Raw genomic sequence first — 72,089 nt, 5'->3', positions numbered from 1 at the left:
CAGGCTGCTGAGCCCACCCCTTAATAGTGCCTGCTGCAGGGGCCACCCCTTAATAGTGCCGGCTGCAGGGGCCACCCCATAATAGTGCAGGCTGCAGGGGCCACCCCATAATAATGCCGGCTGCTGGAGCCACCCCATGATAGTGTTGGCTGCTGGGGCCACCCCATAATAGTGCCGGCCGCAAGGACCATCCCATAATAATGCCGGCTGCTGGAGCCACCCCATGATAGTGTTGGCCGCAGAGGTCACCCCATAATAGTGTCGGCCGCAGGGGCCACCCCATAATAGTGCCGGCCGCAGGAGCTACCCCATAATTGTGCCGGCTGCCGGGGCCACCCCATAATTGTGCAAGCCACATTGGCCGCCATATGCATATACCTATTCCCAGTAGTTAATGTCTTCTTCCCGCTTCCTCCGCAGTTGCTGGATGATCTGGAGTGTCAGAGCTCTCCGGCCTCGGAGCAGGGCCGCATGGAGCTGGAGCAGAGGATTGAGGAGGTGAAGGAGAGCATCCGGAAGGCGGAGGTGCGTGGTCACAGAGATCCGAGCGCTATATCCATTGTTGCTGGGGCAGAGATCCGAGCGCTATATCCATTGTTGCTGGGGCAGAGATCCGAGCGCTATATCCATTGTTGCTGGGGCAGAGATCTGAGCGCTATATCCATTGTTGCTGGGGCAGAGATCCGAGCGCTATATCCATTGTTGCTGGGGCAGAGATCCGAGCGCTATATCCATTGTTGCTGGGGCAGAGATCCGAGCGCTATATCCATTGTTGCTGGGGCAGAGATCCGAGCGCTTCTACCTATTGTTGCTGGGGCAGAGATCCGAGCGCTTCTATCCATTGTTGCTGGGGCAGAGATCCGAGCGCTTCTATCCATTGTTGCTTGGGCAGAGATCCGAGCGCTTCTATCCATTGTTGCTGGGGCAGAGATCCGAGCGCTTCTACCTATTGTTGCTGGGGCAGAGATCCGAGCGCTATATCCATTGTTGCTGGGGCAGAGATCCGAGTGCTTCTATCCATTGTTGCTGGGGCAGAGATCCGAGCTCTTCCATCCATTGTTGCTGGGGCAGAGATCCGAGCGCTTCTACCCATTGTTGCTGGGGCAGAGATCCGAGCGCTATATCCATTGTTGCTGGGGCAGAGATCCGAGCGCTTCTACCCATTGTTGCTGGGGCAGAGATCCGAGTGCTTCTACCTATTGTTGCTGGGGCAGAGATCCGAGCGCTATATCCATTGTTGCTGGGGCAGAGATCCGAGTGCTTCTATCCATTGTTGCTGGGGCAGAGATCCGAGCTCTTCTACCCATTGTTGCTGGGGCAGAGATCCGAGCGCTTCTACCCATTGTTGCTGGGGCATAGATCCGAGCGCTTCTACCCATTGTTGCTGGGGCAGAGATCCGAGTGCTTCTATCCATTGTTGCTGGGGCAGAGATCCGAGCGCTTTATATTCATTGTTGCTGGGGCAGAGATCCGAGCGCTTCTACCCATTGTTGCTGGGGCATAGATCCGAGCGCTTCTATCCATTGTTGCTGGGGCAGAGATCCGAGCGCCTCTATCCCTTGTTGCTGGGGCAGAGATCCGAGCGCTTCTATCCATTGTTGCTGGGGCAGAGATCCGAGCGCTTTCTATCCATTGTTGCTGGGGCAGAGATCCGAGCGCTTCTATCCATTGTTGCTGGGGCAGAGATCCGAGCGCTATATCCATTGTTGCTGGGGCAGAGATCCGAGCGCTATATCCATTGTTGCTGGGGCAGAGATCTGAGCGCTTCTATCCATTGTTGCTGGGGCAGAGATCCGAGCACTTCTACCCATTGTTGCTGGGGCAGAGATCCGAGCGCTTCTACCCATTGTTGCTGGGGCAGAGATCCGAGTGCTTCTACCCATTGTTGCTGGGGCAGAGATCCGAGCGCTTCTATCCATTGTTGCTGGGGCAGAGATCCGAGCGCTTCTACCCATTGTTGCTGGGGCAGAGATCCGAGCGCTTCTATCCATTGTTGCTGGGGCAGAGATCCGAGCGCTTCTACCCATTGTTGCTGGGGCAGAGATCCGAGCGCTTCTATCCATTGTTGCTGGGGCAGAGATCCGAGCGCTTCTACCCATTGTTGCTGGGGCAGAGATCCGAGCGCTTTCTATCCATTGTTGCTGGGGCAGAGATCCGAGCGCTTCTACCCATTGTTGCTGGGGCAGAGATCCGAGCGCTTCTACCCATTGTTGCTGGGGCAGAGATCCGAGCGCTTCTACCCATTGTTGCTGGGGCAGAGATCCGAGCGCTTCTACCCATTGTTGCTGGGGCAGAGATCCGAGCGCTTTTACCCATTGTTGCTGGGGCAGAGATCCGAGCGCTTCTACCCATTGTTGCTGGGGCAGAGATCCGAGCGCTTCTACCCATTGTTGCTGGGGCAGAGATCTGAGCGTTTCTACCCATTGTTGCTGGGGCAGAGATCCGAGCGCTTCTACCCATTGTTGCTGGGGCAGAGATCCGAGCGCTTTTACCCATTGTTGCTGGGGCAGAGATCCGAGCGCTTCTATCCATTGTTGCTGGGGCAGAGATCCGAGCGCTTCTACCCATTGTTGCTGGGGCAGAGATCTGAGCGCTTCTATCCATTGTTGCTGGGGCAGAGATCTGAGCGCTTCTATCCATTGTTGCTGGGGCAGAGATCCGAGCGCTTCTACCCATTGTTGCTGGGGCAGAGATCCGAGCGCTTCTACCCATTGTTGCTGGGGCAGAGATCCGAGCGCTTCTACCCATTGTTGCTGGGGCAGAGATCCGAGCGCTTCTACCCATTGTTGCTGGGGCAGAGATCCGAGCGCTTCTACCCATTGTTGCTGGGGCAGAGATCCGAGCGCTTCTACCCATTGTTGCTGGGGCAGAGATCCGAGCGCTTCTACCCATTGTTGCTGGGGCAGAGATCCGAGCGCTTCTACCCATTGTTGCTGGGGCAGAGATCCGAGCGCTTCTACCCATTGTTGCTGGGGCAGAGATCCGAGCGCTTCTATCCATTGTTGCTGGGGCAGAGATCCGAGCGCTTCTATCCATTGTTGCTGGGGCAGAGATCCGAGCGCTTCTATCCATTGTTGCTGGGGCAGATCACGGCTCCGATGTGTGAATGTAGCAATATTGCACCTCTGTGAATCTGTGACATCCAGGAATCTGTAATGAGCGCTGCCTCCGCACTGGAGGGAGCCCTCCAAAATCACAGCCTTAAAGTGACAGCCCTACGCTCTTTGCATTTGCTGTATAGTAGCTATTGCTCCCTGTTATCAGCCATTTCTGAATGAGTGGAAGGGGCTGAAGGTCTATTTTTCTCTGTTATCAGCCACAAAAAGTAGAGGCCTGCGTCACCTTCTCTCTGCAGTAGTGTGTCCTGTAGAGACTGGAGGCCGCCCGGTAATAACACCTCCCACCGTGCCACAAGTCTCCGGTCAACCCAAGACCAATAAAGTCGGATCCGGCGGGTTTTTTTCTCCGGTGCCCGGAGCCGATTCCATTTTCCGATATAATAAGCTATTGTCGGAGCTGGAAATGGCGATTATGTAACTTTCCGCTCGCGCCGTCTCAGGAGCCATAAACCTTTTATTGGAGGTCGCCCGGTTTAGCTGCGTCGCTTTGTTGTAATTTACGGCTCTGGCTGTAGGTCGCCTCCCCTCCCCCGCCGTCACAGGCGCACAGAAGCCGTGCCAGCGCCTCTCCGGCGGTACACATGTCTCCTTATACTTTGCTTTAATTAAAATTTAATTAACGCTGTTACAAATAGAAGTAATTATAACCTCATGTTAGAAACATATTCGTTCTGGAGCAGAGCTGCAGCAGCTGCGAGGGTGATGGGGCGGGCAGAGGAGCGGCGAAACGCAGAGATGAGCGGCGAAACACATGTGCAGACAGATGAGCAGACTGAGCGGCGAAACACACGTGCAGACAGATGAGCAGATGGAGCGGCGAAACACATGTGCAGACAGATGGGTGGCGAAACACAGATGTACGGACAGATGTGCAGACTGAGCGGCGAAAAATGTGCAGACAGATGAGCAGATTGAGCGGCGAAACACGTGCAGACAGATGGGTGGCGAAACACAGATGAGCAGACTGAGCAGCGAAACACAGATGTGCAGACAAATGGGTGGCGAAACGCGCAGCTGAGCAGCGAAACAAAGATGTGCAGACAGATGGGTGGTGAAACACAGATGTGCAGACAGATGAGCAGACTGAGCAGCGAAACACAGATGTGCAGACTGAGCAGCGAAACACAGATGTGCAGACAAATAGGTGGCGAAACGCGGAGATGACTTGTGAAACGTAGAGATGAGCAGCGAAACACAGATGTGCAGACAGATGAGCAGACTAAGCGGCGAAACACAGATATGCAGACAAATGGGTGTCAAAATGCGTGGATGGACAGCGAAACTGACAATGCGCAGGCAGACTGAGCGGCGGAACACAGGTGCAGATAGATGGGTGGCAAAACGAGCAGATTGGTGGCATAACGCGCGGGTTTGTGGACGGCGAAACACGCAACGAGGGATCTGGCGATTCTCTCCGTCTCCAATGGCGCAAAGGCTATGCTGTATGCCCTTGCCCTATATGTAAATACCCCGGGTAAACCACAGAGGCTGGACCTCCCCACTCCAAGCATATGCCCAAATCTAAAAGTATATAATTCCGAAAAAAAAATAAACCAAAAACCTAATAAGTCATATTAAATTTAAAATAAATACATAATATTGTATAAAAAAGTAAATATTATAACAAGAAACAAAAAGCTAAAATGAATAAACATCGCTTAAAGTATCCAAAAGAAAAATAAATTCTAGACTCTGTATAAAGTGAAAAATTAAACTAAAATATGGCACTTTTTTTTTTTTTTTTAAGGTGTGTATCCCTTGGTTGAACTATGAGCTCTGCTCTGCAGGTTTCCCTCTTGCACGTGGTAGAATTATCCCTAAGAGGATGCTGCAGTGTATTTAATTACTAAACCGTAATACTGTTCACGTCCTTCTAGGACACAATTCAGCAGAGGGACGATGTGGAGTTAATGGCGGATGCAGACACGCGCCGTGGATTGTACCGTGATGTAAAGTTTAAGAAATCCATAAAAAAACTAAAAGATTATACAAAATACTTCTTTCTGGCTGTATATCCTGCACATCATGTCTCCATACGATGGTATATATCATATGTACTCCGGACTAGAAGTTTTCATATGTCCTCATTGTCGCCCCCTGCTGGCTAATTTATCAGCTGATAGGAGAAAAAAGAGATAACAACATGAGTTATCCCAAATTTCTATAACGTACAAGAATATAACTACTATAATACTGCCCCCTATGTACAAGAATATAACTACTATAATACTGCCCCTATGTACAAGAATATAACTACTATAATACTGCCCCTATGTACAAGAATATAACTACTATAATACTGCTCCTATGTACAAGAATATAACTACTATAATACTGCCTCTATGTACAAGAATATAACTACTATAATACTGCTCCTATGTACAAGAAAATAACTACTATAATACTGCCCCCTATGTACAAGAATATAACTACTATAATACTGCCCCTATGTACAAGAATATAACTACTATAATACTGCCCCCTATGTACAAGAATATAACTACTATAATACTGCCCCCTATGTACAAGAATATAACTACTATAATACTGCCCCCTATGTACAAGAATATAACTACTATAATACTGCCCCTATGTACAAGAATATAACTACTATAATACTGCCCCCTATGTACAAGAATATAACTACTATAATACTGCCCCCTATGTACAAGAATATAACTACTATAATACTGCCCCTATGTACAAGAATATAACTACTATAATACTGCCCCCTATGTACAAGAATATAACTACTATAATACTGCCCCCTATGTACAAGAATATAACTACTATAATACTGCCCCCTATGTACAAGAATATAACTACTATAATACTGCCCCTATGTACAAGAATATAACTACTATAATACTGCCCCCTATGTACAAGAATATAACTACTATAATACTGCCCCCTATGTACAAGAATATAACTACTATAATACTGCCCCTATGTACAAGAATATAACTACTATAATACTGCCCCCTATGTACAAGAATATAACTACTATAATACTGCCCCTATGTACAAGAATATAACTACTATAATACTGCCCCTATGTACAAGAATATAACTACTATAATACTGCCCCTATGTACAAGAATATAACTACTATAATACTGCCCCTATGTACAAGAATATAACTACTATAATACTGCCCCTATGTACAAGAATATAACTACTATAATACTGCCCCTATGTACAAGAATATAACTACTATAATACTGCCCCTATGTACAAGAATATAACTACTATAATACTGCTCCTATATACAAGAATATAACTACTATAATACTGCTCCTATGTACAAGAATAGAACTACTATAATACTGCCCACTATGTACAAGAATATAACTACTATAATACTGCTCCTATGTACAAGAATATATCTACTATAATACTGCCCCTATATACAAGAATATAACTACTATAATACTGCCCCCTATGTACAAGAATATAACTACTATAATACTGCTCCTATGTACAAGAATATATCTACTATAATACTGCCCCCTATGTACAAGAATATAACTACTATAATACTGCTCCTATGTACAAGAATATAACTACTATAATACTGCTCCTATGTACAAGAATATAACTACTATAATACTGCCCCTATGTACAAGAATATAACTACTATAATACTGCCCCCTATGTACAAGAATATAACTACTATAATACTGCCCCCTATGTACAAGAATATAACTACTATAATACTGCCCTTATGTACAAGAATATAACTACTATAATACTGCCCCCTATGTACAAGAATATAACTATTATAATACTGCCCCTATGTACAAGAATATAACTACTATAATACTGCCCCTATGTACAAGAATATAACTACTATAATACTGCCCCTATGTACAAGAATATAACTACTATAATACTGCTCCTATATACAAGAATATAACTACTATAATACTGCTCCTATGTACAAGAATAGAACTACTATAATACTGCCCCTATGTACAAGAATATAACTACTATAATACTGCTCCTATGTACAAGAATATATCTACTATAATACTGCCCCTATATACAAGAATATAACTACTATAATACTGCCCCCTATGTACAAGAATATAACTACTATAATACTGCTCCTATGTACAAGAATATATCTACTATAATACTGCCCCCTATGTACAAGAATATAACTACTATAATACTGCTCCTATGTACAAGAATATAACTACTATAATACTGCTCCTATGTACAAGAATATAACTACTATAATACTACTCCTATGTACAAGAATATAACTACTATAATACTGCCCCTATATACAAGAATATAACTACTATAATACTGCCCCTATGTACAAGAATATAACTACTATAATACTGCTCCTATGTACAAGAATATATCTACTATAATACCGCTGTTTGGGCACATGAGTACACACGGCTGGCTTTCGTCAGTGACACATGGTGGGGATCTTCATGGATGGTTGGGCGGTCTCTGTTCCCAGGGAAGCGCTGTCGCCTCTTCACCTTTGGGTAATTTGTGGGGGTCAGATGATACGAGGGGTAGATGAATTGGTTACTGATCCGTGTTTGTTGTGTGCTGGTCGCTGCGGTCTGTGCACATTGCCGGGGTCTTGGTAGCAGACATTACTGGTCCTGGGGGTGGAGGTGACCCCTGCATGATTGGGAGGTGGGAGCTGTAGGAAATGCTCTGAATTTCTATTAATGATTTGGATATTTTCCCCTCTTTCGTAGATCACGAAGCTGAAGGCTGAGGCGCGTCTGGACCTCCTGCGGCAGATCGGCGTGTCCGTAGACACGTGGCTGAAGAGCGCCATGAACCAGGTGATGGAGGAGCTGGAGAACGAGCGGTGGGCCAGCCTGCCCACCATGATCAACAACGGATCCTCTCACCTGGTACAGTCACTGCCCCGAGGGCACATCCCCTATAGTTACTGTATAAAGGGGACGGGGACACCTTAAGAAACACACATCTATATTTGTTACATTGTGTCTTTACACTCCAGTTACACCCAGAGCTGCATTCACACAGCTCAAAGACAATAATGTACGATCTGAGTCCGCGGGGGCAGCAGTCACATCCCAGAGCTGAAATCCAGCATGCAGCTCTGGATGTGACTGGAGGATTGTGCACTTTGATCCTGTATAGATTCTTCATTTTTGTTTGTCATATTCTTTTTCTTACCATCCGCACCCCTGAGTAATAGAAGAGTCCTCCTAACCGACGTCCTGGAGGAATCTCCACATATCTGTATCTCTGTATATCTGTATCTCTGTATATCTGTATCTCTGTATCTCTGTATATCTGTATCTCTGTATATCTGTATCTCTGTAGATCTGTTCCATCTGTTACATTTTACACATCTGATACTTTTTGTTGGATTTTACATCATGATCAAGATTCTCTGGAGGGCACAGCATTAGCAGAAGTGCGGAGATTAACCCTTCCATGTTTGTTTTTATGGAGTACCCTCTTATTAGTATTCTGAGTCTCTACCTCTAAATATAATTTTACATATAAAATAATTCACATTAAAATTTAGTCACTCAGTGTCCTCCTGGTGCAGTCACTGTGTACATACATTACATTACTGATCCTGAGTTACCTCCTGTATTATACTCCAGAGCTGCACTCACTATTCTGCTGGTGCAGTCACTGTGTACATACATTACATTACTGATCCTGAGTTACCTCCTGTATTATACTCCAGAGCTGCACTCACTATTCTGCTGGTGCAGTCACTGTGTACATACATTACATTACTGATCCTGTATTATACTCCAGAGCTGCACTCACTATTCTGCTGGTGCAGTCACTGTGTACATACATTACATTACTGATCTTGAGTTACCTCCTGTATTATACTCCAGAGCTGCACTCACTATTCTGCTGGTGCAGTCACTGTGTACATACATTACATTACTGATCCTGAGTTCCCTCCTGTATTATACTCCAGAGCTGCACTCACTATTCTGCTGGTGCAGTCATTGGGTACATACATTACATTACTGATCCTGAGTTACCTCCTGCATTATACTCCAGAGCTGCACTCACTATTCTGCTGGTGCAGTCACTGTGTACATACATTACATTACTGATCCTGAGTTACCTCCTGTATTATACTCCAGAGCTGCACTCACTATTCTGCTGGTGCAGTCACTGTGTACATACATTACATTACTGATCCTGAGTTACCTCCTGCATTATACTCCAGAGCTGCACTCACTATTCTGCTGGTGCAGTCACTGTGTACATACATTACATTACTGATCCTTAATTACCTCCTGTATTATACTCCAGAGCTGCACTCACTATTCTGCTGGTGCAGTCACTGTGTACATACATTACATTACTGATCCTGAGTTACCTCCTGCATTATACTCCAGAGCTGCACTCACTATTCTGCTGGTGCAGTCACTGTGTACATACATTACATTACTGATCCTGAGTTACCTCCTGTATTATACCCCAGAGCTGCACTCACTATTCTGCTGGAGCAGTCACTGTGTACATACATTACATTACTGATCCTGAGTTACCTCCTGTATTATACCCCAGAGCTGCACTCACTATTCTGCTGGTGCAGTCACTGTTGTGTGGTTTGGATTTCTGTGTGTCAGTTTCGGGTGTGTGACTTGATCAGTGTTGGTTTTCGGGTCTTCCATTTCTGGACAGTTCCTCCCTTTGCACCGGGAGTTAATGAGGCGAGCGCTGCTCTGTAATGATGACATTGGGAAGAGGTTTGGATTTGTCGTTTGTCGCCCGTGTTCGGGGTAATTACTTTCCCATCATGGACTTTAATTTGTTATTAATTAACAGTTAAAGGGAATCTTTTATAATCTCTCTGAAATTGCGGCTTCCACTTGGACCGCAGCGGGGGGGAGGGGGCTCCATCCATTGTATGGGACTGCGGAGAGAGCGGAGCCATGTCCTGTCCTGACGGAGCAGATCCCAGGATTGTCGGGGGTCTTCCTTCGATGGGTGATATCCCTTTAAGCTTGGACATAACCAATAATAGCGTCATCCATTGCCTGTCGGGGAGGCTGCATCTCCACCATCCACAGGCAGAAGTGGAAGCTCCCGAATCTCGGATGTAGCGAAACCCCCTCTTCCACGTGTCATTTTACAATATTAGTGTTTTCGTACATATTTGGGCCCCCTCGGGGGGTCCGCGTATGGCCGCTGCGATCCCTTCTCACCCTGCCATGTGCTGCAGGCTGCAGATTACAGATCCCCCTCTCATTTTCCGGTGTTTTTCAGCCCGTTCCTTTCTTTATTTGTGGTTTGCCATTTGTGCTTTGGCGCAGCTGCTGATTTCTGTGATTAGGACTGGAATCAGCGGCACGTTGTGTGTCCGATCCCAGAATGTGAGCGTTTATAGCCAAGAAGCTAAGCGTTCCCCTCCGCTCCGCACAAGGAGGTCACAGGGACAAATCCATACAAAATATCCCCGAAAAGGCAGAGGAACCAAAATCTTCACTCTTTGGTGTCAGCTGGATCTCAGTCACCAGTGCAGACGGTCCATATGGGGGGAGGGGACGGTCCATATGGGGGGGAGGGGACGGTCCGTATGGGGGGGAGGGGACGGTCCGTATGGGGGGGAGGGGACGGTCCGTATGGGGGGGAGGGGACGGTCCGTATGGGGGGAGGGGACGGTCCGTATGGGGGGGAGGGGACGGTCCGTATGGGGGGAGGGGACGGTCCATATGGGGGGAGGGGACGGTCCATATGGGGGGAGGGGACGGTCCATATGGGGGGAGGGGACGGTCCATATGGGGGGGAGGGGACGGTCCATATGGGGGGGAGGGGACGGTCCATATGGGGGGGAGGGGACGGTCCATATGGGGGGGAGGGGACGGTCCATATGGGGGGGAGGGGACGGTCCATATGGGGGGAGGGGACTGTCCATATGGGGGGAGGGGACGGTCCATATGGGGGGAGGGGACGGTCCATATGGGGGGAGGGGACGGTCCATATGGGGGGAGGGGACGGTCCATATGGGGGGAGGGGACGGTCCATATGGGGGGGAGGGGACGGTCCATATGGGGGGGAGGGGACGGTCCATATGGGGGGGGAGGGGACGGTCCATATGGGGGGAGGGGACGGCCCATATGGGGGGGGGGGGACGGTCCGCAGGTCACGTATCTGCTCATGACTTTTTCTTCTTTTGCGCAGGGGAACGCGGACCTGGACCGAGAAGACGGCGAGGAGCTGGAGGACAGCATGGACGCCTTTGACGACAGCAGCTCCAGCCCTTCAGGAACGTTAAGGAATTATCCGCTGACCTGTAAAGTCATCTACTCTTACCAGGTGTGTGCCCCACAAAGTGACCACCAACATGCGGGCGATCCGTGGGGTACGGGCGGACCACGCTGCTGCCATTGTGGACACGGGTTTCTTTCCCAAATGTTTGCGACCAATTCATTTATTGGCACCTTAGTGATTATTTTTCCCAAAATTTGTGCACAAGTGTTTGGGGTTTTTTTACACTCGATATTTTAATAGATCGTTTAACTTTTAGCTTAAAATGATGCAAAAATAAAAGTTAACTTTTATCTTTGCACAAAATTGAATAACCTGTGTGTGTTATTTTCGAGAACTTCAGGCAAAAAAAAGCAACGAAAACCAGAACAAACTCGTCCAATTTTTTTTTTTGTTTTTTATTATTTTAGTGTAAAAACAGATTCAAAACTGGTTTGAGATTCGCAACTTTTTTATTTTTCAGTGGATGGAGCCACGTGAGGGTTGATTTTATGCGCGCTGAGCTGATGGTTTTTATTGATACCACTTTAGTGAATGTCTGACTTTATGTTCACTTTTTTGCATTTAATGTTTTTAGAATGTGCTGCCACCAAAAAAATGGCAATATGGCCTTCAGAAGTCTTTTGTAGCATTTACGGTAAATAACTGTATATTTCAATAGACTGATTCTTTTTTGTTTTTTTGTTTTGTTTTTTTTTCTTTTTTTTTCCTTTTTTGTTTTGTTGTTTTTTTTCTTGTTTTTTTTAATTTTGTTTTTCTTTTTTTTTCTTTGTTTTATTTTTGATTCTTTGTTTCCTTTTTTTGTTTTGTTTTTTTTGTTTTTTTTCTTTGTTTTTGTTTTTCTTTGTTTTCTTTTTTGTTTTGTTGTTTTGTTTTCTTGTGTTTTATTTCTTGTTGGTTTTTTTGGTTTGTTTTTACGTTGTTTTTGTTTTTTTTCTTTTGTTTCTCTTTGTTTTTGTTTTTCTCTTTTTTTTATTTTTATTCTTTCTTTGTCTTTTTTTTATTTTTTTGTTTTGTTCTTTTGTAATCAATTTTTATTCTTCAAAAGAAAAATGTCCATTTTTTTAAAAAAAATGTAAACTTTTTTTTATTTTAGTTTTTACTCTTCTAAGCGGATTTGAACCAGTGTTGGCCCTGTTGCTTATATATACTGCAGTATGTAGAGAAATCGTGATTCTCCTATGAAGATCAATCTATGGCTAAACTACACAGAAGGACCAAGATGGCAGTTATGGGGGACTTCAGCAGACACCCAGGCTTCCATATTAAGCCCTTAGGGTTCCATTAAGGGGGAAACATTGTCTTAACTGCAGTGATCAGCATGTGGTCCTGCAGCTGTGATAACAGGCAGATGCTGGCTGTGTGACACAGCCGGCATCTGCTGCGTATGAAGCAGGACCAGCTCCTGAGCCGGCATCACTTTTTTTTTTTTTTTTTTCCAACAATGTATGATGTAAATTTGCATCACAGGTTTTTAAGGAGTTAATTCAGAATTTAGTCTGTCATTAAAATTACCGATTCGTTGGCCAATTTCTGCACATGAGTTTTACAGCAGTTCAGGAAAAAACAGATCTATTATTATTTGTCGGACTTGTTGAAAAGTTGGAGAAGAAGAAGCCACGAGGGCGAGGATCGGCCACGCCAGGAAACGCGGCAGATAAGCCCCTCGGTATATAATCCTCTCCTCTCTGTCCTGCAGGCGTCACAGCCAGACGAGCTCACCATAGAGGAACATGAGATGCTGGAAGTCATAGAGGACGGGGATATGGAAGACTGGGTCAAGGTATTTTGCCATTTTTTGCCTTTTAAACGAAATTAGTTGTATGCCCTGCAGTGTTAGTTGGAAAACCATGGCTGCCCTCCTCCAGAAACAGGACCACCGTTGTTTGCGGGTGGTGTCTGTTCCTGAAGCTCCGCACAGGACTGAGGTTGCAGTACCTCATACAGCCTGCAGACGGGTGTGGCGCTGTTTTTGATAAAGATGATAAATGCCCCCGGACGACACCTTCCAATGCTTTTTAGAGTCTTGTAGAATAGAAGTGAATAATGCTCACCAAAGCGGCTGCGACCGCCGAAGGTGTCCCGGTATATACTGTAGGTAGAGATTGGATCCAAGTCAGTTCTAGGATATTACATTGTGGTTCCGGTCCAATCTTTAGGCAACTCACTGATCCTTATTGGGCTCTGTAGAGGAAAGGAAGCCAGAAATGAGGATGCAGCACCACACATTGTCAAGATGGTGCCAATGGTTGGACCCGGACAGAAGAGGCCCCTGTGCAAGAACAATATATGGGCCCCTTGTATTGGAGGTAGAAATGGGCCCCTTTACCTCTAGGGCCCCTGGTTGCACCGATGATCCGTCGGCCCCGATAATAAAGTGATGAGCTATCTCAGTAATGTGACTTGACTTTATAGGATGGGAATACCCCTTTAAAATGGTCAAATTGTTTGGTTTGGTTCGTTACTATGTAACCAATATTAGAATTACAGTCTCCACGCTCTTATCTGAAGCCGCAGAGAAAACCGGTGGTAAATTGTTCTGCAATCTCGGTCCCCTCACCCCCCCAATCAGCCCCCCAAAAAAGAAGAAAACAAAGGCTCTAGGGGGTTTAGGGGTAGTTTTGGCTACAAGTTGCCCCTTGCTGATCTCATTCTCCCTTTGATATTGGTTTCTGACACCAGTCGTCTCTGTGCGTCTGTGTCTTCCACCGGTGACTTGTCTTGATGGTGCAGGGAAGTTTCATAGACAGAACCTGTGAGCCACTTTTCGGGGAACCATTTCTGGAATTTTTGTGGACTCAGGTGCAGCATGGACCCCCCAGTCTAAAATTTTGCATTACCGAACCTAAATCCATAGATGTGAACATTGCATGATATTTGTCTCTCTATACCCAATCCAACCTGCTGGGGAGCTGTAGACTTGCTGTAGACTTGTTGAGCTGTTGTATCTATGTCATTGGGTGATGTACAGAACCTTACTGGTGTACCTGAGTTAATTTTTTGTTCCTTTTTTTTTTTCCCCCCATATTCAGGCAAGAAATAAATCTGGGCAGGTGGGCTACGTCCCCGAAAAGTATCTCCAATTCCCTACGTCAAACAGCCTCCTGAGTATGCTGCAGTCTCTGGCCGCTTTAGACAACCGGTCTCACACGTCCAGTAACTCTAACGATGCGGAAATGGCGTCTGGGAGCATGAACGGTGACACAAGCGGTAACTACAACATCCGCCTAATCTTTAACATATCAATATGTATACAATGTATCCATAAAACAAGGCGTTAAAAGGTAACACTGTGTAACAGGGAGTCCCCATGGGTGAAGAGGAGGAGCTTGACACTTTTCACCCATGGTTCCTCTAGGTACTGAGTCTCATTCCCTGACTTTCCTTCTTGGTGGGGTTAAATCACGGAGGTGTTTTCGGATTTTGAAGTGTATCTCACGATCATCCTAAAATCATGATTGCTACGATCAGGCATCATTTTAAGCAGTTATCCAAGAGAATCGGGTTTTCTCTATTTTTAAACCTATTTGTGCTACAGAAAAGACCCATCAGAATTAGAAAAACATTTCTTCTACTTCTGAATACAGCGCCACACCTGTCCACAGGTTGTGTCTGGTATTGCAGCTGAGCTCCATGAAGCCAAATGTCAGCTGTCACAGACCAATTCCATGAACAGGTTTGGTGCCATTATTGAAATATACACCATGTCCACAGTGATTTTTTTTATTTCAATCATGAATTTATTTATTTTCTTTCTCTGCTTCTGGTATTTATTCATTTTTTTTTTTTACATTTTTTTTTTATTTTCTCATAATGCGCAGTTTGTTTCGTGAAAGCACTTTACGATTACGATGGCCAAACGGAAGACGAGCTGTCGTTCCCAGAAGGGGCCATCATCCGAATCCTGAATAAGGAGAATCAGGACGACGATGGATTCTGGGAGGGGGAGTTCAACGGCCGCATCGGCGTGTTCCCCTCGGTGCTGGTGGAGGAGCTGAGCGGCTCGGAGAATGGCGACGCTCATTGGATCGAAGACATTCAGGTAAGAGACGGAAACCCCAATTTATGGATCTATGGGACGTATCCATGTCCTGTTTACCAAGGGGAACAATCATTGTTCGGCACATTTTTTTATTATTATTTTATATAATTTTTTTTTAACTATTAAAAAATATATATTTTTTTCCCTTTTTACCACAGGTATCCCCTTCCCCGAAGCCACAGAATTCTCTCCCACCGCTTCCCCTCTATGACCAGCCCCCCACCAGCCCCATATTCAGCCCGGACAAGAGGAGCTCCCTATACTTTCCCCGATCCCCTTCTTCTGTGACAGGTGAGGCTTAGATACAACCGGATGGGAATTAACAAATTTTGCCTTTTCGTTTATTTCAATTTACAAAATTAAATTATCGCTCTATAATAGAGAGCGAGAGAGAGAATAAGATATATATATATATATATATATATATATATATATATATATATATATATATATATATATATATGTGTATATGTGTATCTATCTATCTATCTATCTATCTATATGTATATGTGTATCTATCTATCTATCTATCTATCTATCTATATGTATATGTATATGTGTATCTATCTATCTATCTATCTATCTATCTATCTATCTATCGATCGATCGATCGATACACATATACATATACATATACATATATAATGTGTGTGTGCGTGCGTGCGTGTGTGTGTATATATATATATATGTGTATATATATATATATATGTATATATAATATATACTGTATTTTCTTTATCGTTCCTTTGGGAGACCCAGACCATGGGTGTTTAGCTTCTGCCTCCGGAGGACACACAAAGTACTACACTTAAAAGTGTAGCTCCTCCCTCTGAGCTTATACACCCCCTGGTAGCCAGTCACAGCCAGTTTAATGCTTTGTGTTCAGGAGGTCATACATCCACACATGCATTCTCATCTGATTTGTTTGAAATTTGGAAAGAGATTGAAGAAAAGCGGGTCCATGTCTGGACTCCCAGCATGTCCCTTCTCACCCCACTGTGTCGGCGGTGTTGTTAAGGTTGATTTACAAGGCTGCAGCCTTACATGCCGCGCTCCTTCACCATCCCTTCTGGGCTCTGGCTTGAAGTGGGAGCCAGCACGGTCTCCATGCCTGGCAGGAGTCCGGTCTCCATCCACAGCCCCTTGAGGATTCTGTTGGACCGGAGCACTCATCCCCAAGGACATGGCCCTGCGTCTCAGCAGCAAAGTACCTGAGACGTTTATGTTGGGGGTCCCGGTTCTTTATTGTAAGGGGAGAGTATGCTGTATGTGATTGTTTTAACTTTTCCGGCGGGTTCTCTAGCTTTTGTCTGAGAACCGCGCCGATGGTGCCTGCTTGTCGGCCTCGCCGCTTAAATTTAGGCCCCGGCTTCGCCGGAGGCCTAGTTTCATTTTCCTGCCCTCACATGTCACTCATGCAGAGGGACAGGTTCGGCTCCTCCCGGCGGCCGTTCTACACAGGGGAGGGACACTCCCCACTGCTGGGGCGTCCCTCCTTCCCTGCAGGTCTCTATAGCCCTCCAGTTCCCGCTCTTTTATAGGAACGCCCCTAGTCCCGCCCCCTCTCCGCTCCGGTGGCCATTTCTCAGGCAGAGTTCACTCTGCTCTGGGACATCCTGCATTCTGCATCTCTGCTGAGGTGCTGCGCACTGGGGGACCGGGCTTCGGGATCTGGAGGGCACACAACACCGCGCTCAGCGGTCTGGTAAGCCACAGCCGGTCTCTGGTTGTGGACCTCTGTATATTCTCCCTGGGGTTCATTCTCTGCAAAGCCCCCACTCCAGCAGCATGTCTCACACAAGGAGCAAGGCTCCAAAGCCTTATTCTGCATGTAAGCTCCTGCTGCCTGAGCCGAGCACCTATCCACATTGTGATGTCTGCTCTAACTTGGCGGTGCCACAGCCTGGAGTCTCACCCCCAGTGGTCTCTCAGGCTGCGGCTGCACTTGTGACTGAACCCCCGGCCTGGGTAGAGTCCTTTTCTAGGTCCATATCCCAGTCATTTGCTGAGTCCATGGGACTTTTGTCCAGGACTTTGATGAATATGCATCAGCCTCCCTCACAGGGTGCCTCTAATACTCTTGACAGAGGACTCCTATCCTCTGACCTCCGTCCAGCAGAGCTCACAGAGGATTCATCATCAGGTCCCAGACCCCGTCCTTCTGAGAGAAGGCGCAGGGTTTCCTCCCCCTCCCCATCCCACGGCTCTGTCTCAAGAGCTGACTCTCAAGATGAGGAAGATGCTCTCACTGGGGGCTCGGAGGCTATGTATCCCATCGATTTCTCTGAGGGTGACTCGGACCTTAGTGATTTGATTGCTTCTATTAATTCTGTACTGGATCTCAATCCGCCAGTATCAGAGGAGCAACCCTCTCTGGCAGAAAAGCACCAGTTTACCTCGCCTAAGAGAGTGAAGAGTGTGTTCTTTAACCACTCCAGTTTTCAGACCGCTGTGACCAAACCCAGGGCCTGCCCTGACAAACGCTTTCCAAAGCGTGGTTCTGATTATCGGTTTCCATTTCCACCTGAGGTGGTCAAGGAGTGGTCGCACTCCCCAAAGGTAGACCCCCCGGTGTCTAGGCTCTCAGCCCGGACCGTTGTGTCGGTGGCTGACAGCACCTCACTTAAGGATTCCACTGACCGTCAGATTGACCTTCTGGCCAAATCTGTGTATGAAGCTGCGGGGGCCGCGTTTTCCCCGACTTTTGCAGCAGTGTGGGCTCTCAAAGCCATCTCTGCTTCCTTGGAGGAGATGCATTCCCTCACCAAGGAATCTATGCCTGAGATGGTTACCTTAACTGCTCAGGCTTCAGCCTTTTCATCCTATGCCATGTCTGCCATGCTGGAGGCTTCTCACCGCACTGCGGTGGCTTCGGCTAATTCCCTCGCTATCCGCAGGATTTTGTGGCTTCGAGAGTGGAAGGCAGATGCTTCTTCCAAGAAGTACCTTGCTGGGCTCCCTTTTGCTGGTTCACGGCTGTTCGGAGAACAGCTGGATGAAATCATTAAAGAAGCTACTGGCGGGAAGAGTACTTCCATGCCACAAACCAAGACCAGGAAACCCGCCCAGGGTAGGAATCAATCGAGGTTTCGTTCCTTTCGTTCCTCCAACTGGTCATCCTCTAAGCCTTCCGCCTCGTCCGCTAACTCAGCCAAGGATCAGAAATCCAACTGGCGCCCAAAAGCGCGTCCGCAGAAGACCGCAGGAGGTTCTGCCACTAAGGCAGCTTCCTCATGACTCTCGGCCCGCTCCAGCCACGTCCTGAGTCGGTGGCAGGCTCTCCCACTTTGGCGACGCTTGGTTAAAGCAAGTCTCCGATCAGTGGGTGAGAGACATCATATCTCACGGCTACAGGATAGAATTCTCTTCCAGCCCGCCAAACAGATTTTTTCTCTCAACTCCCCCCTGCTCCAAGGCCGCCGCCTTCTCGCAGGCCGTGGCATCCTTGCAGGCAAACTGAGTGATTGTCCCAGTTCCCGCTCAGGAACGGTTCAGAGGTTTTTACTCAAATCTCTTCCTAGTTCCAAAAAAGGACGGTTCCTTCCGGCCCATCCTGGATCTCAAGCTTCTCAACAAGCATGTCCGGGTGCGGCATTTTCGCATGGAGTCTCTGCGATCAGTCATTGCCTCAATGACCCAAGGGGATTTCCTGGCATCCATCGACATCAGAGATGCCTATCTACATGTGCCAATTGCAGTTTCACACCAGCGTTGGCTACGTTTTGCAATCGGAGAGGATCATTTCCAATTCGTGACTCTTCCCTTCGGGTTAGCCAGGGCCCCTCGGGTATTCACCAAGGTCATGGCGGCAGTGATTGCGGTCCTGCACCTCCAGGGGTTAGCAGTGATTCCTTACCTGGACGACCTTCTAGTCAAGGCTTCATCCAGCGCAGACTGTCAGCGGAGTGTTTCGCTCACTCTCGCCACCCTAGCCCAATTCGGGTGGCTTGTCAATCTTCCCAAATCCACTCTGACTCCGACCCAGAGTCTCACGTACCTAGGGATGCAGTTCGAGACTTTGCCGGCACTTGTGAAGTTGCCCTTTAATCAAACAGCAGTCTCTCCAACTGGCGGTGCGCTCTCTCCTGAGGCCCCGCCGTTATTCCCTCAGGCGCCTGATGCAGGTGCTGGGTCAAATGGTGGCCTCCATGGAGGCGGTTCCCTTTGCCCAGTTCCATCTGCGTCCTCTGCAGCTATACCTTCTCCGCTGTTGGGACAAGCGGCCTTCCTCCTTACAGAGGTTAGTGGCTCTGTCGCCACGGACCAGGAGCTCTCTTCAGTGGTGGCTTCGACCCCTCTCCCTGTCCCAAGGGCGCTCCTTCCTGACTCTGTCCTGGGTGATTCTCACCACGGATGCCAGTCTATCCGGCTGGGGAGCGGTACATCTCCACCACAGGGCACTTGGACTCCGTCCGAGTCAGCCCTCTCGATCAATGTGCTGGAAATCAGAGCTGTGCTTCTAGCTCTCGTAGCCTTTCACCACCTGTTGGCGGGCAGGCACATCCGAGTCCAGTCAGACAACGCGACAGCGGTTGCCTACATCCATCACCAAGGCGGGACACGCAGCCGCCTGGCAATGTTGGAGGTCCAACGCATTCTTCAATAGGCGGAGGACTCCAAGTCCACCATATCCGCAGTCCACATCCCTGGCGTAGAAAACTGGGAGGCAGATTATCTCAGCCGTCAATCCGTGGACGGTGGCGAGTGGTCCCTGCACCCGGCAGTGTTTCAGTCAATCTGCCGCAAGTGGGGCACTCCGGACGTGGACCTAATGGCATCCCGTCACAACAACAAGGTTCCGGTTTACGTGGCTCGCTTCCACGATCCTCAGGCCTTCGCCGCGGACGCTCTGGTTCAAGACTGGTCCCAGTTTCGTCTGTCCTACGTGTTTCCCCCTCTAGCGCTCTTGTCCAGAGTCCTGCGCAAGATCAGAATGGAGGGCCGTCGAGTCATCCTCATTGCACCGGACTGGCCCAGGCGAGCTTGGTACCCAGACCTGCTCCATCTGTCCGTAGAGGTGCCATGGCATCTTCCGGACTGTCCAGACCTGCTCTCGCAAGGTACGTTTTTCCGCCCGAATTCTGCGGCACTCAAATTGACGGCGTGGCTCTTGAGTCCTGGATTTTGACGGCTTCTGGTATTCCTCCTGAAGTCATCTCCACTATGACTCGGGCCCGTAAGTCTTCCTCCGTCAAGATCTATCACAGGACTTGGAAAATTTTCCTGTCCTGGTGTCGCTCTTCCGGCCATCCTCCTTGGCCTTTTTCCTTGCCGACCCTTCTGTCCTTTCTACAGTCCGGTCTGCAGCTAGGACTGTCCCTCAACTCTCTCAAGGGACAAGTCTCGGCTCTGTCAGTGCTGTTCCAGCGACGTCTCGCTCGGCTGGCTCAGGTCCGCACCTTCATGCAGGACGCGTCTCACATCATTCCGCTTTACCGGCGGCCCTTGGATCCCTGGGACCTTAACTTGGTCCTCACGGTATTGCAGAAACCCCCTTTCGAGCCCCTTAGGGAGGTTTCTTTGTATCGTCTTTCTCAAAAGGTGGCCTTTCTAGTTGCCATAACTTCTCTCAGGAGAGTCTCTGATTTGGCTGCGCTCTCCTCGGAGTCACCTATTTTGGTCTTTCACCAAGACAAGGTAGTTCTCCGTCCGACCCCGGACTTTCTTCCTAAGGTGGTCTCTCCCTTCCACCTTAACCAGGATATTTCCTTGCCTTCCTTCTGTCCGGCTCCTGTTCATCGCTTTGAGAAAGCGCTGCATACTCTAGATCTGGTGCGTGCTCTCCGGATTTATGTGTCTCGCACCGCTGCGCTTAGGCGGTGCACCTCTCTTTTTGTGCTAACCACAGGGCGGCGTAAGGGCCTCTCTGCTTCTAAGCCGACCTTGGCCGTTGGATTAGATCGACCATTTCGGACGCCTACCAGAGTATTCAGGTGCCTCCCCCGCCGGGGATCAAGGCACACTCGACCAGAGCTGTCGGTGCCTCTTGGGCTTTCAGGCAACAGGCTACGGCTCAGCAGGTCTGTCAGGCTGCCACTTGGACTAGCCTGCATACCTTTTCGAAGCACTACCAAGTGCATGCTCATGCTTCGGCAGATGCGAGCTTGGGCAGACGCATCCTTCAGGCGGCTGTCGCCCATTTGTGAAGTTAGGTTTTGCCTACTTCTCAGTTTTCTGTTTATTTCCACCCAGGGACAGCTGTGGAACGTCCCATGGTCTGGGTCTCCCAAAGGAACGATAAAGAAAAAGAGAATTTTGTTACTTACCGTAAATTCTTTTTCTTATAGTTCCGTATTGGGAGACCCAGCACCCTCCCTGTTGCCTGTTGGCAATTTTCTTGTTCCGTGTGTTATCACCGGCTGTTGTCGTGGACAGAGTCTCCGGTTGTTCCGGTTCTTACTCGGTTCTACTTGTGGGTGGCTATTCTCCTTCAGCTTTTGCACTAAACTGGCTAGGACTGACTACCAGGGGGTGTATAAGCTCAGAGGGAGGAGCTACACTTTTAAGTGTAGTACTTTGTGTGTCCTCCGGAGGCAGAAGCTAAACACCCATGGTCTGGGTCTCCCAATACGGAACTATAAGAAAAAGAATTTACGGTAAGTAACAAAATTCTCTTTTTTCGCTTTATAAGACGCACCTGATTATAAGACGCACCCCCAAATTTGGTGAAGGAAAAGAGAATTTTTTTTTTAATAAATGGGGTCCGTCTTATAATGCCAGTGTCCGTCTAACAAATCATATAGGGTATATGTCCCTCATAGCCCCCCCATCCTAAAATTAGCCCCCTTAATCTGGATATGGCCCCCTTATATTGAATATAGCCCCCCAGTGATGCCACACGGCCCCCTGTGGCTGGCACACGGACCCTATTGCTGCCCATGGCCCCCTGTGGCTGGCACACAGCCCCTATTGCTGCCCTTGGCCCCCTGTGGCTGGCACACAGCCCCTATTGCTGCCCTTGGCCCCCTGTGGCTGGCACACAGCCCCTATTGCTGCCCTTGGCCCCCTGTGGCTGGCACACGGCCCCTGTGCTGCCCATGGCCCCCTGTGGCTGGCACACGGCCACTATTGCTGCCCATGGCCCCCTGTGGCTGGCACACAGCCCCTATTGCTGCCCATGGCCCCCTGTGGCTGGCACACAGCCCCTATTGCTGCCCTTGGCCCCCTGTGGCTGGAACACGGCCCCTGTGCTGCCCATGGCCCCTGTGCTGCCCATGGCCCCCTGTGGCTGGCAGGCATCACCCTGTGTTTGATATGGCCCCTAGGCTGATGCTTATAGTAAAATAAACTCTTTCCTTACCTTCTCCAGCGCTGTCCTCCCTCCTGTCTCCCTCCGTGCTGCTGAGCTCCTGCACTTCCTGGTTCTCGGCCGGTCATGTGATCGGCACAGCAGAGTGACATCTCTGCGTGCATGATCACAGCGGCAGCAGAGACACCAGGAGACACGCTGGAGGAGGTAAGTCAAGAGTTTTTTATTTTACTATGGGCAGCAGCATGGGGGCCATATCTAACACGGGGGGAAGGGGAATCAGGCATGTGCCATCAAAGGGGGGCGCAGGCACATATAATATGCGCTGCTCCCCCAGCCCGTCACCGCGGTGCGGTTTCAGCACCACGGTGATGGACAGCGGCAGTGCATATTATATGAGCGGGAGAAGGAGATCACCCGCTGCAGCCTTCACCAGCTCACCAGCCTCTACCAGCCCCCAGCACCGTTCCAGAGCTGCCCCCACCTCCCCTGGACCCTGCAGTATATAATCCGTACATTCGGATTATAAGACGCACCCCCTACTTTCCCCCAAAATTTGGGGGAACAAAAGTGCGTCTTGTAAAGTGAAAAATACAGTATATATAATATATTATATATAATACATATTATAAAATATCTCAAAGTCAGCACACTCCTGACATTTTTGCTAATATTTTATTGCATCCTTTTATCGGACAGCACTGCAGATCTGGCCCTGTGATACAATGTACAGTGTCAGTGTGCAGCTTGTATAACAGCTTAAATTTGGGTTCCTCAAAATAACTCAACACACAGCCATTTATGTCTAACCCGCTGGTAACAAAAGTGAGTTTCCTCTGAGTGATGATGGCGAATGTATGCCCAATTAGCCATTTTCCCTCCCCGGTGTCATGTGACTCATTAGTGTTACAAGGTCTCAGGTGTGAATGGGGGCAGGGGTGTTACATTCGGTGTTATCTCTCACACACTCTCTCATACTGGTCACTGGAAAATCATCATGGCTCCTCATGGCAAAGAATTCTCTGAGGAGCTGAAAAAAATAATTTTTCCTTTACACAAAGATGGCCGAGGCTATAAGAAGATTATCACCAGTCTGACACTGAGCTGCAGCACGGTGGCCAAGATCATACGGCGGTATAACCAGACAGGATCCACTCAGAACAGACCTCACCATGGCTGACCACAGAAGGATACACTGCACACTGCAGAGGTTACAGGGGTGGGGGGTCCGCCTGTCAGTGCTCAGACCATACACCACACACTGCAGAGGTTACAGGGGTGGGGGGTCCGCCTGTCAGTGCTGAGACCATACACCACACACTGCAGAGGTTACAGGGGTGGGGGGTCCGCCTGTCAGTGCTCAGACCATACACCGCACACTGCAGAGGTTACAGGGGTGGGGGGTCCGCCTGTCAGTGCTGAGACCATACACCACACACTGCAGAGGTTACAGGGGTGGGGGGGTCCGCCTGTCAGTGCTCAGACCATACGCCGCACACTGCAGAGGTTACAGGGGTGGGGGGGTCCGCCTGTCAGTGCTGAGACCATACACCACACACTGCAGAGGTTACAGGGGTGGGGGGTCCGCCTGTCAGTGCTCAGACCATACGCCGCACACTGCAGAGGTTACAGGGGTGGGGGGGTCCGCCTGTCAGTGCTCAGACCATACTTCTCTCAATGCAGCGCTGGAAAGTAATGGTGGCCACACAAAATATTCACACCCAGGACACAATTTGGCTATTTTCACTTAGGGGTGTACTCACTTTTGTTCCCAGAGGTTTAGACATTAATGGCTGTGTGCTGAGTTATTTACCCTGTTATACAAGCTGCACACTGACACTGCACATTGTATCACAGGCGCTGTCCCAGGGAAAGATGTAATAAAATATTCACAGAAATGTGAGGGGTGTACTCACTTTTGTGATATACTGTATTTGTGCGTATAAACCTTTTATTTTTTATAACTTACAATGCGATTTTTTTTTTTATGTAATGGTCTGAAATTTCCACCATTGAAGGATTCTTGGTGGAGGGATCCTGACTGTGTGTTGTACAAAATTGGAAAATTGGTCTGCTGTCTAAATTTTGGGGCCGTGCCTTAATTTTGGACAGACAAATTTGTGAAGGTTTTGTTTTTTTATAAAAAAAAAATTGTATTCTCTTCAATTTGCAGTCACCGAAATGTTGTTTTATTTATTTATTTTCCCTCCAGAAAATAATCTAAATCTAGAATCTCCATCCACATCGCTGCCGCCGCGGACCCCCAGTGACGGGTACCAGAGCAAGTTACGACCGGTAAACTTCTTTCATATTCATTCAGTTTAAAAATTCAAATTTCAAATTTGAAATTTAGAACCAACTGCCGGAGAAAGTGGGCGGATCCTATTTACTTTTTTTTTGTGATTGGTTCTTTTTTTTTTTCCAGGTGCGAGCAGCTCCACCTCCCCCCACACAGGCTCACCGGCGCCCCCCAGAGAAGGCAGAAGATGTGGAAATTACGTTGGTTTAACAACGGCATCCAGAACCTCTGCTGCAGCCATGGTCCAAATGAGTCATTTGGTCCCTAAACTTTTCTGCACTTTGTGCATATCAAGTCCCGGGAGGATGGGAGAGAAAGAGACACAACAGATCTGGGACATTCTGTGCCTTTTTTTAATTGCTGTTTTAATAATTGTACCTTGGCCTCCCGAATCAGACACCAATGGGGTCTAATGTGCAAAACGATGGTGGGACGGATCGCAGCGGTGCGGTCAGTGCAGAACGCCCGTCCGGTGGAGGACACAAGGAAGTCCATCCGCACACTCACCATTCTTTTATTTGGTTTATTTATTATTTTACATGTACAGTTTTTTGTTAGGCCATAGCCACACCTGATGGATTTGCTTCAGATTTCTTATGCGGTTTTCAAAACCCAGATTTAATGGGAAAATAGCAATTTGTGGATGTTCATCAGCTCATCTCATTGTGCTAAAGCGCTTTATCCTTCTCAATGTAGGGTGTGAAATCCAGCAAAAACCTGCAGCAAAGTCTGCACAATCCTGACCCTGCCGCAGAATCCACAGCGGAAAAATTCTGTCATGTTGGAATTTACTTTTTTAGCGCTGCAAGATTAAAGGGCAATGCCATCCCTCCGCATCCATGGAAAAAAAATATATATAAAAAAATAATTGTATAGATTTTTTTTCATATATATAATCTTTATTAGCTTTACAATTATTCAGGCATGGATAAGATAAAACCAAAAAAGTTAAAGTAAAAATGTAGCCTTTGTTTGAGATTTTCTCCCATTCATCAGGTTTCCTAATATGTAAAAAAATAAATATAGTATAAAAAAAATGAAATAAGTGAGGTGTGTGTGTGTATGTATGTGTGTATATATATAATATAATAATATATACGGTACATACAATTTCACATATATGTATGTGAGTGTGTGTATATGTGTGTGTATATATATATATATATGTATATATATATACACTAATGTATATGCCACACATGTTAAAAATATCTATATACACATATATAATATACATATATATTTATATATATATGCGTATATAAGTATTTTTAGCATGTGTGGCATATGCATTAGTTGGTTCTTTTTACTCCAGAAGGCTCATAAAAAAAATACATATATATATATATATATATATATATATATATATATATATATACATATATATACGCACACAGTATATGTACAGTTGCATAAACATATATATATATTATATAATATATACACACACATATGTATATATGTACACATATATATATATATTAGTAGATTTGCATAATATACACTGCATATGTGTGTGTATATATATATATATATATATATATATATATATATATATATATTTAAGCAAGTGTACATGTGTATGTGTCTGTGTATATATATATATATATATATATATATATATATGTGTGTGTGTATATATAATATTATATTTATTTTTTTATGAGCCTTCTAGAGTAAAAAGAACCAACTAATGTATATGCCACACATGCTAAAAATACCTATATACATTATATTTATACATACATTAGTATGTATGTATGTGTAATATATATATATATATATATATATATATATATATATATATATATATATATATATATATATATATATATATATATATATATATAACTATTAAAAAAAAATAAATATATATATATATATATATATATAATATTATATATATATGTGTATATAGGTATTTTAACATATATAGCATATACATTAGTTGGTTCTTTTTACTCCAGAAGGCTCATAAAAACATACTTTTATATATATATATATATATATATATATATATATATATATATTTATACACGCACACAGTATATGTACACTTTTATATAATATATATATATATATATATATAATATATTTATTTTTTTTATGAGCTTTCTGGAGTAGAAAGAACCAACTAATGTACACTGCCGCACTCCCAAATATATATGTTGTGTGTGGCATATACATTAGTTGGTTCTTTTTATCCCAGAAAGTTCATAAAATAGAAAAAATAACTAAAATAATCATCAATAATGTAAACGCAAAAAAATAAAAACATTTTTACATAATGTTTCATCAGGGATTCTAATGAATGGGAGAACATTAGTAAAAGTATCTACATCTTTAGCTACTTTCTTAGTTTTTCGTTTTGTTTTTTGTTTTGTTTTTTACCCTTCTGCATCCCTGAATAATACTAAAGCTAAAAGAATTATATATATATACAGTACATGGAAAAAAAATCTAAGTATCTTTAAAATATATGTGTAACATATAGTACATATACACGTGATGTTTTTGTTTTGTTTTTTTTGTTTTTAACTTCTTAGAATTTTTGTGCTTTTTACCCGCCCCCGAGGAGCGCTCATCACTTTCTCGCTGCGGGGGCTGCTGTGTGACCTTTGTTAGCGGTAGGAATGACCCTGAGAATGATGATCGACCCTCGAGCGGTGGTTCTGATGGTGACCGTACTGCTGCTGCGATCCTTCCCCACATTTGCACCCATTAGGGAGGCCGATAAGAGGCACCTCCTGGCTCCCGCGCTGAGGCTCTTAAGTCCTCGAAAAAAAATACTCCTATCATATGTGTTAGTACAGTATATTACTGTGTTCATAGGAATGTGTGATGAAAAAAACTATCCGGTTTCTTCAGTGATCTGTATATTGTATAGAGGTGATCCGTTAATTCCCGCTTCCACCTGGCAGACGGCGGCCGGCGAGTTGCAGCGCGACGCGCCCCTTCCCCGTCTGTTGTGATGGAGCGGGTTATATAAAGGGAATTTAGGGGGCTGGTTCCTCTCATTACTACCCCGCCAGACATAAAAAATTTAAGTAAAAAAAAACAAACAAAAAAAAAAGAAATATTTTTAAAAAATTCTATATAGAGTTCTATATAATATGCTGTAAACGTATAGCTGAGGGCCTCGCCAATAGGTAATCATCGGCGCCATTACTAACCGTCGTGCTAATATTTACGCAGCAGCTCATTTAGCGGTAGGTTCTGCGCTGGCGATCGCGGCGTCACGTTTATCGCCATTTTCTGTACTGTAAGGTGTCAATTTAAGAATATAACAGTTGCGCTCCTGTTACAGGGAAATCTGATTTTTGGGTTTTTTTTTGTTTTTTTTTCTGGGCTGAACCATTATTGCTGACCCCCGCCACCTTTATGGCAACTATTGGGAATAACAAAGTCCCCTGATACTTGGCAAATGCCCCTTCTTCCCTCGTCAATGTGAGTGTTTTACCCTAAATGTCAATATTTGCAGTTAAAAATACTTTTTGCAGTCTGGTTTCATGGAAAGTTTTGCGCCATTTGGCTTTTTTAGGCTTCGTCTTACTCTGCACTTTCATCCTCAATGGTCAGAAATCAGAAGCGCAATGTATCAGATTGAGCTCACTGACTTACTATCAGTTAACTCATTCTGCAGCCAAACAGTGCAACTTAATTTTTTTTTTTTTACTGTAACTTGCTTGCAAAAAATACTTAGCCCCCCCCAAAAAAAAAAGTGGACAACCCCTTTAAGAAAGTTTTTGCATTTTTGTTACTTTTCAATCTTATTTTCTGTCCCCTGTAGTCACATCTAAAGCTACTTTTGAAACTTATGCCCTGTAGCTTTTGGAAACACCATTTTAGCTCCACCCAGTTGTCGGGCACGTAGCTTCCCAGAATGCATTGCGCTTTATCGGCAATTTTTTAGACATTGAAAGGAGAAGAAAAAAATTCTGAATTTTGGAAGAACACATTAGAAAAAAAAATCCTATCCAATCTAGGCATGTCTGGTGCCTGTAAACTCCACCCCCTTGACTTCTTTATAATCTGGACTCTTTCTACTTCCTGTTAGGTGACATCCGTTTTCTAATGAATGTTGTTGCAAAAGTATTGGCGCCCACCTGTTCAGCTTTGATAGTAGAGTTTGTAGATCCCTAATTTGCCCTGGGGACAGGATCCCTTTAAATGGTAAAAAACTTCATGAAGAATGCACATATTAGTTGACTTAAAAAAAGAAAGTTGTGTTCCCAAATTGTCATTGTGTAAAAATATTGGCGCCCACCTGTTCAGCTTTGATAGTAGAGTGCGTAGATACCTTAATATACCCTGGGGACAGGATCCCTTTAAATGCTAAAAAATTGAATGAAGCAGGCACAACTATTAGTTGACTTAAATAAAGAATGTTGTCTTCCCAAATTGGCATTGTGCACAAATATTGGCGCCCACCTGATCAGCTTTGATAGTAGAATGCGTAGAGCCCTAATTTGCCCTGGGGAAAGGATCCCTTTAAATGCTAAAAAATTGAATGAAGCAGGCACAACTATTAGTTGAATTGAATAAAGAATGTTGTGCTCCAAAATTGGCATTGTGCAAAAATACTGGCACCTGTCTGTTCAGCTTTGATAGTAGAGTGCATAGATATTCTAATACACCCTTACACCCTGGGGACAGGATCCCTTTAAATGCTAAAATTGCATGAAGGCGGCACAAATATTAGTTGACTTAAAAAAAAGAATGTTGTGCTCCAAAATTGGCCTTTTGCAAAAAATATTGGCACCCACCTGTTCAGCTTTGATAGTAGAGTGCGTAGATATTGTAATACACCCTGGGGACAGGATCCCTTTAAATGATAAAATTGCATGAAGAAGGCACAACTATTAGTTGCCTTAAATAATGTGCTCCCAAATTGGCTTTGTGCAAAAAATATTGGCGCCCACCTGTTCAGCTTTCATAGTAGAGTGCGTTGATACCCTAATTTGCCCTGGGGACAGGATCCCTTTAAATGCTAAAATTGCATGAAGAAGGCACAAATATTAGTTGACTTAAAGGGTCGGTCCTGCGGCGCGTCTCCTCTTCTGTATTAAGTCCTAATTGCTGTAATCCAGATTATATTCAGGATTAGGGAAACAAAATATCTGTGGGTCGTTAATATTCAAAGCAAAACGGTTGACGTGATCCTGATTTCTAATCAGAAATTAACTCCGAAATGTCCAGATTTATCGATCCTCATAATCCTTATTTTTTGTTTGTACTTTCCGCGTCTCGTATTTTCTTTTTACTTCTTTAGTAGCACAGAGATGACTTTGCGCCATTGCTGGTATTATTTGCCCAGTTTGCCGTTTATTCCGCCATCTGCCGTTTTCTGCCGGCAGATATTTTTGTTGGGCGCCGTTCAGAGCCTCGCTACTTTGTATCTTCTTTGAAGATTTCACTTTTATCGCCCCTCCCCCCCTTTGTCCCCTTCCTCCCTCCTCTCTAGCTTCAAGGGGCGCGTTTTACAAATACTGTAAACCGATATTATGTAGCTTTTTTTTTTTTTTATAAAAGGAATATTTAGTAGCCATTTATTCGCCTACCTCGGGGGCTGTTTTTGAGCCTGCGAGTGTAAAGCAAAAACAATCGTGCACCGTTCAAGTCACAAGTTTTGGAAAATTGGCCGCACCCAAGAGTTGTATGTAAAAGTTACATTAATAAAAAACGCCGTTTTATTTGCATATCGGGAGGGGGGTTATGGTTTGGGCCAGTTTTTTTGTTGTTTTTTGTTTTGTTTTCTTAATTTCAAAACAAAGTGTTATTTCAAAAATTCTGAAAAAAAAAATCCGTAAGAGCTGCTAACTTTATTTAACAAAAAAAATTGTACAAAAAGACAAACAAAAAAAGTCTTTGTAACTTCATATTGGACATGATTCCATATATCACGTGTACAGCGTCGATGCAGAGCGAGCAGGGGAGGGGGGCTTCTTTGTATTGGCTGTAAAAAGTTTGTATTTATTATGTATAAAGTTGTTGAATAATTAAAAAAGAGAAAAAGTGGATTATAAAAGGAGACTCGTCATGTCGGAGGTTTTGTCGAAATTTCTGTCTTTGTCCTACTGATGTTTGAGTGAGGATGTGTGAGCGCGTCTGTCCCCCCCCCCCCCTCCCCCCCGGTTGTGTTTGGGGACGATCCAGTTTTGATGAAAGCCTCCTAAGCCTCCTAAGCCTCTTATGAAGCCTCCTAAGATAATATTTTGTAGATAGTTCCACCACCCTAAAAATATGTTGGTTAATTGGAAACAAAGAATCCCTTGGACAACCCCCAAGGTTCCTTACTTTGGAATAACAGATTTTGAGTTTCGAGAACTTCAAGTTCTTGGAATCTGAAGATCTCAAGCCTCCTGACCTGAGGTCTATTTTGGTGGACCTTTGTTCAGTGTGTCCACCGATGTTGTCGGAGACTTTTCTAAAAAGAGGAGCTTATTGACCAAAGTTCTGTTTCTATTGAAGCCACAAGTCAACTGGAAATGTAGTCATTCCAAATTCCAACCTCGGCTCAAGTCTTTCCAGGATCGGAGCCACTCGTACTTAGCAGCGAGTTCATCCCAAATGAGGGACCACCTTTAAGTCTATATACACTCTGCAACTGGACAGGGATTGTCCTCTCGTGCCAAAAAGGGTTTGAGTACAATTAGTTGATAATGGAAGCTAAAAAAAACCTTGAACAAACCTAAGGTTCTGTATTTTGGAATAACAGATTTTGAGTTCACAGAACTTCCAAGTTCTTGGAGTCTGGAGATCTGAAGCATCCTGACCTGAGGTCTATTTTGGTGGACGTTTGTCGAGAGTCTCCAGAGATATCATCAGAGACTTTCTAAAGGCCCAAAGTCCCGTTCCACAAGTCAAGTGGAAATGTGGTTATTCCAAATTTCAACCTCGGCTCGAGTCTTTCCAGGATAGGAGCCACTCGCATTTAGCAGCTCTTCATTTTGGTTCATCCCAAACGAGGGACCTCCTCTAAAAAGTCTTTAAACACTCTGCAACTGGACAGGATTTGTCTTCTGGTGCCAAAAGGGGTTTAAGTATAATTGGTTGATAATAGAAGCTAAGAAACCCTTGGATAACCCTTACCCTAGTTCCTTACTTTGGAATAACAGATTTTGAGGTCACGGAAGATCAACTGGACTGGGATTGTCTTCTGGTGCCAAAAGGGGTTCATGTACAATATTTTTTGGCCAGTTTGTTCTCCTGACAAGAGTCCAAGATGTTCCAGAAGTTTTTAATGGGGACAATGAAGCATTGGTGGCATCTTTCCCACCGCACCAAACATCTCATCCATCACCGTGACTGGACTCATCCATATTTGGAGTCAAAAAGAACTCCTACTCCGGAAAAATGTTGGTTACTTGCATTATAAGGGACGGCTCCAATCATCACAACTGTTGGCCTAGATATGGTTACCTAACCTAGCTCAGTGGATTGAAGGGTTGGTATTTGGATGTTTTGCCCTATGGTCTTTGCAAATATCTAGAAAACATTGGCTCTTCCAGACTCTTGTGGTCACCATATAGTATCTCCACGATTTCCCCATCGGGTGACCCAACCTTTGATAACTTTATGGACTGCTCCGGATTATTTCATGTGCACATCTGTCCACCTCCATATATATATATATATATATATATATATATATATTCATATGAAAAAGTTTGGGAACCCCTATTAATGTTAACCTTTTTTCTTTATAACAATTTAGGTTTTTGAAGCAGCTATTTCAGTTTCATATATCTAATAACTGATGGACTGAGTAATATTTCTGGATTGAAATGAGGTTTATTGTACTAACAGAAAATGTGCAATCCGCATTTAAACAAAATTTGACCGGTGCAAAAGTATGGGCACCCTTATCAATTTCTTGATTTGAACACTCCTAACTACTTTTTACTGACTTACTAAAGCACTAAATTGGTTTTGTAACCTCATTGAGCTTTGAGCTTCATAGGCAGGTGTATCCAATCATGAGAAAAGGTATTTAAGGTGGCCACTTGCAAGTTGTTCTCCTATTTGAATCTCCTATGAAGAGTGGCATCATGGGCTCCTCAAAACAACTCTCAAATGATCTGAAAACAAAGATTATTCAGCATAGTTGTTTAGGGGAAGGATACAAAAAGTTGTCTCAGAGATTTACACTGTCAGTTTCCACTGTGAGGAACATAGTAAGGAAATGGAAGAACACAGGTACAGTTCTTGTTAAGCCCAGAAGTGGCAGGCCAAGAAAAATACCAGAAAGGCAGAGAAGAAGAATGGTGAGAACAGTCAAGGACAATCTACAGACCACCTCCAAAGACCTGCAGCTTCATCTTGCTGCAGATGGTGTCAATGTGCATCGGTCAACAATACAGCGCACGTTGCACAAGGAGAAGCTGTATGGGAGAGTGATGTGAAAGAAGCCGTTTCTGCAAGCACGCCACAAACAGAGTCGCCTGAGGTATGCAAAAGCACATTTGGACAAGCCAGTTACATTTTGGAAGAAGGTCCTGTGGACTGATGAAACAAAGATTGAGTTGTTTGGTCATACAAAAAGGCGTTATGCATGGAGGCAAAAAACACGGCATTCCAAGAAAAGCACTTGCTACCCACAGTAAAATTTGGTGGAGGTTCCATCATGCTTTGGGGCTGTGTGGCCAATGCCGGCACCGTGAATCTTATTAAAGTTGAGGGTCGCATGGATTCAACTCAGTATCAGCAGATTCTTGACAATAATGTGCAAGAATCAGTGACGAAGTTGAAGTTACGCAGGGGATGGATATTTCAGCAAGACAATGATCCAAAACACCGCTCCAAATCTACTCAGGCATTCATGCAGAGGAACAATTACAATGTTCTGGAATGGCCATCCCAGTCCCCAGACCTGAATATCATTGAACATCTGTGGGATGATGTGAAGCGGCTGTCCATGCTCGGCGCACATCAAACTTAACTGAACTGGAATTGTTTTGTAAACAGGTGAAGTGATGGCCCAGGAGCGCCTCTGGCTGTGTAGTCGTGGCACCAGGGAGTTCAAAGCACACCCCTGACTCCATCACTCCTTCAATGTTGGGGACTAGCTTGATGAGACAGTGTGTGACAGTGTCTTCGTCGGATGGTACACCAATAGTCCTCAGGCAAAAGTTGGTGAAAATAAAAGATGACATTTATTGGCACAATACAATCCGGTCAGCAGAATTTGGCACTTTCTGTGGAGCTGGGGACAACCTGCCCAAACGCGCCCTCTGGTGGGGATATGCCCTGGGTACTCCGCTTCTCCGGGCTCCCACTCCTAAGTCAAGCACACACTGGACCCACACCAGCGGATTCAGACCTTGAGGTTGCGTCCTCCTCCGTAACTCCGGCGTCCCCTGATGTTCCGCTCATACACACTGCCACCGATGATCACACACTGCTGTCCCGGATCCGACTCTCTTCCACACACACAGACCCTCCCTAGACATCCAGCCGACTCCTCCTTCCCCGGTGGCAACAGCCGTCCCACCCGGCCACTAGGGGGTGCCCTAACACAACATACAATAATAAAAATCAACATTTTTAATAATTACAATTCTGGGTAAACTATGCTGGTACTGGTAGGGGGTAGGCCCACCCACTACATGCCTCCCCTCTTAAAATCCGAGCCTCCCGGCAAGGCTCTGTTTAAAACATTTAACTGTAAAAAACATAAACATCATGGTGATAAACTCCAGTCCAGTCCATCACCTGCGGCCCGTCCACAAAAGAGACGCCAGTCCAGGGCGCGACAGCTCAGCAGCGCTCCCGGTCTCTTAGATGGCGCCCGGAGGCTCAGCAGCGCTCCCGGTCTTAGATGGCACCCGGAGGCTCAGCAGCGCTCCCGGTCTTAGATGGCGCCCGGAGGCTCAGCAACGCTCCCGGTCTTAGATGGCGCCCGGAGGCGCAACAGCGCTCCCGGTCTCTGGGTGATGCGCAGACGGCAAATAAAACTTTTTAACTCTTTGGAACTTCAACTTCTGCCGGTCTAGGAACAATACCGGTCTTCAAACAGATTAGCTGCGGAGCTCTATTCTGGAGGCCAGGATCGCTTCCACTCCTCCGCTTGTGCCTGTATGTAGGCTCCCAGAGATTGCCCCGGCTGGCGGCGTATTCTCCGGAAGGACACGGGGGCAAAAGGTGGCTCTGCTGGCACAGCTTCTTCAGCTCCCGGCGGGGGTGATGGCGTCGCTACCCGGGATGGTGGTGGCGCGGGTGGCGGCGCATCCACGACTATGACCGGTCTGTTGGTCACATTCTGACTCACCGCTACCACCGGAGCAGCTCTTTCCGGGTCGGCGATCGTGCCAGATGGTACTTCCGAGGGAACTGCCAAGGTGCGCCTGGAGTGAGGGGCCGTGGTCGGCACCGGCTTTGGATGGTTCCGGCGCCGTTCCTGTTGTTCCTCCCACTCCAGCTCTTGCTGCCACTGGGCCGCTTCCCGGGCGGTCGGCATCCGCGTGACCCCCACCGCGAACAAGCCGCGGCTACCGGCATCGGGCAAAAATTGGACCTTCTCGCCCGGATACAGCGTGTGGAGCCTTTTCGGCAGCCCCTCTACGTCTAGATGGACCCGGTTGTAGAAGTAGTCGTCCCCGGTATTTGTCTCGCGGATAAACCCATAACCCTCCTGCTGGTTAAATTTCACCACCACTCCGGTGGTGAATTGCAGGGCCAGCTCCTCACCGCCGGGACCGGACAGCATTTCCCGGACAATGGTTTCGGCAAGGAGGCGTTCCCGGACAGGGTCGGGTGCCGGGGACGGAGCTCTGGGGTGCGGTACGGTGGACGGGACGATTACCGGGTCCCAGACGAAGCCCAGGTGGTCTTCCTCCAGCCGCTCGGCAGCCACTTCAGCCGGCTCCCGCACGGGGGCAGATGGTGCGGCGGCGGCGCCAAGCTGTGGGGTCTCCCAAGGGAAATCCGTAATCCCCAAAGGCCGGCTCCCTGGTGGCGGCGTGGCATACGTCGCCCGTACTTCTGTAATGGTACTTCCGGTCTTCGCATCCCAAGTGGTTTTCCAGGACACCTTCTCCGGACGCGTGGAACCTCCCGGTCCTGTCGGAAGATCTGCAAGGGATGCCTCACTTGCGGGAGCAAACTTGGGGCGCCCCCGGCCTAGGCTGACCAGAGCCATGGTGGTAGCAAGTTCTTCAGGTTGTCCAGAAGTCTCCATCTCTGATCGCTGTACTGTAAATAGCGGCGGCGTCAAAGCTGAGACTGAGGAAAGAGGAGGCGGGCCTTTGTTTCCCGCTCTTAAACAGAATCCTCCCCCAGCCTCACGCATAATCTTGACTCCTCCGCGGCGGTACTTCTTTTTCTTCCGAGCACCGCCCACTTCGTATGTCTTCCTCAATGCCTTGGAGCTGGCGCCTCCCCTCTTTGGGCGGAGTACTCTGTACCTTTTCTTCGGCACCGGCCAGCCCCAGGCTCTTCTTTTGGCGCCAACTTTTCGCGCCTTTTCTTCAACTTCACAGATAACGGCCCGGTCCAACGCTGCGGGCACTGTGTTCTCTTCCCACCAGGGGACTGGAAATCTTCTCCCGTAGTCGGGATCCTGTGCTCCAGGCACGACCTGATCCCCAGCTTCTTGGGTTCCTGGCAGGGAATTCGTATCCTGCCGACTACGCCACATGAAGTGATGGCCCAGGAGCGCCTCTGGCTGTGTAGTCGTGGCACCAGGGAGTTCAAAGCACACCCCTGACTCCATCACTCCTTCAATGTTGGGGACTAGCTTGATGAGACAGTGTGTGACGGTGTCTTCGTCGGATGGTACACCAATAGTCCTCAGGCAAAAGTTGGTGAAAATAAAAGATGACATTTATTGGCACAATCCAATCCGGTCAGCAGAATTTGGCACTTTCTGTGGAGCTGGGGACAACCTGCCCAAACGCGCCCTCTGGTGGGGATATTCCCTGGGTACTCCGGTTCTCCGGGCTCCCACTCCTAAGTCAAGCACACACTGGACCCACACCAGCGGATTCAGACCTCGAGGTTGTGTCCTCCTCCGTAACTCCGGCGTCCCCTGATGTTCCGCTCATACACACTGCCACAGATGATCACACACACACTGCTGTCCCGGATCCGACTCTCTTCCACACACACAGACCCTCCCTAGACATCCAGCCGACTCCTCCTTCCCCGGTGGCAACAGCCGTCCCACCCGGCCACTAGGGGGTGCCCTAACACAACATACAATAATAAAAATCAACATTTTTAATAATTACAATTCCGGGTAAACTATGCTGGTACTGGTAGGGGGTAGGCCCACCCACTACACAGGAATGGTCAAATATACCTTCATCCAGGATCCAGGAACTCATTAAAAGCTACAGGAAGTGACTAGAGGCTGTGATTTCTGCAAAAGGAGGATCTACAAAATATTAATGTCACTTTTATGTTGAGGTGCCCATACTTTTGCACTGGTCAAATTTTGTTTAAATGCGGATTGCACATTTTCTGTTAGTACAATAAACCTCATTTCAATCCAGAAATATTACTCAGTCCATCAGTTATTAGATATATGAAACTGAAATAGCAAAAATCCAAATTGTTATAAAGAAAGAAGGTTAACATTAATAGGGGTGCCCAAACTTTTTCATATGACTGTATAATTCAGTTGGTTGCAAGGGATGACTTTGGTGTTTATACTTTTTCGGGGGACCCATGAATGAGGTTGCTCCGTCACCATCACTGACACTTCACTGCTCCCCCCGGGCAAGTTGGAGAACTTGTAAAGAATCCTTTTGTCCTGTAGAGAATGTAGACTCGTGGGATCGCTGAATTTTTCATGTACGGCCGAGGGCTGCAGGTAACTACTTGTTGCAGTCGTATAATGGAGGTCTGCTCTCCGGATACATATAATAATACACTGCAATACCAAAAATATGTGATCCCCGTCCGCACCTCATTCCAGATGATTGTATTTGAGGCATAACCATTGCAAACGGCTCCACACCGGCAGTGGCACCATCCTACCCCCAAGGCCACTGCCCGATACTAAGCTGGTGGCAATGGTCTAATGGTGGCACCTGTTGGTGTTTTTTTGGAAGAAGCTCTTAGGACCGTTCCGGCTTTAGGGGTGCACATTTCCTCTTTCCCTCTTGGTCTTGTTGTTGTCCCTTTTTCTTGAATCTCTATTATTCCAGGCTAAAGAGCAGAAACCGAAAAATCAAAAACTCCATTAACAGATCATTTCCACTCAATCTCCCCGCGCCGTTCCAGCCGTACCCGATAAACGGGCCGCGCACTGATGCCAAATGCAAAAAGACAGCCATTAAGAGTCTGCGGCCGGAGCGAGGGGCGCGTTCTGTAAGTGCACAGACCCCCCTCACAGATAGCGGATGCCTCCATTGTCCCGGCCGTGAGATTCTTCGTCCATACAGTATTCCATTGTGCGGACACAAAGAAATATCTGCTCACATTAAATTCAGTCCTTTTACATCCGACAATGGCCCCCAGTCCTTTCCAGCCATAAAAGGGATTAGTAGGAATTTTCCTCCTTTGGGGGCGAGGGAGCCACCTGCTGCCATATATCACCCGCTGCATGGCAGGCGCTTTGTTTTCTGCTTAATTAAAAGGATGTTTTGCTTCTTGGCCGCCAGAGATAAAGGACGATAAGAGAAGAAAAAAAAAAAGTTCCGTCTCTGCCCGAAACTTGAAGCTAAACAAACTGTGAGCGGGAACTTTGCGGAAAGTTCACATTTCAGGAGTAAAAATCCTAAAACAAAAACAAACCCTTGGATATTTCCTCTGTTTATATGAAAAGTTTTTGAGCTTCTTTTCCTCCCTGAAGAAAGTTTGAAAAATGCCTGAAAATCCGCTGTAAACGAGGCAGCGTCCAATCAAAAGGCTGCGAATAAAAGCCGCAGGAAAAGAAAACGTCCTCCTAAACGCTCCAAAAAAAGAGTTTCCACTAGAAAACTAATTTTTTTTCTCTACATTTTAAAATGTTCCCTAATCTTTGTAAAACCCCAGAAAAATCCCTTTAAAACTCAACTTTGACTCTCGACCACCAGGGATAATGACATTACCTCCTTCCTGCTCTAGACCGCCAGGGATACTGACATTACCTCCTTCCTGCTCTAGACCGCCAGGGATACTGACATTACCTCCTTCCTGCTCTAGACCACCAGGGATAATGCCATTACCTCCTTCCTGCTCTAGACCACCAGGGATAATGCCATTACCTCCTTCCTGCTCTAGACCACCAGGGATAATGCCATTACCTCCTTTCTGCTCTAGACCACCAGGGATAATGCCATTACCTCCTTCCTGCTCTAGACCACCAGGGATAATGCCATTACCTCCTTCCTGCTCTAGACCACCAGGGATAATGCCATTACCTCCTTCCTGCTCTAGGCCACCAGGGATAATGACATTACCTCCTTCCTGCTCTAGGTCACCAGGGATACTGACATTACCTCCTTCTTGCTCTAGGCCACCAGGGATAATGACATTACCTCCTTCCAGCTCTAGACCACCAGGGATACTGACATTACCTCCTTCCTGCTCTAGGCCACCAGGGATAATGACATTACCTCCTTCCTGCTCTAGGCCACCAGGGATAATGACATTACCTCCTTCCTGCTCTAGGCCACCAGGGATAATGACATTATTTCCTTCTTGCTCTAGGCCACCAGGGATAATGACATTACCTCCTTCCTGCTCTAGACCACCAGGGATAATGACATTACCTCCTTCCTGCTCTAGACCACCAGGGATAATGACATTACCTCCTTCCTGCTCTAGGCCACCAGGGATAATGACATTACCTCCTTCCTGCTCTAGGCCACCAGGGATAATGATATTACCTCCTTCCTGATTTAGGCCACCAGGGATAATGACATTACCTCTTTCCTGCTTTAGGCCACCAGGGATAATGACATTACCTCCTTCCTGCTTTAGGCCACCAGGGATACTGACATTACCTCCTTCCTGCTCTAGGCCACCAGAGATGACGACATTACTTCCTTCCTGCTCTAGGCCACCAGGGATGACGACATTACCTCCTTCCTGCTCTAGACCACCAGGGATACTGACATTACCTCCTTCCTGCTCTAGGTCACCAGGGATACTGACATTACCTCCTTCCTGCTCTAGGTCACCAGGGATACTGACATTACCTCCTTCCTGCTCTAGGCCACCAGGGATACTGACATTACCTCCTTACTGCTCTAGACCACCAGGGATAATGACATTACCTCCTTCCTGCTCTGGGCCACCAGGGATAATGACATTATTTCCTTCTTGCTCTAGGCCAACAGGGATAATGACATTACCTCCTTCCTGCTCTAGACCACCAGGGATAATTACATTACCTCCTTCCTGCTCTAGGCCACCAGGGATAATGACATTACCTCCTTCCTGATTTAGGCCACCAGGGATAATGACATTATCTCCTTCCTGCTCTAGGCCACCAGGGATAATGACATTACCTCCTTCCTGCTCTAGGCCACCAGGGAAAATGACATTACCTCCTTCCTGATTTAGGCCACCAGGGATAATGACATTACCTCTTTCCTGCTTTAGGCCACCAGGGATAATGACATTACCTCCTTCCTGCTTTAGGCCACCAGGTATACTGACATTACCTCCTTCCTGCTCTAGGCCACCAGGGATGACGACATTACTTCCTTCCTGCTCTAGGCCACCAGGGATGACGACATTACCTCCTTCCTGCTCTAGACCACCAGGGATAATGCCATTACCTCCTTCCTGCTCTAGACCACCAGGGATACTGACATTACCTCCTTCCTGCTCTAGGCCACCAGGGATAATGACATTACCTCCTTCCTGCTCTAGACCATGAGGGATACTGACATTACCTCCTTCCTGCTCTAGGCCACCAGGGATAATGACATTAACTCCCTCCTATAGACCACCAGGGATACTGACCTTAACTCCCTCCTCCTCTAGACAACCAGGGATACTGACCTGAACTTCTTCCTGCTCTAGACCACCAGGGCTACTGATATTTAACCCCATCCTGCCCTAGCCCTCCAGGGATTTGACATTGACCATCAAAGATGTTTGCTTTGACTCCTTATTTAAAAAAAAACAAAAGCCTCTGAAATTAATATTAACCTCTTAAATATCATGGACCACTAAGTCTCCCCACCCTGAAACAGACATTTAAAGACATAGACATTTAAAGGTCTTTGAATTGTCATCTGACCAGGGTGCCCCCGTACCCCCACAACCCGCCTGTGATCCTCGTGAAGTGATGCAGATTGTTTGGAGATGTCAGTGATGGACGTCTACTAATAAGAAAGTGGAGGCCATTGTGCAAATCCTGATCATCTACGAGAGGCCTGAAGACCGTCTGAACGGCAGAGGTGACCCCCGAAACCCTCCAGTGCAATAACTACAGATCACTCCTGACTGGAGACCGTCAGTAAGCAGGCTCACTCCAGTCCCTTCCTTTGCTTTTCCTGAGTAGGCAAAGAAGGAAACCAAGTGCTAAACCCTGATCCATCACCGGCCGCTAATTCTCCAGGAATTCCCCGCTACAAGAGAAAAACCTGCAGATCACAGCCCGGAGGAGCCGGACACCATGGAGGACGATGGAGAGGAGCGAGGGGTAATACAGGGGGGCTGGGGGCACGTCCCGACTGCCAGAGAGCGGGGACCCCTGAAAGTATTCCTCTGTGCGGACCCCCTGGGTAAGAAACACCGGGATAAGGGTCTGTATATAGGGAGATGAGATGCAGCACCTCAGCAGACAGCATCACACAGGAGAGGATTAGATGCTCAGCAGACAGTATCACACAGGAGAGGATTAGATACACAGCTCAGCAGACAGTATCACACAGGAGAGGATTAGATACACAGCTCAGCAGACAGTATCACACAGGAGAGGATTAGATACACAGCTCAGCAGACAGTATCACACAGGAGAGGATTAGATACACAGCTCAGCAGACAGTATCACACAGGAGAGGATTAGATACACAGCTCAGCAGACAGTATCACACAGGAGAGGATTAGATACACAGCTCAACAGACAGTATCACACAGGAGAGGATTAGATACACAGCTCAGCAGACAGTATCACACAGGAGAGGATTAGATACACAGCTCAGCAGACAGTATCACACAGGAGAGGATTAGATACACAGCTCAGCAGACAGTATCACACAGGAGAGGATTAGATACACAGCTCAGCAGACAGTATCACACAGGAGAGGATTAGATACACAGCTCAGCAGACAGTATCACACAGGATTGGATTAGATACACGGCTCAGCAGACAGCATCACACAGGAGAGGATTAGATGCTCAGCAGACAGTATCACACAGGAGAGGATTAGATACACAGCTCAACAGACAGTATCACACAGGAGAGGATTAGATACACAGCTCAACAGACAGTATCACACAGGAGAGGATTAGATACACAGCTCAGCAGACAGTATCACACAGGAGAGGATTAGATACACAGCTCAGCAGACAGTATCACACAGGATAGGATTAGATACACAGCTCAGCAGACAGTATCACACAGGAGAGGATTAGATACACAGCTCAGCAGACAGTATCACACAGGAGAGGATTAGATACACAGCTCAGCAGACAGTATCACACAGGAGAGGATTAGATACACAGCTCAGCAGACAGTATCACACAGGAGAGGATTAGATACACGGCTCAGCAGACAGTATCACACAGGAGAGGATTAGATACACAGCTCAGCAGACAGTATCACACAGGAGAGGATTAGATACACAGCTCAGCAGACAGTATCACACAGGAGAGGATTAGATACACAGCTCAGCAGACAGCATCACACAGGAGAGGATTAGATACACAGCTCAGCAGACAGTATCACACAGGATTGGATTAGATACACGGCTCAGCAGACAGTATCACACAGGCGAGGATTAGATACACAGCTCAGCAGACAGTATCACACAGGAGAGGATTAGATACACAGCTCAGCAGACAGTATCACACAGGAGAGGATTAGATACACAGCTCAGCAGACAGTATCACACAGGAGAGGATTAGATACACAGCTCAGCAGCCAGTATCACACAGGATTGGATTAGATACACGGCTCAGCAGACAGTATCACACAGGAGAGGATTAGATACACAGCTCAGCAGACAGTATCACACAGGAGAGGATTAGATACACAGCTCAGCAGACAGTATCACACAGGAGAGGATTAGATACACAGCTCAGCAGACAATATCACACAGGATAGGATTAGATGCACAGCTCAGCAGACAGTATCACACAGGAGAGGATAAGATACACAGCTCAGCAGACAGTATCACACAGGAGAGGATTAGATATACAGCTCAGCAGACAGTATCACACAGGAGAGGATTAGATACACAGCTCAGCAGACAGTATCACACAGGAGAGGATTAGATACACAGCTCAGCAGACAGTATCACACAGGAGAGGATAAGATACACAGCTCAGCAGACAGCATCACACAGGAGAGGATTAGATACACGGCTCAGCAGACAGTATAACACAGGAGAGGATTAGATACACAGCTCAGCAGACAGTATAACACAGGAGAGGATTAGATACACGGCTCAGCAGACAGTATCACACAGGAGAGGATTAGATATACAGCTCAGCAGACAGTATCACACAGGAGAGGATTAGATACACAGCTCAGCAGACAGTATCACACAGGAGAGGATTAGATACACAGCTCAGCAGACAGTATCACACAGGAGAGGATTAGATACACAGCTCAGCAGATAGTATCACACAGGATAGGATTAGATACACGGCTCAGCAGACAGTATCACACAGGAGAGGATTAGATACACAGCTCAGAAGACAGTATCACACAGGATAGGATTAGATACACAGCTCAGCAGACAGTATCACACAAGATGCGCATAAATAACACAGGGGACTTAGCTGACTGAATTTGGATGCTAGGGAGCTAATCAGGACCAGTCCCGGGGTTGTTGTCGTCGTCGTTGTTGTTGTTATTATTATTACTGGGGATTTATGTGCTTCCTGCAGGATATCGTGGCATTTACTCATTGTTTTAGAAGTTACTGCCTCTGGGCCCAGAATCTACAGATACATTGTCCCTGGTGCCCAGTGATTTGGCATCTGCTTCCTGGAATCTGATAGTTTAGTGCATTGGTCCTTGGAGTCTGGTGGTTGAGTTCCTAGTCCCTGGAGTCTACTAGTTTAGAGTCCTAGCCCTCCCTAGAGTATAGAGGTTTAGTTCCTATTCCCTGGTGTCTGGTGGTTTTAAATATATTACTATGGTAATTTAGTAAGTGAATGGGGTAAGGTAACTATGCACTTATCAACGCACCTTTACATGCCATTTACAAATCTGAAGGATTATTGCTGCAGTGCTCAGAATCTACTGGTGGAGATAAATTGTCCCTGGTGGCCAGTGATTTGGCATCGGTTTCCTGGAATCAGACTCCAGTACTAGTGTCCAAGTTCCTGGAGTCTGGTGGTTTAGCAACAAAGTCTCTGGAGCCTGGTGGTTAATTCCTAATCTCTGAAGTCTGGTGACTGTGTCCTTGTCCCTGGAGTCTGATGACCTAGGGTCTTAGTACCTGGAGTCTGGTGATTCACTTTCCTAGTACCTGGAGTCTGGTGGCTTGGTCTCCTAGCCCCTGGAGTCTGGTGATTCACTTTCCTAGCCCCTGGAGTCTGGTGGCTTGGTCTCCTAGCCCCTGGAGTCTGGTGATTCACTTTCCTAGCCCCTGGAGTCTGGTGGCTTGGTCTCCTAGCCCCTGGAGTCTGGTGGCTTGGTCTCCTAGCCCCTGGGGTCTGGTGGCTTGGTCTCCTAGACCCTGGGGTCTGGTGGCTTGGTCTCCTAGCCCCTGGGGTCTGGTGGCTTGGTCTCCTAGCCCCGGGGGTCTGGTGGCTTGGTCTCCTAGCCCATGGGGTCTGGTGGCTTGGTCTCCTAGCCCCTGGGGTCTGGTGGCTTGGTCTCCTAGCCCCTGGGGTCTGGTGGCTTGGTCTCCTAGCCCCTGGGGTCTGGTGGCTTGGTCTCCTAGCCCCTGGGGTCTGGTGGCTTGGTCTCCTAGCCCCGGGGGTCTGGTGGCTTGGTCTCCTAGCCCCTGGGGTCTGGTGGCTTGGTCTCCTAGCCCCTGGGGTCTGGTGGCTTGGTCTCCTAGCCCCTGGGGTCTGGTGGCTTGGTCTCCTAGCCCCTGGGGTCTGGTGGCTTGGTCTCCTAGCCCCTGGGGTCTGGTGGCTTGGTCTCCTAGCCCCTGGGGTCTGGTGGCTTGGTCTCCTAGCCCCTGGGGTCTGGTGGCTTGGTCTCCTAGCCCCTGGAGTCTGGTGGCTTGGTCTCCTAGCCTCTGGAGTCTGGTGGCTTGGTCTCCTAGCCCCTGGAGTCTGGTGGCTTGGTCTCCTAGCCCCTGGAGTCTGGTGGCTTGGTCTCCTAGCCCATGGAGTCTGGTGGCTTGGTCTCCTAGCCCCTGGGGTCTGGTGGCGTGGTCTCCTAGCCCCTGGAGTCTGGTGGCTTGGTCTCCTAGCCCCTGGGGTCTGGTGGTTTAATATCTTAGTCCCTGGAGTCTGGTGATTTATTTGTAATAAAGTGTATTTTCGTGTGATAAATTCTGTGCAGACTCCATGAAGGCGAGAGCTGCTCTGCACACCGAGGTCTACCCCAAGCTGAGGGAGTACTGCCGTCATCTGCATGGAGTGGAGTTTCAGGTAAAATCCTTCAATTAAAGAAAAAAGATCCTTAAATTCAGCATTTATGTATTCAGCAGAGGCATACCGCTAGAGATAGAGGTTCAGTGTCACTATGGAGCCCATAAGTTAGAGGGGCCTGGTGGTAAACAACACGGATACCCCCTTAATCCTGGAATCTTGATTTCATAGTATCTGCATCCTACAGCTACAGCTGAATACAACAGTGGAGCAGGGAGACATCTGCTCCCTGCTCCACCATTCAGCCTGAGTCTCATTGCAGCAGGTGCAATGATGTGATTAGATAATGCCTGCAGTGCAGAACCTCAGAGCACCAGCAGAGCCGCACATCGGGGGAACACGGTGAGGAGTGGGGGAGCCCTGTGTTATAGGGCATCATACTGGGCATGTGGGGGTACTGGGGGGGGGGCATATTATGGAGCATCATACTCTACATGTGCCATAAAAGAGGCATTGTACAGAGTAGGAACACTAAGGGGCATCAGGAAAGGCACAATTACCAGTACTAATAAATATATATATACCATATACATATATATATATATATATATATATATATATATATATATATATATATATATATATATATATTATAATTGACATCATATTCCCTGCAGGTTATAGACGGATTTCATGGAATTCATCCTGGTGACTTTTATAGCACAAAAGTCCAACAGATCCGCATGCAGTTACTGGAGGAATGTCTGCGCACCTCAGCCGGGCCGTGCTTTGTGGTAAGGAGCAGCACTTAGGAGAGCAAGTGGACTGTGAGCAGGACTCACAGGCTTTCTCTATGAGGAGGGAGCAGGACTCACAGGCTTTCTCTATGAGTGGGAGGAGGAAGCAGGACTCACAGGCTTTCTCTATGAGTGGGACGAGGAAGCAGGACTCACAGGCTTTCTCTATGAGTGGGTGGAGGAAGCAGGACCCACAGGCTTTCTCTATGAGTGGGAGGAGGAAGCAGGACTCACAGGCTTTCTCTATGAGTGGGAGGAGGAAGCAGGACTCACAGGCTTTCTCTATGAGGGGGAGGAGGAAGCAGGACTCACAGGCTTTCTCTATGAGGAGGGAGCAGGACTCACAGGCTTTCTCTATGAGTGGGTGGAGGGAGCAGTACTCACAGGCTTTCTCTATGAGTGGGTGGAGGGAGCAGGACTCACAGGCTTTCTCTATGAGTGGGTGGAGGGAGCAGGACTCACAGGCTTTCTCTATGAGGAGGGAGCAGGACTCACAGGCTTTCTCTATGAGTGGGTGGAGGGAGCAGGACTCACAGGCTTTCTCTATGAGTGGGTGGAGGGAGCAGGACTCACAGGCTTTCTCTATGAGTGGGTGGAGGGAGCAGGACTCACAGGCTTTCTCTATGAGGAGGAAGCAGGACTCACAGGCTTTCTCTATGAGGAGGGAGCAGGACTCACAGGCTTTCTCTATGAGTGGGAGGAGAAAGCAGGACTCACAGGCTTTCTCTATGAGTGGGTGGAGGGAGCAGGACTCACAGGCTTTCTCTATGAGGAGGGAGCAGGACTCACAGGCTTTCTCTATGAGTGGGAGGAGGAAGCAGGACTCACAGGCTTTCTCTATGAGTGGGAGGAGGAAGCAGGACTCACAGGCTTTCTCTATGAGTGGGTGGAGGAAGCAGGACCCACAGGCTTTCTCTATGAGTGGGAGGAGGAAGCAGGACTCACAGGCTTTCTCTATGAGTGGGAGGAGGAAGCAGGACTCACAGGCTTTCTCTATGAGGGGGAGGAGGAAGCAGGACTCACAGGCTTTCTCTATGAGGAGGGAGCAGGACTCACAGGCTTTCTCTATGAGTGGGTGGAGGGAGCAGGACTCACAGGCTTTCTCTATGAGGAGGGAGCAGGACTCACAGGCTTTCTCTATGAGTGGGTGGAGGGAGCAGGACTCACAGGCTTTCTCTATGAGTGGGTGGGGGAAGCAGGACTCACAGGCTTTCTCTATGAGTGGGTGGAGGGAGCAGTACTCACAGGCTTTCTCTATGAGTGGGTGGAGGGAGCAGGACTCACAGGCTTTCTCTATGAGGAGGGAGCAGGACTCACAGGCTTTCTCTATGAGTGGGAGGAGGAAGCAGGACTCACAGGCTTCACTATGAGTGGGTGGAGGGAGCAGGAGTCACAGGCTTTCTCTATGAGTGGGAGGAGGAAGCAGGACTCACAGGCTTTCTCTATGAGTGGGAGGAGGAAGCAGAACTCACAGGCTTTCTGTATGAGTGGGAGGAGGAAGCAGGACTCACAGGCTTTCTCTATGAGTGGGAGGAGGAAGCAGGACTCACAGGCTTTCTCTGAGTGGGAGGAGGAAGCAGGACTCACAGGCTTTCTCTATGAGTGGGAGGAGGAAGCAGGACTCACAGGCTTTCTCTATGAGTGGGTGGAGGAGCAGGACTCACAGGCTTTCTCTATGAGTGGGAGGAGGAAGCAGGACTCACAGGCTTTCTCTAGGAGTGGGAGGAGGAGCAGGACTCACAGGCTTTCTCTATGAGTGGGTGGATGAAGCAGGACTCACAGGCTTTCTCTATGAGTGGGTGGAGGAGCAGGACTCACAGGCTTTCTCTATGAGTGGGTGGATGAAGCAGGACTCACAGGCTTTCTCTAGGAGTGGGTGGATGAAGCAGGACTCACAGGCTTTCTCTATGAGTGGGAGGAGGAAGCAGGACTCACAGGCTTTCTCTATGAGTGGGTGGAGGGAGCAGGACTCACAGGCTTTCTCTATGAGGAGGGAGCAGGACTCACAGGCTTTCTCTGAGTGGGTGGAGGGAGCAGGACTCACAGGCTTTCTCTATGAGTGGGTGGGGGAAGCAGGACTCACAGGCTTTCTCTATGAGTGGGAGGAGGAAGCAGGACTCACAGGCTTTCTCTATGAGTGGGAGGAGGAAGCAGGACTCACAGGCTTCACTATGAGTGGGTGGAGGGAGCAGGAGTCACAGGCTTTCTCTATGAGTGGGAGGAGGAAGCAGGACTCACAGGCTTTCTCTGAGTGGGAGGAGGAAGCAGAACTCACAGGCTTTCTGTATGAGTGGGAGGAGGAAGCAGGACTCACAGGCTTTCTCTATGAGTGGGAGGAGGAAGCAGGACTCACAGGCTTTCTCTATGAGTGGGAGGAGGAAGCAGGACTCACAGGCTTTCTCTATGAGTGGGAGGAGGAAGCAGGACTCACAGGCTTTCTCTATGAGTGGGTGGAGGAGCAGGACTCACAGGCTTTTTCTATGAGTGGGAGGAGGAAGCAGGACTCACAGGCTTTCTCTAGGAGTGGGAGGAGGAGCAGGACTCACAGGCTTTCTCTATGAGTGGGTGGAGGAAGCAGGACTCACAGGCTTTCTCTGAGTGGGTGGAAGAAGCAGGACTCACAGGCTTTCTCTATGAGTGGGTGGAGGGAGCAGGACTCACAGGCTTTCTCTATGAGTGGGTGGAGGAAGCAGGACTCACAGGCTTTCTCTATGAGTGGGTGGAGGAAGCAGGACTCACAGGCTTTCTCTATGAGTGGGAGGAGGAAGCAGGACTCACAGGCTTTCTCTATGAGGAGGGAGCAGGACTCACAGGCTTTCTCTATGAGTGGGAGGAGAAAGCAGGACTCACAGGCTTTCTCTATGAGTGGGTGGAGGGAGCAGGACTCACAGGCTTTCTCTATGAGGAGGGAGCAGGACTCACAGGCTTTCTCTATGAGTGGGAGGAGGAAGCAGGACTCACAGGCTTTCTCTATGAGTTGGAGGAGGAAGCAGGACTCACAGGCTTTCTCTATGAGTGGGTGGAGGAAGCAGGACCCACAGGCTTTCTCTATGAGTGGGAGGAGGAAGCAGGACTCACAGGCTTTCTCTATGAGTGGGAGGAGGAAGCAGGACTCACAGGCTTTCTCTATGAGGGGGAGGAGGAAGCAGGACTCACAGGCTTTCTCTATGAGGAGGGAGCAGGACTCACAGGCTTTCTCTATGAGTGGGTGGAGGGAGCAGGACTCACAGGCTTTCTCTATGAGGAGGGAGCAGGACTCACAGGCTTTCTCTATGAGTGGGTGGAGGGAGCAGGACTCACAGGCTTTCTCTATGAGTGGGTGGGGGAAGCAGGACTCACAGGCTTTCTCTATGAGTGGGAGGAGGAAGCAGGACTCACAGGCTTTCTCTATGAGTGGGAGGAGGAAGCAGGACTCACAGGCGTCACTATGAGTGGGTGGAGGGAGCAGGAGTCACAGGCTTTCTCTATGAGTGGGAGGAGGAAGCAGGACTCACAGGCTTTCTCTATGAGTGGGAGGAGGAAGCAGAACTCACAGGCTTTCTGTATGAGTGGGAGGAGGAAGCAGGACTCACAGGCTTTCTCTATGAGTGGGAGGAGGAAGCAGGACTCACAGGCTTTCTCTATGAGTGGGAGGAGGAAGCAGGACTCACAGGCTTTCTCTATGAGTGGGAGGAGGAAGCAGGACTCACAGGCTTTCTCTATGAGTGGGTGGAGGAGCAGGACTCACAGGCTTTCTCTATGAGTGGGAGGAGGAAGCAGGACTCACATGCTTTCTCTAGGAGTGGGAGGAGGAGCAGGACTCACAGGCTTTCTCTATGAGTGGGTGGATGAAGCAGGACTCACAGGCTTTCTCTATGAGTGGGTGGAGGAGCAGGACTCACAGGCTTTCTCTATGAGTGGGTGGATGAAGCAGGACTCACAGGCTTTCTCTAGGAGTGGGTGGATGAAGCAGGACTCACAGGCTTTCTCTATGAGTGGGAGGAGGAAGCAGGACTCACAGGCTTTCTCTATGAGTGGGTGGAGGGAGCAGGACTCACAGGCTTTCTCTATGAGGAGGGAGCAGGACTCACAGGCTTTCTCTATGAGTGGGTGGAGGGAGCAGGACTCACAGGCTTTCTCTATGAGTGGGTGGAGGAAGCAGGACTCACAGGCTTTCTCTATGAGTGGGAGGAGGAAGCAGGACTCACAGGCTTTCTCTATGAGTGGGAGGAGGAAGCAGGACTCACAGGCTTCACTATGAGTGGGTGGAGGGAGCAGGAGTCACAGGCTTTCTCTATGAGTGGGAGGAGGAAGCAGGACTCACAGGCTTTCTCTATGAGTGGGAGGAGGAAGCAGAACTCACAGGCTTTCTGTATGAGTGGGAGGAGGAAGCAGGACTCACAGGCTTTCTCTATGAGTGGGAGGAGGAAGCAGGACTCACAGGCTTTCTCTATGAGTGGGAGGAGGAAGCAGGACTCACAGGCTTTCTCTATGAGTGGGAGGAGGAAGCAGGACTCACAGGCTTTCTCTATGAGTGGGTGGAGGAGCAGGACTCACAGGCTTTCTCTATGAGTGGGAGGAGGAAGCAGGACTCACAGGCTTTCTCTAGGAGTGGGAGGAGGAGCAGGACTCACAGGCTTTCTCTATGAGTGGGTGGAGGAAGCAGGACTCACAGGCTTTCTCTGAGTGGGTGGAAGAAGCAGGACTCACAGGCTTTCTCTATGAGTGGGTGGAGGGAGCAGGACTCACAGGCTTTCTCTATGAGTGGGTGGAGGAAGCAGGACTCACAGGCTTTCTCTATGAGTGGGTGGAGGAAGCAGGACTCACAGGCTTTCTCTATGAGTGGGAGGAGGAAGCAGGACTCACAGGCTTTCTCTATGAGTGGGTGAAGAAAGGAGGACTCACAGGCTTTCTCTATGAGTGGGTGAAAAAAGGAGGACTCACAGGCTTTCTCTATGAGTGGGAGGAGAAGCAGGACTCACAGGCTTTCTCTATGAGTGGGTGGAGGAAGCAGGACTCACAGGCTTCCTTTGTAAAAGAATATATTGCACAATATCTGGAATACTATGTTTCGTAGGCACTTATAGGAGAAGAATATGGACGGCCCTTGCTACCTACAGAGATTGAGTGTGACGAGTTTGAGAATATTCTACACATTGCTGAGGAACATAAAATCTGCACGCGGCTTCTCCAGACCTGGTACATCAGAGACGAAAATGCCATCCCTCCAACCTACAGTCTACTGGATAAAGAGGAACAGTTACTCTGTGATCCTGGGAAGGTACGACATCGAAACAGTAAAGCGGGCTTTACACGCTACGACATCGCTAATGCAAAGTCATTGGGGTCACGGAATTTGTGACGCACATCCGGTCGCTTTAGCAATGTCGTTGCGTGTGACACCTATGAGCAATTCTGCATCGTCGCAAAAACGTGCAAAATCGCTCATCGGTGACATGGGGGTCCATTCTCAAATATCGGAGCTGCAGGTACGATGTTGTTCGTCGTTCCTGCGGCAGCACACATCGCTCCGTATGACACCGCAGGAACGAGGAACATCTCCTTACCTGCGGCCGCCGGCCCCAATGCGGAAGGAAGGAGGTGGGCGGGATGTTACGTCCCGTTCATCTCTGCCCCTCCACTTCTATTGGGCGGCCGCTCAGTGGCGTCGCTGTGACGCCGCACGCACCTCCCTCTTAGAAAGGAGGCGGTTCGCCGGTCACAGCGACGTCGCAGGGAAGGTAAGTAGTGTGACGGGTCCGGCCGATGCTGTGCACCACGGGCAGCGATTTGCCCATGTCGCACAACCGATGGGGGCAGGAACGCACGCTAGCGATATCGGGTACAGATATCGCAACGTGTAAAGTAGCTTTTACAACCGTGTCCAGATTCTAAGAATTTGTGCTTCAGAGATCAACTGGACTCACAATTATACAGAGATAGACACACTGACGAGGAGCAAAAGGGTAACAATGTTTTGCACTTCTGACTTTCAAGCTCCATATCTCACCATGTATTTTATAGACAATCATCTTGGCTATCTCATACATTAATGTGACTTGCAGCTATTTAGCATATGATTAGTTCTGCAGATTATTGTCATGTCTCTGCATTGTTACTGTTTTGCTCCTACTACAAATCACAACCTGTTCTCACATTCCCTAATAGCTCACTGTGTTATTAGGTTGATTCCCAAGTGAAAGTCACTGGTTTGAATCGAGGAGCCGCCATGAAGAAGATTTCCCAGGAAAAGAGAAGCAGCAGCATCCGGCTCATTGATAGCGGAAAATTGACAAACTGCATCATGTGAGGCCATGACAGGAGGAAGAATAAGAAATGACGTCCATTCATTCCAAAGCCAAGAGGTGACATCCAGGGAAAATATCAGAGCCAACAAGTCGCTCATCACAAGGTCTATCAGTTCTGGTGACACCCGGCAGTGGAGGCGTCTGCTCCATAATAGTGACATCACAGACGGCCATGAAGCACCGAGCGACGCGCGTTACACAAGTCTGGAATGGTGACCCGAAAAAAGGTGAAGAAGCCGCGACTTCAATATCATAAGAAGCGTCAGCTCCAGATTACAAAGAACGAAAAGTGGAAGATTAGAAACGGGAGATTTGGAGCGATGAGATGAAAGTCAATAGAGGGCTCTGATGGGGGAAATGGGTCTAGGGGAAACAAGGAGAAAAAGGGGCGAATAGATTGAGAAAGAGAAGGAACTGTCAAGTTCAGTGGTGGAAGTCTGATGATATTGGGTTGTTTCACAGTCAGAGGTGTTGGATACTTGACCAGGATGGATGGTGGTCTCAATGCTGAGCTATATGTGATCCTACAAGACAAGTTACTTCATACACTCCAGTACTATGGGTATGAAAAGGACGAGTGTTCCAGCAGGAGAAAGACCCGAAGCATACGGCGAGATACGGGGAAGAGATGATTCAATGACAATGAAGTAGAGAAGCTGGATTGTCTCCACAGTCCCCAGACCTCAACCTGGGTGAAGAAAAAGCTGTATACATCCCCAACTGACCCGACCAGTATACACCAACACTGGAAACATGGAGAAGAGACCTGACCAGTATACACCAACACTGGGAACGTGGAGAAGAGACCTGACCAGTATACACCAATACTGGGAACGTGGAGAAGAGACCTGACCAGTATACACCAACACTGGGAACGTGGAGAATAGACCTGACCAGTATACACCAACACTGGGAACGTGGAGAAGAGACCTGACCAGTATACACCAACACTGGGAACGTGGAGAATAGACCTGACCAGTATACACCAACACTGGGAACATGGAGAAGAGACCTGACCAGTATACACCAACACTGGGAACGTGGAGAAGAGACCTGACCAGTATACACCAACACTGGGAATGTGGAGAAGAGACCTGACCAGTATACACCAACACTGGGAATGTGGAGAAGAGACCTGACCAGTATACACCAACACTGGGAACAAGGAGAAGAGACCTGACCAGTATACACCAACACTGGGAATGTGGAGAAGAGACCTTACCAGTATACACCAACACTGGGAACGTGGAGAAGAGACCTGACCAGTATACACCAACACTGGGAATGTGGAGAAGAGACCTGACCAGTATACACCAACACTGGGAACGTGGAGAAGAGACCTGACCAGTATACACCAACACTGGGAACGTGGAGAAGAGACCTGACCAGTATACACCAACACTGGGAATGTGGAGAAGAGACCTGACCAGTATACACCAACACTGGGAATGTGGAGAAGAGACCTGACCAGTATACACCAACACTGGGAATGTGGAGAAGAGACCTGACCAGTATACACCAACATTGGGAACGTGGAGAAGAGACCTGACCAGTATACACCAACACTGGGAACGCGGAGAAGAGACCTGACCAGTATACACCAACACTGGGAACGCGGAGAAGAGACCTGACCAGTATACACCAACACTGGGAACGTGGAGAAGAGACCTGACCAGTATACACCAATACTGGGAACATGGAGAAGAGACCTGACCAGTATACACCAATACTGGGAACATGGAGAAGAGACCTGACCAGTATACACCAACACTGGGAACATGGAGAAGAGACCTGACCAGTATACACCAACACTGGGAACATGGAAAAGAGACCTGACCAGTATACACCAACACTGGGAACGTGGATAAGAGACCTGACCAGTATACACCAACACTGGGAACATGGAGAAGAGACCTGACCAGTATACACCAACACTGGGAACATGGAGAAGAGACCTGACCAGTATACACCAACACTGGGAACATAGAGAAGAGACCTGACCAGTATACACCAACACTGGGAACGTGGAGAAGAGACCTGACCAGTATACACCAACACTGGGAACATGGAGAAGAGACCTGACCAGTATACACCAACACTGGGAACATGGAGAAGAGACCTGACCAGTATACACCAACACTGGGAACGTGGAGAAGAGACCTGACCAGTATACACCAACACTGGGAACATGGAGAAGAGACCTGACTAGTATACACCAACACTGGGAATGTGGAGAAGAGATCTGACCAGTATACACCAACACTGGGAACGTGGAGAAGACACCCGACCAGTATACACCAACACTGGGAACGTGTAAAAGAGACCTGACCAGTATACACCAACACTGGGAATGTGGAGAAGAGACCTGACCAGTATACACCAACACTGGGAATGTGGAGAAGAGACCTGACCAGTATATACCAACACTGGGAATGTGGAGAAGAGACCTGACCAGTATACACCAGCACTGGGAACATGGAGAAGAGACCTGACCAGTATACACCAACACTGGGAACATGGAGAAGAGACCTGACCAGTATACACCAACACTGGGAATGTGGAGAAGAGATCTGACCAGTATATACCAACACTGGGAATGTGGAGAAGACACCTGACCAGTATACACCAACACTGGGAACGTGGAGAAGAGACCTGACCAGTATACACCAACACTGGGAACGTGTAAAAGAGACCTGACCAGTATACACCAACACTGGGAACATGGAGAAGAGACCTGACCAGTATGCACCAACACTGGGAACGTGTAAAAGAGACCTGACCAGTATACACCAACACTGGGAACATGGAGAAGAGACCTGACCAGTATACACCAACACTGGGAACGTGGAGAAGAGACCTGACCAGTATACACCAACACTGGGAACATGGAGTAGAGACCTGACCAGTATACACCAACACTGGGAACGTGTAAAAGAGACCTGACCAGTATACACCAACACTGGGAACGTGGAGAAGAGGCCTGACCAGTATACACCAACAATGGGAATGTGGAGAAGAGACCTGACCAGTATACACCAACACTGGGAACATGGAGAAGAGACCTGACCAGTATACACCAACACTGGGAACGTGTAAAAGAGACCTGACCAGTATACACCAACACTGGGAACGTGTAAAAGAGACCTGACCAGTATACACCAACACTGGGAACGTGGAGAAGAGACCTGACCAGTATACACTAACACTGGGAACGTGTAAAAGAGACCTGACCAGTATACACCAACACTGGGAACATGGAGAAGAGACCTGACCAGTATACACCAACACTGGGAACGTGGAGAAGAGACCTGACCAGTATACACCAACACTGGGAACGGGGAGAAGAGACCTGACCAGTATACACCAACACTGGGAACGTGTAAAAGAGACCTGACCAGTATACACCAACACTGGGAACATGGAGAAGAGACCTGACCAGTATACACCAACACTAGGAATGTGGAGAAGAGACCTGACCAGTATACACCAACACTGGGAATGTGGAGAAGAGACCTGACCAGTATACACAAACACTGGGAACATGGAGTAGAGACCTGACCAGTATACACCAACACTGGGAACGTGTAAAAGAGACCTGACCAGTATACACCAACACTGGGAACGTGGAGAAGAGACCTGACCAGTATACACCAACACTGGGAACATGGAGTAGAGACCTGACCAGTATACACCAACACTGGGAACGTGTAAAAGAGACCTGACCAGTATACACCAACACTGGGAACGTGGAGAAGAGGCCTGACCAGTATACACCAATACTGGGAATGTGGAGAAGAGGCCTGACCAGTATACACCAACACTGGGAATGTGGAGAAGAGACCTGACCAGTATACACCAACACTGGGAACATGGAGAAGAGACCTGACCAGTATACACCAACACTGGGAACATGGAGAAGAGACCTGACCAGTATACACCAACACTGGGAACGTGTAAAAGAGACCTGACCAGTATATACCAACACTGGGAATGTGGAGAAGAGACCTGACCAGTATATACCAACACTGGGAATGTAGAGAAGAGACCTGACCAGTATACACCAACACTGGGAACATGGAGAAGAGACCTGACCAGTATACACCAACACTAGGAATGTGGAGAAGAGACCTGACCAGTATACACAAACACTGGGAACATGGAGAAGAGACCTGACCAGTATATACCAACACTGGGAACGTGGAGAAGAGACCTGACCAGTATACAGCAACACTGGGAACGTGGAGAAGAGACCTGACCAGTATACACCAACACTGGGAACGTGGAGAAGAGACCTGACCAGTATACACCAACACTGGGAACGTGGGGAAGAGGCCTGACCGGTATACACCAACACTGGGAACGTGGAGAAGAGACCTGACCAGTTTACACCAACACTGGGAATGTGGAGAAGAGACCTGACCAGTATACACCAACACTGGGAACGTGGAGAAGAGACCTGACCAGTATACACCAACACTGGGAATGTGGAGAAGAGACCTGACCAGTATACACCAACACTGGGAACGTGGAGAAGAGACCTGACCAGTATACACCAACACTGGGAATGTGGAGAAGAGACCTGACCAGTATACACCAAAACTGGGAACGTGGAGAAGAGACCTGACCAGTATACACCAACACTGGGAACGTGGAGAAGAGACCTGACCAGTATACACCAATACTGGGAACGTGGAGAAGAGACCTGACCAGTATACACCAACACTGGGAACGTGGAGAAGAGACCTGACCAGTATACACCAACACTGGGAACGTGGAGAAGAGACCTGACCAGTATACACCAACACTGGGAACGTGGAGAAGAGACCTGACCAGTATACACCAATACTGGGAACGTGGAGAAGAGACCTGACCAGTATACACCAATACTGGGAACATGGAGAAGAGACCTGACCAGTATACACCAACACTGGGAACGTGGAGAAGAGACCTGACCAGTATACACCAACACTGGGAACGTGGAGAAGAGACCTGACCAGTATACACCAATACTGGGAACGTGGAGAAGAGACCTGACCAGTATACACCAACACTGGGAATGTGGAGAAGAGACCTGACCAGTATACACCAACACTGGGAATGTGGAGAAGAGACCTGACCAGTATACACCAACACTGGGAACGTGGAGAAGAGACCTGACCAGTATACACCAACACTGGGAACGTGGAGAAGAGACCTGACCAGTATACACCAATACTGGGAACGTGGAGAAGAGACCTGACCAGTATACACCAACACTGGGAATGTGGAGAAGAGACCTGACCAGTATACACCAACACTGGGAATGTGGAGAAGAGACCTGACCAGTATACACCAACACTGGGAACATGGAGAAGAGACCTGACCAGTATACACCAACACTGGGAACGTGGAGAAGAGACCTGACCAGTATACACCAATACTGGGAACGTGGAGAAGAGACCTGACCAGTAGTGATGAGCGAGTGACCAGTATACACCAATACTGGGAACGTGGGGAAGAGACCTGACCAGTATACACCAATACTGGGAACGTGGGGAAGAGACCTGACCAGTATACACCAATACTGGGAACGTGGAGAAGAGACCTGACCAGTATACACCAACACTGGGAACGTGGAGAAGAGACCTGACCAGTATACACCAACACTGGGAATGTGGAGAAGAGACCTGACCAGTATACACCAACACTGGGTATGTGGAGAAGAGATCTGACCAGTATACACCAGCACTGGGAACATGGAGAAGAGACCTGACCAGTATACACCAACACTGGGAATGTGGAGAAGAGATCTGACCAGTATATACCAACACTGGGAACGTGGAGAAGAGACCTGACCAGTATACACCAACACTGGGAACGTGGGGAAGAGACCTGACCAGTATTCAGTGGAGAGTGGAGACATACTGGAATCTGATGGAGAATGCCAAAGACTAAAAAAATAATAAAAATGTAAATTTAGATTTTTAGGAGCAAAACAGTAACAATGCAAGGACATGACAAAAATCTGCATAACTAATCTTCTGCTAAATACCTGCAAATAAAATTTATGTTTGAGAAAGCCAAGATGATTGTCTATAAAATGAAGGTTGTCTCACGCTCAAACGTTGTAGAGGATGGGGAGATATAGAGCCTGAATGCCAAAAGCTCAGAACATTGTTACCCTTTTACTTAGTATGTAACTATTATAATCCTGCCACCTATTTACAAGAATATAACTACTATAATACTGCCCCTATGTACAAGAATATAACTACTATAATACTGCCCCTATATACAAGAATATAACTACTATAATACTGCCCCTTTGTACAAGAATATAACTACTATAATACTGCCCCCTATATACAAGAATATAACTACTATAATACCACCCCTATGTATAAGAATATAACTACTATAATACTGCCCCCTATATACAAGAATATAACTACTATAATACTGCCCCTGTGTACAAGAATATAACTACTATAATACTGCCCCTATGTACAAGAATATAACTACTATAATACTGCCTCTATGTACAAGAATATCACTACTATAATACTGCTCCTATGTACAAGAATATAACTACTATAATACTGCCCCTATGTACAAGAATATAACTACTATAATACTGCCCCTATGTACAAGAATATAACTACTATAATACTGCCCCCTATATACAAGAATATAACTACTATAATACTGCCCCTATGTATAAGAATATAACTACTATAATACTGCTCCTATGTACAAGAATATAACTACTATAATACTGCACCTATGTACAAGAATATAACTACTATAATACTGCCCCCTATGTACAAGAATATAACTACTATAATACTGCTCCTATGTACAAGAATATAACTACTATAATACTGCTCCTATGTACAAGAATATAACTACTATAATACTGCTCCTATGTACAAGAATATAACTACTATAATACTGCCTCCTATGTACAAGACTATAACTACTATAATACTGCTCCTATGTACAAGAATATAACTACTATAATACTGCCCCTATATACAAGAATATAGCTACTATAATACTGCCCCCTATGTACAAGAATATAACTACTATAATACTGCCCCTATGTACAAGAATATAACTACTATAATACTGCTCCCTGTGTACAAGAATATAACTACTATAATACTGCCCCTATGTACAAGAATATAACTACTATAATACTTCCCTCTATGTACAAGAATATAACTGCTATAATACTGCTCCTATGTATAAGGATATATCTACTATAATACTGCTCCTATAACTATAACAATCGTTATGTATTTGGTAATCTCTACTCTCAGCAGTAATATTATATTACGGTATTATACACCGTCCTTTGTGGTCATGTAGTTTACGTTTCTCCACAGGTCACACACAACCTGGATTTATATGGGCCATATCAGGAAATGACTCGGATTTTGTGTCTGATCGTTCCGTTATGTGTGGAGAGGGGGATTCTGGGAGAGGATCAAGCGCAGAAGTATTTTACATCCGGTAAAATTGAGACTTATTTACTAAATCCATAGAACATGTAAGAAATATCTTATAGAAGGTGCTCTATTGCCATCATGTGGCCATTTGTAGAACTACAGTTCTGCAGAAAAATACAGTTTTGCTTCCTTCTGCATTTTGTAACTGCACATTAATATCTAACCCCATAGCTTTCTCATGAGCCAGATCAGACACCCCCATACTTTGCACTGACGAGGGGCAAGCACCCCGAAACACCGTGTCTGCAAATTGGGATTCTGATCTGGCTTATATATCCTGAGTCATATTGCAAAGGATTGTCAAAAATCCACTTGTGACTTTTATCCCCGTGGTCCCCACATAGCTTTCTCATGAGCCAGATCAGACACCCCCATACTTTGCACTGACGAGGGGCAAGCACCCCGAAACACCGTGTCTGCAAATTGGGATTCTGATCTGGCTTATATATCCTGAGTCATATTGCAAAGGATTGTCAAAAATCCACTTGTGACTTTTAGGATCGCTACTTCCAATAGGTGGCGCTGTGCTAGAGTTTGTCTCCTTTACTGGAGAGACAATTTGAATATTTCCCAGAGGGGCATTGCAGCTATAAGTCCCCTTACCTGGCAGCCAGACTGGCTTGCAAAGTCTCCTTAAGGAGAATAGTGTTCCCCCGTGGAATTTTAGGGGCATTGCAGCTATACCGTAAGTCCCCTTACCTGGCAGCCAGACTGGCTTGCAAAGTCTCCTTAAGGAGAATAGTGTTCCCCCGTGGTCCCCACATAGCTTTCTCATGAGCCAGATCAGACACCCCCATACTTTGCACTGACGAGGGGCAAGCACCCCGAAACACCGTGTCTGCAAATTGGGATTCTGATCTGGCTTATATATCCTGAGTCATATTGCAAAGGATTGTCAAAAATCCACTTGTGACTTTTAGGATCGCTACTTCCAATAGGTGGCGCTGTGCTAGAGTTTGTCTCCTTTACTGGAGAGACAATTTGAACATTAATATCTAGAAATTAATGCCTGGTTGACTTATTGCAATATTTCCCTGGGATCAATGAGATTTGGGAGCCTTTTGCAGGATCCATGTGTACCGCCCCGCGGGCTCGGCCGGCCGCCGAGCCGCTCGGATCCGTGCTCGTACGGTGGGTGGCTCGAGCTCTTCACGGACCTGGGGGTCACGTCGCTCCGTAAAGGGGGGGGTTTGGCGCTACACGTGGAGACTCCAGTGGGGAGCTCCACGGCCGCCATCGCCGCGGCGGCCTTTAAGGGATTTTTAAGTTCGTGACGCCACCCACGGGTTGTGGTGAATGGATGGACACCATCGCTGCCGTTGACTAGGCCTCCCGGGGACGGTGTTGCGCAGCTTGGTGTTGACCCCTCCGTGGGTAGGTGAGTGATCGTCCCGGGGGCCCGAGAGAGGTGCTGAGGCGTGGGGATGGGTGCGTGCTGGGGTGTTGGTGCGGTGCAGCGCGGTGTGCGGCCCGAAGGCACTGGTGTACTCACTATGACACAACACACTGGAGTCTCTGGTAAACCAAACAAGATGATGAACGAGGCCCGCGGCCGGCTGCAGCTTCTCCCCGGCTTGATATGTGTCGGGAGAGCCCTGTTTGCCCGCAGGCGCTGGCCCTTTGGGTCTCTATGCGTTGGCGGTGGCTTTACCCTAAAAGGTTGGGCTGTTGTCTTCTAACGGGTCTTGTGTGGGAAAGGTCCTAAAGTCCAGTCCTCAATCAGTTGATTCGACTTAGCCTAGTGGTTTCTGGGCCTCGTACTGGGTCTGAGTACCTCTCCTGGTGCTCCAGTTTCCAATCGGTTCCCCGGTTCGGTACCGGCGGGCCACCGCCCGACCCCAGTCCCTACGGTTCCACCGGCTGTAATCCCAGCTCCTGCAGGCGGCCACCACCGTCTGCCTCCTTGCCAGAGGTGACTGGGCTCCGACCCAGCCACCTGAGTAGACTCCTGGCAGGCCTGAGCACAGGTCTGCCCTTGAACTCGACTTCTCTCCTCCACTGTCAAAGCTACTCTCTAGAACTACTGTTTTCCCCTTCGCCCATGACAGCACCACCTGAGAGATAGGTTCCGCTGTCATGGGCTACTGAAAATCCCATTACCGGTAAGTAATTAAGATTTTTCCTGCCTCCAGGCCTGTGAACTCCTCGGTGGGAGGAGCCAACCGCCTGGCTCCACCCCCCTGGTGTGGACATCAAACCTGGAGGGTGGTGACAAGGGTTTTGAAGTTTGGCTGCTGTCACCTTTTTAGGGAGGGGGTGTGTGTGTATGGGACTACCTGGGACGTGCTGACTAGTCCAGGGCGTCACACATGCACACCATTACTAAAAAACAGCAAAAAGTGGCTATTGAGTGCATGCACTATATGAAATAAATCTGCAGCATTGATTTCAATGAAAATTCTTAATTTTTCAGCGCTGGAAGATGAACTTTTATTTGCCCTAAAAAGCAGTCCAGTGCGTGCCCTGGAGAGAAGCATCTGCTACATACACAAGGTGCCCTATAGAGCAATCCGGAAACAACGGGGGAACGCAGAAAGATTGGGCCGAGGGTTACCAGAGGGTTACTCCAGGCTGTGCCACCTTCGAGACGTCTTCATTCCAGCCCTGTCCTACGCTGAGGGTCTTCATGTCTACAGCACTACCACAACGTGTGACGTGAAGGTGGGCTACACGGAAGAGAAGGAGCGGGTGTATGTGGAGGGGCTGTGCAGGCAGTTCTATGGAGACATGGTGAAGATGATTGACAGTCATGTCCGTAGATATCCAGGACCCTTGAGGAACTGCTCCGAGGACGTTCTCCACCACCTCTCCCTATGTAGGATGTATGCAGACCTGCAGGACTATGAGATCACAGAAGAAGAGACGATAAGAAAGTACATTGTGCACGACGAGTACCAGAGAACAATGGTGGTGTCCGGAGAGCCCGGGTGTGGGAAGACGCTGCTTCTGGCCTCGTCTGGGAAGAAGGTAACGTCCTGACACTTGTATTCCAGGATCCTTGTTCTTCCCCAGATTCATCATAGGTTGGGATCTCCAGCAGGATCACAGATCCCCGACCACTGTCCCCTAGTGAATCAACCACATCCAACCTCTCCACATTTACCCTATATATGTGCAACCTCCCCTATGTACACTCCATATGTGGCTCCTCTACAATATACAATACTGTGCAAAAGTTTTAGGCAGCTGTGGAAAAAACGTTGCAAAGAAAGAATGTAAAAATATAAATAAATAGAGGTTATTAGTTTATTTTTACCAGTTCATTATTGCAATGTTTCTGTCTTCCACAGCCTCACCTTTGTAACACTTTGCCTGTTCCTCACCCAGTTGTAAGCCTCCTACTCGGTTGTTTCCTCTTCAATCAATCACTATTCTTCAACCTAAATATGAAATTGATCATTGTCACCTACAGTCATGGCTGAAAATGTTGGCACCCTAGAGATTGTTCCAGAAAATGAAGTATTTCTCCTAGAATGTTAAGGCAATTAAACATTTTCTTTGTGTGTATTGGAAGAATAAAAAAAGGGCAAATTGGACACAATTTCATGCAAAACTCCAAAAATGTGCCTGATAAAATTGTTGTCCCCCTCCTTTAATATTTGGTTGCACCCTTTACCCTCTGGAATAAATCCCTTCCATCAGTCGCCTCCTGTCCCCGTCCACAGCTTCTTCCTCCTCTCTCCTGGAATCTCGGGACTCTTCTTTATAAACGTCTTCAGGTCTCTCATATCTGAAGGCGTCTTCTCTTCTCCCAATTTTCAGATCTCTCCACAGGTGTCTATGGGGTTTAGATCCAGACTCATTGTAGCCACTTCAGATCTCGCCAGAGCTTTGTTTCCATCCATTTCTGAGGCTTCTTGAAGTGTTTATGGTCATTGTCCTGCTGGAGACCCCTGACCTAGAACTATACCCGACTTTCTGACACTGGGCGCTACATTGTGACCCAAAATCCTCTGATAATCTTCAGATTTCATAATGTCTTGCACACAGTCACCACACCCAGTGCCAGAGGCAGCAAAACAACTCCAAACATATCTGACCTCCACCATGTGTGACTGTAGGTGCTGTGTTGTTTAGTTTGTAGCCTCATTTCGTTTTCGGGAAACAGTAGAATGATGCGCTTTACCAAGAAGCTCTGTCTTGCTCTCATCTGTCCACAAGATGTTTTCCCAGAAGGATTTTGGTTACTCATGTACATTTTGGCTTTTTTCTGTCTGTGTCAGCAGTGGGGTCCTCCTGAGTCTCCTCCATAACGTTTCATGTCACTCAGATGTGGACGGATAGTTCCTGCTGACACTGATGCCCCAGAGTCTGCAGGATGGCTTGAATTTCTGTGGACCTTGATTGCGGCTCAGCCACCATCTGGACTATCCTGCGTTACAACCTTTAATCAATTTTTCTCTGCTGTCCACATCCACGGAGATTAGCTACAGTGTCATGGAGTGTAAACTTCTTCATTATGTTGTGCACCGTGGACAAAGGAACATCAAGATCTCTGGAGATAGACTTGTAACCTTAAGATTGTTGATATTTTTCAACAATTTTAGCTTTCAGGTCCTCAGACAGTTCTCTTCTCTTTTCTTTCTGTTCTCCATGCTTCGCGTGGCACACAGACTCACAATGCAAAGATTGAGCCAACTTCTCCCCTTTTTATCTGGTTTCAGGTGTGGTTTTAATATTGCCCGCACCTGTTACTTGTCACAGGTGAGTGTGAATGAGCATCACCTGCTGGAAACAAATTTGTTAACCAACAGTTTTGCAATGGTGCCAACAATTTTGGGGGTTTTGAGTGAAATTATGTCCAATTTGGCTTTTTTTGTTTGTGTTAAAATATACAAAAAGGAAATGTGTGTAATTGCAAAAGTTATCTTGGAGAAATACTTCATTTTCTGGGACGATTTCAAGGGTGGCAACACTGTCTGCATTTGGTATAATTGGTCACTCAAACAACCGACCATAAACCTACAAAATCCCTGACTTTGTGCAAATGTATCTAGAAGAACTGATGAAGGCGACGGGTGGTCACTGAATATTGGTGGGATTCATATTTCTCGTTTCTTCCTTCACTTTGCATTTAGGTAATCGATAACAATAAACTAATTACACTTCTATTTTTGGGAGCTTCTTACTTTGCAGCATTTTTGCACATATTCCGAAAATGTTTGCACAGTATTGTATATTCACAATGGAAATATGAGCCAATGCTGCTCTCCCCCTCCCCAGCGGCAGTGGGTCCTGGCTCGTGTCCTGGCTAAAAAACTCTTCATAGGAAATGCATTGGTCATTTTTATTTTAGCATTTTATCTGTGGCCTCCTCTTAAAACCCACTTTTTTCGTCTTTCAGGTACGCTTATGGCTTGGAGACGTGGACCCAACAATCGTCATTCGCTTCATCCTCCCATTTGCAGAACCTTTGACACTGAGCAACTTCTTATTGGGACTATGTCAGCAGTTATCCAATATTTACAAAAAAGCCATCCCAGCCCATGTGGATGACACGGCCATGTTGGTGCAATGCTTTTGCCGCCTTCTTTTAGCATCTTCTAAGCAAAGACCGCTGATCCTGATACTGGATGGTGTGGAGAACTTGATACATAATGGCAACGAAGAACTTTTTTGTTGGTTGCCATCTTCCCTTCCACAATTCACGAAGATCATTGTCTCCATCACCGATGATAAGTGTGCAAAACAAAACAAACATAGCCTAGATCAAGATGAGGTTGTGTTCCTTCACGTGAAGCCGACCAGAAGACAATGCAATGACAATCTAAAGATGAAACTCTTGAATATCCAAAGGAAAATCACTTCGGGTCAACAGGTTTACGTTAACACATCCTTAGGAAGCCACACTTCCCCGCTGCAGGTGCTTCTGCTCTTTAAGGAAGTCAAAGAATGGAAATCCCACCATGAGATTGATGACCAAACTCTTGGTGAAAACGCTTATCAGTCAACTGAAAGATTTTTCCAAAAACTTGAAAAGAAATATGGCTACGAGTTCATTTCCAGGATGCTGAGTTACATCACACTGTCCAAATCTGGAATCGGAGAAGTGGAGCTTGTCGACGTATTGTCGGCCGATGACGTGGCCCTCACCCAACTCTACAACGTCCATGAAGCTGTGGGCACCTTGAGAGTGCCGGACTGGCTTATTGCAAATATCTTACACGACTTCAAAAATTGTGTTGCCTCTAGAGTTGTGACTGGATACAGATTACTATGGTGGACTAATAGACTTTACCAGCAAGTGGTGGCTGAACGATATCTTCAAAGTCAAGAAGTGGTTGATGGGCTACATGCAAACATGTCCAACTACTTTGGGGGCCGTTGGGCAAGAGGAATAGCAAAATCGATATTTACGAATCAACGGAAAAACCCACAATCAAAAGAACAGCCTTTCGAATCTCTTACATCTGTAGTCAACAAACTTGCCAAAGTTTACGTTGACCGTCAACTTCCATCTCAACCGTGGTCCTTCAACGGCCAACATAGGTCCGTCTACAACATAAGAAAGGCTTTTGACCTTCCTTATCACCTAATAAAAAGTGGCAAACTGGATAACCTCTACAATGACATACTGATGGCAGTGCCGTTTTACAAGACCCTCTTAAACACTGGTCACATAAATTCATTGATTCATGCTGTACAGAATGCAGCCATAATACTGGACAAAGAAGAAGTCTACCTAATCTATGACATGCTGAAAGTAACAAGGTGTCTTCTGCTCGACAATCCTGATGGTTTCGAGATGATCCTTCAGTCAAACTTGGTGTCCCTCGTATTTTTATATCCTTGCCTTTCGAGGTTTGCCAAACAAATATATAATGAGGCCATAAAAAATTCCTTCATGATAATCTTGAAGTCAGCACAAATCCAATTGCCGCCTACTACGGTTGACTTCCGAGACTCATCCAACATCATCACCATCTTAGAGATGATGGCAAAACATCAAATAGTAATTGTACTGAAGGATGGAAAGGTTTATACTTGGAGCAGAAGAAAGAAACCAACTTTGGTATATCAACTACCCCAAAACATGGAAGTCATTACTGCTACTTTAGAAAACGAAGGTCTACATCTGGCTCTTTGCACCAGACAAAAATCAATTGTCCTCCTTGATGGATCCTCTTGGACTTTTCTCAATGAAATTTGCGACACTCAAGCTCAGCATATTCCTCAAGGTCATCTTCTATATCGATCAATGTTATTTGTGTGTTTTGAGGATTCTCCAGTGGTAAGGGTTTACAACGTTTGTTCTGGTGATCTTCTTAAAGAAGTTACTTTTGCTCAAAATATTACTTATTTTGCATCTGTTGGCAACGGAGATAAAATCGTTTTTGGTCAAACTGATACAATTCTTATTTACGATATAAATTTTTTATCAGAAACAGCTTCCTTTCAGATGGACACTTCAAAAATTGGCATATGTGACATACTTATGTATGAATCAGATTTGTACGTCATCAATAAAGCGGGTCATCTCACGATCTGGAACATAACAGATCCATCTAAGCCAGAAATTTTGGATGAATATTTATCCGATGAAGTAAACACCAAGGTAATGTGTACAGAACTTTTTACGAAGTATCTACTGATATGCAAGGTGACGACTCTTGACTTATGGGAAACCTTAACATTGGAGAAAAGCAGTTTCAGACCTCCTCATAAAGGCAAATTTATTTCTTCCATTCTTTCCCCAAGTGAGGAACAAGTCATTGCCATCCTAGAAAATTTCCCATCGCTCTTCGTTTGGAGCATAAAGAGTGGACAATGTATTTCTAAGATTGATGTCCATGCGGGAATACTCAGGCACATTACCAAGAGCTGTCAGCTAAATTTATTAGGTGCAATAACTCAGAGTAACACCCTGTTGTTGTGGGATTTGGAAACAATTGTCAGTCCAACCTCTTACTTCAAGACGGGAAGACCAGTGAGATCAATACTCCTTTGCCCGGAGGAAGGCAATGCCTACACATCCGATGGTTCAGATATGGTTTGCCAATGGGACATCCCTAGTTCTAAAATAAAGTCCCTTTTCGAGCACAAGGATCGAATCAAAATTATTAGCATAACCTCCAACGGAGAGTTTCTTATAACATCGGGAACATCAAGACTTTACGTCTGGGAAACGGATACAGGAATCAATAGATATTGTATCCAATGTACGTCCATTTCTCAGTTGCTCATTGTTCCGAATAGTAATTTTGTGGTCATGTTGTGTAAAGACGGAGTTTCTAGAGTATGGAGGCCCCAAACTGGGACTACAGTGTGCAAAATCCATACTTCCCTATGCCAGGGTGTCGTGACCGACGAGGGAACATTTGTTGTTGGCCTCAATGATAACAAACTCTTAGCCATCAGTTTATGGTCTGGTTGTGTCAGTAAGGAGTTCTGCTCTACTCATGATCAAGACAGAATTGTGGCTTTCCGGTGTCTTCACAGCAATCCAGATTTTGTTGTCTTGTTGACCTCAAGTGCGGACATCTACACATGGAACCTGGTAGGAGAAACCTTTTGCCACTTTTTCAAAGTCTCCATCCCATTGCCAGTCCTTAACTGTTCCTTTGAAGTCTCATCTAATGGAGACATCATAGTCATCACCGTGGGTGGAGAAGTCAACGTTGTATGGACTGTTGACCACATACATTGCATCTTACGTAACCCTACCTCTATGTTACATCAACATTTGACCACTGATGGTCAGTACTTCATCTATGTCCTTCACAACAATCCTGTGTGGCACTGCGACTGTGATTTCCATAGGAATCCAACTCTTAATGTTATGGAAGTCATAAGTGGAAGACGCATTGCCCATTGTCATCTTGGTAAAATGCCCCATGCCATGACCGTGTCCGATCACGATGGGATTATCTGCGTTGGATTTGAAGATGGCACCCTTGGTTTGTACTCAATAGCTGGGAGGTGGAAGGGGAATAGGAGGATTGAAACTTTTCTTACTTTTAGCAATAAGGACGAGTCAAACGTAACCATCTATAAGGGCAAAATATCTGCAGATATTATATGGAATGAGTCCACCAGTCCGACCTCCAGTCCAGACTGTTCAAGGGATGAAGAGCCTCTTTCCGACAAACAGTAGTGTTTCATAAAACACTCGTCGCCTATGAACATTGGAGATGACCGGAAAAGGTCAACTGAATTGTCTATCAACTAGAGCCCCATAACAAGATATCCAGTTCAAACCTACGAGGCCCTAATTAAGCCATGTACCAACCTCACCTCTGCCAATGACGACCTCCTCTTCACCACTCCTCAAAGAAGACTTCTCTCGTGCTTCCCCCTTTTTTCTGGACTTTTTTACCTTGTTCTTTCAGACAACCAAACCTTCCATATTTTGAAAAGCATATTGAATATTTGTACTTTTGAAAAACATAAAACCAATCCCCAATCACATGGCCCTTGCCATTTATATATTGCCAATATGTGATATTACTTGTTAAATGCCAGCTATATACCAGCTTTATGAAGATCATACTATTACCTTCAGCTAAAGAAACCAGTAAGGCCGGCAGACATCCTTGAAATCGTCCTGTAAGCTGACGTTTTCTAGATAAGATGAACGTATTTTGAGGCTACTGGTCCTTGAAAACTACGAATTGTTTCTGTTTTGTTTATACTTTGTTTAATTATATTATTCGTGCAACATTCATTGATTTGGGCATAAGCAGAAACCCCGAGGCTGCGAGCCAGAATATTGACTTATACTGCACCCTGGTGCGGCAGATCTCTTTCACATGTTCTTAGAGAACTCTCTACTGTACATGTCCCCTTTATCTTTATCTCTAATCATTATTAGTAATGAGCGGGCACTACCATGCTCGGGTGCTCAGTACTGGTAACTAGTGATGAGCGGGCACTACCATGCTCGGGTGCTCAGTACTGGTAACTAGTGATGAGCGGGCACTACCATGCTCGGGTGCTCAGTACTGGTAACTAGTGATGAGCGGGCACTACCATGCTCGGGTGCTCAGTACTGGTAACTAGTGATGAGCGGGCACTACCATGCTCGGGTGCTCAGTACTGGTAACTAGTGATGAGCGGGCACTACCATGCTCGGGTGCTCTGTACTGGTAACTAGTGATGAGCGGGCACTACCATGCTCGGGTGCTCAGTACTGGTAACTAGTGATGAGCGGGCACTACCATGCTCAGGTGCTCAGTACTGGTAACTAGTGATGAGCGGGCACTACCATGCTCGGGTGCTCAGTACTGGTAACTAGTGATGAGCGGGCACTACCATGCTCGGGTGCTCAGTACTGGTAACTAGTGATGAGCGGGCACTACCATGCTCGGGTGCTCAGTACTGGTAACTAGTGATGAGCGAGCACTACCATGCTCGGGTGCTCAGTACTGGTAACTAGTGATGAGCGGGCACTACCATGCTCGGGTGCTCAGTACTGGTAACTAGTGATGAGCGGGCACTACCATGCTCGGGTGCTCAGTACTGGTAACTAGTGATGAGCGGGCACTACCATGCTCGGGTGCTCAGTACTGGTAACTAGTGATGAGCGGGCACTACCATGCTCGGGTGCTCTGCACTGGTAACTAGTGATGAACGGGCACTACCATGCTCGGGTGCTCAGTACTGGTAACTAGTGATGAGCGGGCACTACCATGCTCAGGTGCTCAGTACTGGTAACTAGTGATGAGCGGGCACTACCATGCTCGGGTGCTCAGTACTGGTAACTAGTGATGAGCAGGCACTACCATGCTCGGGTGCTCAGTACTGGTAACTAGTGATGAGCGGGCACTAGCATGCTCGGGTGCTCAGTACTGGTAACTAGTGATGAGCGGGCACTACCATGCTCGGGTGCTCAGTACTGGTAACTAGTGATGAGCGGGCACTACCATGCTCAGGTGCTCAGTACTGGTAACTAGTGATGAGCGGGCACTACCATGCTCGGGTGCTCAGTACTCGTAACTAGTGATGAGCGAGCACTACCATGCTCGGGTGCTCAGTACTTGTAACTAGTGATGAGCGAGCACTACCATGCTCGAGTGCTCAGTACTCGTAACTAGTGATGAGCGGGCACTACCATGCTTGGGTGCTCAGTACTCGTAACTAGTGATGAGCGAGCACCACCATGCTCGGGTGCTCAGTACTGGTAACTAGTGATGAGCGGACACTACCATGCTCGAGTGCTCAGTACTGGTAACTAGTGATGAGCGGGCACTACCATGCTCGGGTGCTCAGTACTGGTAACTAGTGATGAGCGGGCACTACCATGCTCAGGTGCTCAGTACTGGTAACTAGTGATGAGCAGGCACTACCATGCTCAGGTGCTCTGTACTGGTAACTAGTGATAAGTGAGCACTACCATGCTCGGGTGCTCAGTACTGGTAACTAGTGATGAGCGGGCACTACCATGCTCGGGTGCTCAGTACTGGTAACTAGTGATGAGCGGACACTACCATGCTCGGGTGCTCTGTACTGGTAACTAGTGATGAGCGGGCACTACCATGCTCGGGTGCTCAGTACTGGTAACTAGTAATGAGAGGGCACTACCATGCTCGAGTGCTCAGTACTGGTAACTAGTGATGAGCGGGCACTACCATGCTTGGGTGCTCAGTACTGGTAACTAGTGATGAGCGGGCACTACCATACTCGGGTGCTCTGTACTGGTAACTAGTGATGAGCGGGCACTACTATGCTCGGGTGCTCTGTACTCGTAACTAGTGATGAGCAAGCACTACCATGCTTGGGTGTTCGGTACTCGTAACTAGTGATGAGCGGGCACTACCATGCTCGGGTGCTCGGTACACGTAACTAGTGATGAACGAGCACTACCATGCTCGGGTGCTGCGTACTCGTAACTAGTGATGAGCGGGCACTACCATGCTCAGGTGCTCAGTACTCGTAACTAGTGATGAGCGGGCACTACCATGCTCGGGTGCTCAGTACTGGTAACTAGTGATGAGCGGGCACTACCAT

The 72,089-nt window shown here is 47.1% G+C and overlaps 2 protein-coding genes across 5 annotated transcripts in view; both read left to right on the top strand.

The window, feature by feature from the left end:
* Positions 1–26,280, top strand: part of FCHSD2 (FCH and double SH3 domains 2) — a 142,012-nt gene extending 115,732 nt beyond the window's left edge. For all 4 annotated transcript variants that reach the window (XM_075334728.1, XM_075334726.1, XM_075334727.1 and 1 more), the window contains 9 exons: positions 421–525; positions 7,847–8,008; positions 11,289–11,423; positions 13,075–13,158; positions 14,408–14,585; positions 15,197–15,417; positions 15,576–15,708; positions 24,879–24,961; positions 25,092–26,280. In XM_075334728.1, coding sequence (XP_075190843.1) covers positions 421–525; positions 7,847–8,008; positions 11,289–11,423; positions 13,075–13,158; positions 14,408–14,585; positions 15,197–15,417; positions 15,576–15,708; positions 24,879–24,961; positions 25,092–25,175 — 1,185 coding nt within the window. In that variant the 3' untranslated portion in view covers positions 25,176–26,280. The remainder of the gene's footprint in view (positions 1–420; positions 526–7,846; positions 8,009–11,288; positions 11,424–13,074; positions 13,159–14,407; positions 14,586–15,196; positions 15,418–15,575; positions 15,709–24,878; positions 24,962–25,091) is intronic.
* Positions 26,281–41,523: 15,243 nt separating this feature from the next.
* LOC142290739 (NACHT and WD repeat domain-containing protein 2-like) lies at positions 41,524–69,237 on the top strand. The gene is made up of 7 exons (XM_075334724.1): positions 41,524–41,632; positions 45,541–45,629; positions 46,247–46,363; positions 51,423–51,626; positions 60,021–60,147; positions 62,557–63,110; positions 65,488–69,237. Exons 1-7 carry the CDS (start codon positions 41,524–41,526, stop codon positions 69,235–69,237), a joined length of 4,950 nt encoding a protein of 1,649 aa, XP_075190839.1.
* The last annotated feature ends 2,852 nt before the right edge of the window (positions 69,238–72,089 follow it).

Source organism: Anomaloglossus baeobatrachus, chromosome 2, assembly GCF_048569485.1.
Source record: "Anomaloglossus baeobatrachus isolate aAnoBae1 chromosome 2, aAnoBae1.hap1, whole genome shotgun sequence".
NCBI classification, from domain to species: Eukaryota; Metazoa; Chordata; class Amphibia; order Anura; family Aromobatidae; genus Anomaloglossus; species Anomaloglossus baeobatrachus.
This window is presented reverse-complemented; position numbering and strand designations above follow the sequence as displayed.

Excerpts from the sequence above, each read along its gene's own strand:
- LOC142290739 (XM_075334724.1), top strand. The coding sequence starts at position 41,524 with ATGGAGGACGATGGAGAGGAGCGAGGGGTAATACAGGGGGGCTGGGGG. Across the intron at positions 60,148-62,556 it reads GCAGAAGTATTTTACATCCG|CGCTGGAAGATGAACTTTTA; the intron begins GTAAAATTGAGA and ends TTAATTTTTCAG. Across the intron at positions 63,111-65,487 it reads TGGCCTCGTCTGGGAAGAAG|GTACGCTTATGGCTTGGAGA; the intron begins GTAACGTCCTGA and ends TTCGTCTTTCAG.